The sequence below is a fragment of the Bidens hawaiensis genome, unplaced genomic scaffold (genome assembly GCF_021521415.1).
Source record: "Bidens hawaiensis isolate Kalapana, Puna unplaced genomic scaffold, B.hawaiensis_p1.1 tig00023867_1, whole genome shotgun sequence".
Classification (NCBI taxonomy): Eukaryota; Viridiplantae; Streptophyta; class Magnoliopsida; order Asterales; family Asteraceae; genus Bidens; species Bidens hawaiensis.
In genome coordinates this window covers 144,458-216,546 of record NW_027493758.1, presented here as the reverse complement: position 1 = coordinate 216,546, position 72,089 = coordinate 144,458, and the positions used below count along the sequence as shown (strand labels likewise).

Here is a 72,089-nt window from a genome sequence, read left to right as displayed (position 1 = left end):
TGTACTTACGAGCTCTGCTGATCGATGAGGCCCGCTTTGGATTTTGTCCAAGTATGTAAGTCAGTTTATCACTTCCATGTCCACATGCATTATGGTGCGACACAAATTAAGCCGCATCCCTTACTACAAATTCTGTGTTTCTTTCTTTCAAAAACACCAAGAGATTGATTTGTATTTTATTATTGACACGATCCTAGTTTGATGGTCACATGATCGAACATGGGGTTGATTTTGAATCAGTTTGCTAATCATCAGTCCAGACTTCACATTGATTTAGCAAATTTGCTTATGCTCGTGTTTTAGTGATATTCTTGATTACCTTTTCTCCTCTTGAATGTATTACATCATACTGTTCGATATTACATATCACTCATCAAGTCATCGTGTGCCCATGCTTTACCATATCGCATGTTGACAAGTGGCATGCCAGTTTAGATTTAGTTAAATTATAAGGAAAACTTGTTTATCTCTTAATTCTAGTTTCTATTTCTAGATTTTTAAAATCTCTGTAACTATGTTGGTATCTTTAGAGACCTCTTATTAATATTAATAATTAAACTAAATCAATACTAGTAAATGAAAGATAAAGGATAACAATATATCAACACACAAGCATTATAATATATAGTGGTTTTAGTGACAACCACTCCTTGATTCTTGACTAGTAATTTTCTTTTTCACTTTAAACGTCTCTCTAAGCCGGTAAAGGTCACTTTTACAATGTCTCACTGACCAGATAGTGATTAGTGATCATCATAAACACCTCTCTATAAAAGTAGAAGTGTAACATATATTACCCTTATCGTCGACTTGTTACATATCATCAATACCAGAAGGCAACAAGTAAAGTAGTGCACAAGCTAAGCTTCTCTTGGTCTAGACTTAGGGTCTGTTTGGCATGAGATAATGAAAAGAGCGATGGAATGAAATGATCAAATGAATGGACGAGGTAATAGAATAGATTATTACCATTCCATTAAGATGTTCGGTTACCATATGGTAATGAAATGAATTATTATTTTGTGTTGTTTGGTATGCTAGTAAAAGATGGAATAAAATAAAAATGATAGTGAGTGGTGGTGGTGGTGGGCGGCAAGAAGTAATGGTGGTGGGTGGGTGGTGGACGATGGTGGCGATGGGCGGGAGCCGGGAGAGATGTTTGGTGGCGATGGTTGGATAGGTGGTGGTGGTCATGGCCGGGAGCGATGGTTGGTGGTGGTGGCAGTGGTGGTGGTGGGCGGCATTAGTAGGTGGTGGCAGGTTGATGGTGGTGGTGGTGGGTGGTTAGTGGTGGTGGCGCGGCGTCGGTGGTGGTGGCGGTGACGAGAGGGCAATGGGTGGTGGAAGTGATATAGAGTGGCAGAGGGATGAAATGAGAAAAAAACAAAGGGGATGGATGGAATGAATTTGAGGTTTTTAGAAGGGATGGAATGGACATGGTAATGGGTTATTCCATTCCATTGACCAACTAAACATCTTTTTTTGTCATTCCCCCACAATGGTCCATTACATTCCACCTCTCATTCCTGCATATCAAATACTGTCTTAATCTTACTTAGCTTCAAAAAAATCTTGAGACTAATAATAATGCTTTCTACAAAGTCACTCAAGAGTACTGTTGAAACGAGAGATCCAGAGATACTCGAATTAACGGAATAATCTATTGCACTGATCAGATGGATTAAAGTAGGACCACTCGTGCGTGAAAGAAATATATGAAAAATGTGTAATGAATGCCATCTACTTGTGCTTGATATTTAATATATATAGTCTATAAAAGGTGAACAATAACCACTGCATCAATTACTGTTCATATTCTATTTTGGAGATCAGGACGACCTTTCTTTCCTTAACAGTTGAAATATATCAGGGCCTTGTTTAGGGAAGTCTGCCTTATTGGAAGTGCAAATCGTTAGGATCTCGGGAGGCTGATGTGTGGATGAAATAATGTGCTTTAAGTGTTTAATATTGTGTGTTTTAATTGGATATATCTATTGAACACGAGTACTTTAATTGGTTTTATGTTTGCGGGTGCTTAGAGCTTAAAATAACTAATTTGGAGCTTTAAGGATGGTGAGAAATCAAGTGACAGTAAAAGGAAACAATCGGGGGAGGTCAGTTGTGATTCGTGCACGTTTAAAGTAAACACATGAATATCCGGGGGCTAGAAAATGAGTTACAGGACCCATAATATATGAATTTTTGGTTTCTCAACGAGACGAGTATGAAAATGGAAGAAAATTTTCCGTAATACAGATGCTGGAGGCCGTAAGCTACGGGTGTTCCATAAGCTACGGTTCCCAGGAGCTTACGGCGGGTCTGACGGGAAAAGTCGGTTTGAGTGATTTTCTTCCATATTTAAGCCGAGTAAACCCTAGAATGATTATTCTTGATATCCTATCATCCTTGGGTGATTTGGGGTCCATCATACACCATCCTAACACCCTTGAATCATCACAATCATCCATGTAATCATCCGTTCAACAATCAATGAAGTTATTCAAGATCAAGATGCAAGGCTAAATCCCTCGTGACCATCTTTGGGAGTAGGATTGTGTTTGTAGCTAGACTTTTGGTTTTCTAAGCCTCGGTATTGGATTTGGATTTGACTAGCCATTCGGTAGTTAACTTTTGATGCTTGTTTGTGCATTTAAACGGTTTTTCGTAATTTAATGCTTTGAAGTTTTATCAGTTTATTGATTTGTGGTCATCAACTTTTAGGATTAGGTTCTTAGAGTCATTGACCCATTTATCTTTAACAATTAAGCTGATTCAATTTATCAAACCTTAAAACCGGTCATCATTATGTTATTTTCATCCAAACCAACTGTTCAGATTCAATTATGACAGTAAATAAGGTCAACTATCTAATCTTTTGATTATAGGCGTGATCAAAGGGGTTTTTCGAATAAGTTAATCAATTGGTCTAGTTTGCTTCACAACCTGAAACCTAGAGTTTGATTATTTTTCTCTAATTGTTTCACAATCAAATCAATATTTAATATACTTGGCATCGTCTGTCCACCTAGCATAAATAATTATTATTAAACAATAAACTCGACTGACACTTTCCACTGATTCCCTGTTGATTCGACACCACACTTGCCCTAACTGGTAAATATAATTTTTATAAATGTTTTTTATTGAACTTTCGATATCGATCAGAGTCGCCTCAACAGTGTTATACTGGATATGGTCCTGAGTTTGGAATGTGATCTATAGTCCTATATGGAGCTTTTGCATCTGGCTTTGTATTATCGTGTTGTGATGTATCTGGATCGTTGGTTCCCGCCCGACATCTGTCATTAAGTATATATGTCAGAATCAAATAATTAGATTTCTGATTTTGCATCAGAATCAAATAATTAGATTTCCATATATGTCCTATATGGAGCTTTTGCATCTGGCTTTGTATTATCGTGTTGTGGTGTATCTGGATCGTAGGTTCCCGCCCGACATCCGTCATTAAGTATATATGTCAGAATCAGATAATTAGATTTCTATTAACTCCAAATCAGATGTACAAACTAAGAATTAATCAAATAATGTCATGAACAATCCAACCTAGAACAACGCAAACTAAAAAGTAATTAACAGAAGGTATATTACCAAATCCCATATACCAATTCCATACCCGTGAAAATTTTGAAAGAATTCCTATACTTAGTCCTGGATCCGATTAGTATCTGACCTAGCCCAAGACGATTAGCATCCGACTCTAGTATCTGATTAGTATCCAAATGAGATCGTCGATGTGCTCGCTCTAATATTTTAATCTCGTATTTTTTTAAAGTTAATTAATGGTTGTTCTACCATGAGACCATGGACGACCTTGATAACTCTCTTGTTCATTATTTTTTGCTTATAAATTTAGCAATAGAGGCATATAACATGAGCATATGTGATATGTGCACATCTTAATTATAGTAACATTGCCAATACTTATCATCAAAGCAAATAATTTGTGCCAAACATATATACGCCAACATTGTAATCGTGGGACACACCTTTATATAAGTAACAGCAACTTGTGGCTGAGAGAAAAGAGCGAGAAAATATATACATTCACTTATGATGCATACATACAAACAATATTGATTTTTATATATATAACCTTTGGTGTTGGTGATCACATGAAATTAATGTCATCCAAAAACAAGCCCCAAACAAGTAATGGCCGAATTTGGTAGATGGTAGTTTTTAAATTGGAATAAGTCCAATAGGAACGGGAATTTAGGGTGAGTGGTAAGCACAAAAACCAGTAATGTTTCTGATATTTGTACGGCTTATTAGTTTTCACATATGGGAGTAGTTCACTGCAGTCGTTCAAATGACATGATTTGTTTAAAAAAAAGTTTCGCAAGTATTATGCAAGTTGGAGTTCGTAAGTTCAAATTAACAATGCTAATTGTCTTTTTATTTTTTGATCTGCATTTTAAACTACCTTCAATACCCGAGTGAACCTTCCTAAAATCAATGGCGAAGCTTGGACTAGTTCGTCGAGGGGCCGGACTCAAAATGTATTAAAAAATTCATAAATCGGGGGGGGGGGGGGGGGGGGGTAAATTTACATCACGTAAAAACAAATTCGGCGAATTTAAAACAGGGGGGCCCGGGCCACCCCCGGCCCTCGCTAACCTTTGCCCCTGCCTAAAATGGTATGTCAACTGTCCACCGTCTATACTGATCTATACAGATTTTGGCACTTCATGCTTGACTCACCCAAAAACATCATCAAAGAGGAAGCCCACCATTTGAGAAAACACTCCCTTGAGTCAAGTTTTAAACTTGAGACCATAAGATCTTAATTCTTAGCTATCATCCTCATCCCGTTGGACCAGAAGACCAACTACACTTCTCTTCTGATCGACTTAATTCTCAATTATGTCGCTTAACCTATTATACATCAGTAGCAGATATTTAAACTTTATTCTCGTTTCTAAATCTTGATTTATGCAACTATTCCTAGTTTTTTTAAGAGATATTGAATTTAATAATCTTAACTCTGACTCATTTATGGCGCTAATTCTACGGGAAAAAATGGCAATGCATAGAAATTAGAAAAGCTGATCATGATCACCAATATGATTTGCGTGACATGAGAAGAGTTTATGTTCTGAACAAATGATTATATATATATGATCAGCTTCAATAAAGAAGATGAGATGAATATCAACTAGAACATTGAAGAGAAGAAGATAATGGAGCATACACTAAATTTAATAAGGCAATACAAACCCAAGCTGCATACTTAATTTGATCATTTGATTTAGACTTGAATACACATGACAGAAAAACCTAGATAAGGTGCATGGGTTCATGCAAAACACATAGTACCTCACTGATGCATTAGAGCTGCTAATAATAAATATCTTAAAAAAGAAAGGAATGAAAATCTCTATTATGTAAATATTATAGATTTATTTATGTGGTAGCTAGAGATGCAGAGTGGTATCAACATCATCAGCTTCATTAATATTTTTGGTGAGCCAAGATGGCTTGGTGGCTAACTTTTGAGGACTGCTTTTGATCTCACCCCAGCAAGTGTCATGCTTCATCTTCTTCTTCATGTGTGGACTTTGCCACAGGGAGAGGGAGAGTGAGAGAGAGAGTAGGTCATGAGAATCTTGCAAGTAGTGTTTCGGAGTAGGGAAGCGATATCCGAATGGAAAACCGAATGATCGAAAGAATGAGGGGAGTGGGAGTGATGATTATTGTATGATATCAACTTCAGAAGCTCTCTTTCTTCTCTCATCTCTTTGACCTTCTCCAATTGTCTAAACCTCTCTTGTAACATGACAATAGATGAACAAATCATCTTTTCCCCGACCATTAATTATTTTTGACTAGAGGTAGCTAGACAACAGAGGAAGTGGGAAGTTATGTGAATAAAACCAAGTATCTCAGTGGGGAGCATGAAAGTTGATACTAGTTTAAGTTGCTTCTCTTTATATAGAGTGGCAGGGATTTTTTATAAGGCTTTACTTCTTCAAATTAATAATATTTTTTTTAGTTTTATTTACATGTATACAAAGTGCGTACTAGCTAGGTGGTGTTTGGATATATGGGCCTGCAATTAAATATGCACACACCTACATTAGACCATATTCACATTGAAATCCTCACCTTTATCTATAAAATTTAACTAAATAAAGATTTTGTCATAAATTTTGTTTATTTAAAAAAAAATTCACATCCGATTTCCCGTATATATTCATCATCAATTAAATAAAACATGTTTTTAACTTCCAACCATATAAATATAGGATATGTGAATAATGAATCCAAATGTGAAGGTTAATTTACTTTAATTTTTCATATTATTTGAGATATTGGATAAAAGGATATATAAATGAAAATGAATAAAATCGTATATTTTTCTTACATTTGGGTAAGGGGGGAAGAGGATGAGGATGTGTCAATGCTCTTAGTTGGTTCTTTGTAATTTTGAAATAAATAATAATAATAACAACAATAAAAAGCACTCGCTACTTCATATGCATATCCCAAAATCACATAAATAAGCTACGTAGTGCGCAACCTAGCTCGAATTGAAGAGGCGGATGTGTTTTCCTTAAATTACTTGTGTCAAAACTACAAATTAATATATAACCAAGTCTAGAGGGTTTGTATATTTAGTGGTTTATCTATTTAGCTAAACATATTCACATGTCCGTCCTAAAACTGATCCGAAACTGCTTTGACTACCCAAACAGACATGTTTATATTGGGTTAATTAGTGTCTCACACCCCTGATATGTATATGTGTTGTGTGAATGAATAATGCATGTTAGCTATCAAGTGATATTATTCCACTAGGAAACAAGGTTGTAAAATTTGTTAGGCGGTCCTAGACGGTCGACTGGGGAGTCGCGACTACTCGGGAATAGTCGGGGATTACTCGGAAAATACCTACGGAGTACTCGGCCAAGGGAGCAGGGAGTACTCGATCTAGGCGGGGAGTAATCGGGGAGTATTCGGCCGCCTACTCGGGAGTTTTACAACATTGCTTGGGAATGATTGAAGAAGAGAAAGGAGAGGAATTGGCAGCTGAGTCACAAGAATCCAAGTATAAAACAACATAGAGGCCAATCTAGGAGTACTTGTTAGATCCAGTCTAATTAATATAGAAATGTGACAAATGAAGGGTAAAAGGGTGGTTTTGCAGAAACTCCAAAACAAGAGTTTAGAAGATAGCGAATGGAAGGATGTGTTTGGAGGAATATGAATATTAATTTATGCATGCAGGGTGGGTGGGGCTGGGGTCGTGTCCCCTCCCTCAAAAAAGAAACAAAGACCAAAAATTATGAAAGCTTAAAGCACTTCGGCCTTTAGCTTAAGAATGGCGCCCTCTTTTCATGGACATTATCATTTCATTCCTTTCAAAATCCAAAATTATATATACATATATATGTTTCATTTTTTGGCAAAAATATCGGTTGAAAATTGATATAAACAAGGACCGACAATCAAAGTAAATATTTGCTAAAGTTGCAGTAAATATTTGTGGTAAATGCATAAAAAGCCGAAGGGCAATGCCATGTAACTACATGTAAATGATAGTGAGTCTTCTCGGTCTTTCACAGAGTGGCTGAACTTATGCATGTGTGTGTATGAGATCTTCATGTAATTATCATTTGGCGTTAATCCTAAATCCTTCGATCATTTATACATTCATGTAATTGCACTACCGATTATTGAGTGTTTCATCATGTTTGTACATCCATTCATTGATCGTGATGAATCAGACCATGCATTGCATCCGTCTATATTCATTCAAGAGCGATATTCATGTGTTTAGACGATCTAGATCTGAATTCGTTGTTGAAATTCAACATTAAATAATTTGTCAGATAAATATGAATATTTATAAGTGAATTATTTTTAAATGGTCTTAGTATAAATTATTTAATTAAATAAACAAAGTTAGTAAATTTAATAAATTTAGTTGTTAACAAAGAATATGTATGATATTTTAAACATTTTTTGGGCATATATAATGTTTTGCAAGTGTCTTTGTCATATATATATATAAAGTTGGTTCTTTTTAGATGGCGCATGACTTTTGTAAATTTGTGTGATCATTATTTATATATGAATATATGATTATGTGATTATATCATATTTGATTATACATGTATAATTTAGTTTCATCTTTAATATTGTACTAAATTTACACAATAGCAATCAAGTTTCCCAAATATTTTACTAAAGTTACTTAAAACAGTTTTTGTTACTCAAAACTCACTCAATTTCATTATTGGTTTTAATGTTAGTCAATTGTTCAACTTATGTTCAATTTAAAAAAAAACGCATAATAGTAAACAATCAAGATTCATGTATGTTCCATTTATGTCGGTTAATTTTAATAAATTAACATTTGTAAAACAAATTTCTATAACACTCAATAAGTTGAGTGTGACTTTTGATGAGAAGAAGAAGAAGAAGCGTACTTTAGTGGGATGTTTGAAAACTTGGTTACTGGTAGACGAAATTATCATTTATTTTACCACTGTTTCCGATCATGAATGACTTCGAACACCCTTTGTTATAATAATCAGAGGGAATGCTATCATTACTATAAGCATCGTGACGGTTTTTTTATGTCATCATGATGCCAAATATTTAACAAATTACTCAAAAAAATGGATTAATATATATACATTTTTTAATTAACGTGCAAGTCTAGTTCAATAAATGAAATGGCGTGCGATTATATATGTAAAAGGAAAAGAAAAACAAAACTTTTCATGTTTTTTTCATTGAAGTGTTCTTCATAAAAGAAACATTCAAACTACCAAAAAATGCCACTGTTAGTCAGTTACCATCATTACCAACTTCACTATTACACACATCTCCATCACCTCTGTCCAGACTATCATCACCGCGAAGATGTAAGTTTGTGAGTTTTTTGGTTTTTCTTTTAACGGCTAATTTGGATTACTGACGGACTACTAACTCACTCATTTATCTCCATTCCTCGAGTATCGGAGACCGCCCCCATAGGTGAGAAAACTCTCCGACCTAACCTGAAACCCCCTTTTTTATTTTGGTCGCATGTGTGACTTGAAACACCCCCCCCCCCCCCCCCCCGAACACCCTTTTTACATTGAAGTTTTTGGCTTTCTCACTTCAGCCACTTAAGCTAGGGATCATTTTATATGTCTTTTTATTTTTTATTTCTAACCTTATAATAACAAAAATAAATGGAAAAAAATGATCGGTAATAGTTTTTTTTGTAACTTTTTAATGTGTGTGTATATATGATCATGTATATTCTAAGCCTAACTTAGTAGCTTGCATATGTATACATTGGAATAACATCAAGTTGATAAGGGTTTAGGAATTACATAATGTCCACTCTAATAAGTAAATTAAGAAGCCGTATATTTAGCCAAACTATTTCATGGAAAACAAATTTACTAGATATAATTATAATTCACAAAGACAATGACACATGTTTGAAGCATTAAGACCCTCACAATGGAAAGGAAGAGCACAGGCAGACATAAGATGGCATGGAATGAGTAGATTAAGTGGGATTTGGTATACTTGTACCTCTTCAAAGATATGATGTGTTGGTTTCTTTAAGTAGACTTGTTAATCGGGTTTAGCTTTGTCTTGGTGACTAAGAATGTCCTACCTTTGGTTTGTCCTCTTGCTAGGTGTTGGTTTCTAGGTACTATTTCTACATGCTTGAGGATCCTTTTCAAGTCCATTTGCTACTTCTTTTCTTTTTCTACTACAACTAGTATGCACTTTATGTTATCAGTATTAGAAAAAAAAATGAAAGGTTTGTTGAGTCTCTAGTTTGATTAGGAGCTAAGGTTTGCCCTCGTTCCATACTTCCAAGATTGTACTTTACTAGTGGAGCATTATTGATTGACCATTACGTTTATTCATTTTGTTACTTTTGTTTACTGTAATTATAATTCACAAGATTCAAACGATAAGCCCGCCTGCTGTTTTAGTATTATATATATACTATATTTATATAAGAAAAACATGATATCACACACAACATTCTCTGCAATCACTATTCTCAATACCAAAAGCTACATTGGTTCTACAACCAACATTCTCCTTCTGTCTCTCTCATTCATATCCAACTTCTTCTCATTCTCTTTCTCTCACTCTATATATTTTTAATGGGGCATTTGTCTTGGAGTAGTTGGATGGAAATGGCATGCAGGGTTGAAAGCTGCATTTGCTAGTGTTGCCCCTAAGACTCTCTCATCAATTATGTATTTTATCATTAATTTTAGTTTTGGGTAAACTATTTGTTTTAAGAATTTGGAAAAGATGCATGAGGGTGGTTGCATTTCGCATATACACAAGGTCCAATCTACAAGACAACGCGTGCTATCTATTGGGATTCCTTTTCTTGTTAATTTATCTTATCCTCATCATTTACCATCATCCTAAGCCCTATTAATTATTTTGCCACTTTTTTTTTCCATCTAATAATAATTTACCACTTTTTAAATTTAAATATGATCATGCATCATCAAGATGATTTTCCTTTTAAGCCCAATATTAAGATTAATTACAAATATGCTAACTAATTGTAATTAATATTTAATAATACGTTTAAATGTTCCCTACACTACTTCCCCCACACTACATTAGTGGCACCAAACCGTATATTTTTATTGTGTAGGATTACAAAAGTTCCCCATATAGGTTGTCTACACTATATTAGTGGTGTCTACACTATATATTGGTACCCTGTAGGAGTTGCATGTGTTGGATATATTACTTAAAGTTCCCAATATAAATTGCATACACTACATAATTGATGCGTACGCTGTTTATTTTAGGATATTAGGATTATAATACATATATACTAATAGTTTACGATTATGGGTTAAGTTAGAATATAAAGAGATAAAAGAAATGAAAAGTGTGAGAAAGATTTTTGATTAAAAAAAAACCATAAAAAAATTCAAAAAAATCATAACTCAAAAAATTAAAAAAACTAAAATTTTTCTCCCATCATTCCTGTTAAAAAAAACCGTCGAAAAGACACAACGCTGAAAAAAACACGATGACGAAAATAAACAAAAAAATACAATGATAACTAAAAAAGACACAATAGATCGCAAAATATAGCACAATGCTAAACAAAATATAACACAATATTGAGCAATATAACACAATATCAAGAAAAAAAATACACAATGTTAAGGGAAAAAAACGCAACCAATAACACATAATGATCTTTTTTCCTCGGCATTATGTCTTTTTTTTAGAACGAGAAAGACGATGGAAATATTTTTATGTTTTTACCTTTTTCGCTTTTTTATTAAATTTTGAGTTATGATTTTTTTATTAATTTATTTAATTTTTAATAAAAAATTTTCTCATCCTTCTTATTTTCGTCATCCTTGTAAAATAATTTAACACTTAGGATTATATAAGGTGTATTGTATTAAGTATACATATACTGTGTAGGATTTTAGGGGGTTGGAAATCTTATTAGGTTTGATTAAAATGACTATGGAGATCTTTTGCATTTGAAAAAAAAATTGATTAAGAAGCATTTTGGGTTAAGATTAATTAAAAAACAATAAATAAAACAAAAAAACGTATATTATTTGTAAGTTTCCAATAATTAGTACTAGGTCAGTTGTCCGTGTATCACACGGACGGAACACATATGATTACTTATTTGAAGAAGTATAAAATTATAGATTTAGCATATGACTTTACGTAAATCTACTATTATAATATATAAAAATCTATTTGTGCCACTTGGCACTTAATTGCACTATATTTGTGTTATTTGGCAACACATTTTCCAATCATTAAAGCATTTTTTTCTTTATTTAAATAAAAGGATAATCAAATTGGTAAATGGTTTCGTAACCGTCTCTTTCTTTAAATATGTCACCCTTATTATAGTTAATTATTTAGATAATTAATAATAATAACTAATAATAGTGGTATAGCATTGTCGTAATGTTATTGTAATTTATGAGACATCGGAAGTATCTCCACCGAACATGGACATGACTCACATGACTGATTATTATTCTTCCATGAATCATCATCATTATTATTTAAAAAACAAAATTAAAAGACTTAGCTTAAAGAATCAAATATTACTGTAATTTTTATAATTAATCAGTCATATTATATATACAAGTGTACAGTTCAAAACTAACTTGAAGTAGAAAATTGTAAGAATCGCGTAAACATTTATACGTTATGCAATAATAAAAATATAATCACATGTAGTGAAAGAGTATATATGTCTATATTTGTGTCATTTACAAGTTTTTATTTTTAATCATTAAAACTTTACTTCTTTAATAAAAAAAATAATCAAAATTGATAAATAAGATATTCCGTAACCAACCCTTTGTTATAAAAAATATTATATTAATTTCCATATAATTTATAACACACATGCTGACTTTTCATGCCTCCTTAAATCATATTTGACGCGATTGACTTTCTCCCTAAATGATATCAGACACAAAAAACTGCAGTTTGAAATTTTATCTGGAGAATAAAAAACTAATCACATAATCTCAAGATATTTCGTCTATCAAATCTCAGGTTTGTCGATTTATCTGTAAATACTTTCATGATTTCTCCAAAACTCGATAATAAACTCTAAGGTTTAAGATTTGTTTACATGTTTGATTTTGGTTAAATTTATGATAATCTAGGTTAACGTCTTAAATTTTTTACAATACTACTGAATTTGTTAAATAATAGTTTCTAATTTCTATCATCATATATATGCGTTTTTATTGATTATTATGTTACATCTACTCAATGTTTGTTCCCATAGGGTTCCCATGTAATTTTCAAATAGAGGAAAAAGTTGATTAGACTTTACAAACATAATAAATTTGATTTAAATGGTATGCTTATGACTAATTTTAAGAACCGATAATGATTAATTTGTAGAACATGTCTACTTTATTTATATAACTGATGAACTATGTAATAATTTGTCTTTTTATATAGTAAAAGAAACGATGTTACATATCTATATATTATTTCTTATTTGTGTAACTAACTTATCTGCAAAGTTAACTTATATTACTTCTTGTAAAGAGTATATAAGTAAAATAAATAGATGTATACATTTACGGATAATTATATGTATTTCATAGTTAGCATGAGTAATTATTTTGTTAAGATTATATTGGTTTGCCCATTTATCATAATCAAATGATTATCTTTTTGATAATTTCTCATATTTTGTTTGTAAATCAAACATATATAATTTAATGATGCTAGCATAAGCAAATACACCTCTACAGACTTTTTCAATAGGACCAAGTTTCTTCAGGGTTGTGAATTTGCGATGCCTCCCGAAAGACTTTATATGGAAAATGTGTTAATACATATTTTTTTTAATAGTATTTATGAATCAAAATATTTAATTAATATTATTCTTTTCTTATATAATTCAAGTGTTACCAGCTAGGCATGCACAATCATATACAAACAAATTTTTTTTAGATTTATGATAACTTCATTATGATTCTTTTCTTTTTTTTTTCTTCTGTAATTAGTAATTTATTCGATTTTATAAATCTTTATATTCATTTATTAAAATCAAAATATTATCTATCCAACCCGTGTATCACACGGGATACTAACCTAGTATTAAATAAAGAAACATATTAAAACATATAATTATTTTACAAAGTTTTAGAAGTTTGAAATAAGTAAAAAGATAATTATACGTATAAATTTTATTTATAGTAACTTTAAAATGTAATATTGCCATTAATACAAATTAATGAAAGTTTAAGTTTATTTCTAATTTAAATTACTTAATTAAATAATTGTTAAGATTGGTAAGGGGCTATGTGGCATCCTATGTGGCCACGCTAGAATGATGCCATATGTCCAAATAGTTTTACTTTAGTAGTATAGTAAGATTACTTATCAAAAATAAAACATAATCTTTTTTACTAATATAACTTCAACTAGCTTTAGAAACCCATGTATTACACGGTATAAGTTAATGTATAAATTACAATGAATAATTTAATACAAATAAAATAAAAGATAATTAAGTCTTATACAAATAAAATAAAAGATAATTAAGTCTTTTTATATTATGTAAAAAATGCATTACAAATATAGTCGCTTTATATCATCAAATATATTTGAATTTTAAATCAAAAATGGGTTGTTCTACCATCGGTATACAATAATGGAACAATGCCACTGAAAGCAACATTTAAAACAACGAGACCTTTAGATCTGAAAGATGTAATTAAAGTCTTTCAAAAAAATGTTTTTCATTCCTTATCTTAGAGCATTCTCAACCCGTTTCCTAAAATTATGTGAGGAGATTTGCAAATTATATGGTATGGTTATGAGTGGTTGTGAGTAGAGGAGAGAGAAAATTTATATGGGAAAGTTAAATTTAAGGTTTAACTGTAGATACTATATAATTTTTTAATATTTTCATAAAGTAGTTGTGAGTGAAAGAGAGAGAAAGTATGATGATAAAGGTATATAAATTATTATTTAATTAAGCAGGAGAGAGAAAATACAGTGTTTTTTAGTGTAATTATATGATATATATATGAATATAGGGTAGGGAACGGGCTAAGAATGCTCTTAAACCCTAAATACTAAACCCATCATAAACCAAAAGGACACTAGATTTTTCTTTTTGAACAACTTTCATGATGTCCTTATAAACACACTTTAAACATGAAAAGTAAATATGAAAAATGGAAAATTTGTCTATGATTTTTAAGACTTATTAAACATTGAATATTTGTAAAAAGTAAACAAAATTATTATAGTTTTCTTCAATATGAATATGTCTCAAAATTAAATATTAGTGTACTCTTTAAACATAAACTCTTTTATATACATTTTAATTTTAAAGAAAACATCTTTATGACACGTAATTATTACAGATTTTAATATTTTTTTTATATTAAGTATGTTTACAATATAATTTATATCATTAATAATTCAATCAATGGAGATTGACCAATTAATACGGTATGTTGAATTCATAATCAATACTATATTGTAACATCCCGAAATTTTCAAAATAATATTAATTGTATTACTTAATATTAGAGGGAAAGTTTACTCGGGTTATCGGGAAATAAATAAATAGAGTAGGAGTTGGTATGGGTCGGGCTAGTGTTGGGTAATGGATATGGGTTATGGACTTGGGTTATGAAAGTATGAAGGAGAGTCCATGGGCTTAAGCCCATGATCCCTAAATATAAATACCATTAATCACCATTTAATCCTCATTCTCACATATTCCATACACCACCAAAACACACACAACCCAAACCAAGATCCGAAGGCGAAAACCCGAGCTTGTTGGTGCTGGAACGTCGTGACGGACCAAAACAACATCAAGGCTTAACCGGGTTCGTAGTTCGACTCGTTCAAGGTACGTTTATAGTTAGAAATCGTTCGTATAAGCTCGGTTTGATTTGGGAAGTCATAGATCTGTGTTAGTTTGTTATAAACGAACCTAAAACAACAAATATTACTGGAATTGATTAGCGTTTGATAGGTTAATTGTTAACCTAAAAGAACCCGTAACCTATATGCCTAAATCGCACCCTTTAAACATCGATGTTAGGTCGATTTGATGGTTGGGGTTTGTAGGCGCTGGTCAGACGATTACGTGGATACCTAAATCGAGTTATTTGGTTAAGAAACGAAGATGATTAAGGACGAACAGTAGCTGCAGCCGACAACTTCGCCTGCAAGCTAAGTTCGCCTGATGAACTTCGCCTGCAAGCTAAGTTCACATGATGACAACTTCGCCTAAAAACTAAGTTCGCCTGATGACAACTTCGCCTAAAAGCTAAGTTCGCCTAAGGGTTAACTTCGCCTAAAGCTAAGTTCGCCTAAGGGTTAACTTCGCCTAAAGCTAAGTTCGCCTAAGGTTTAACTTCGCCTAAAAGTCGAGTTCGATTAGAAAATAAATTATAAGCGATAAGTAAAAGTAAGCTAATACTAGGCCGCCAGATTAGATCAGGCGAGTATTGATACGTGTAACTTATACAGTCAGCCGAGCTCAGTTAAAGAAGGGATTTACAACTATCGGAGGAAGAGGCAGAGTTCAGGTGAGTTTCTAGCCCCATTTATGTGTTATGTTTTCGGGGCTGTGTGCATACTCGATGTGTTGTTAATACATTTATCCTAAGTGATAAGTGTATGCCATATGTGATATATGTGATGGATATGAATGATTGCTTGTCGGTACGCGAACGATCTTCGGATATTGCGCGTACTGTCAGGTTAAAAATAAAGGTACGAATATTATATATCGAAGATGTATGAACATTACAAATGAATACTTGTCGGGGCGTAAACGATCTTCGGATATTGCACGTATCGACAAGAGGTATGGTTGTTAAATGAATGATGTAAAGAACGCCTAGAGTGTTCTTATGCTATAATGTAATTATTGTATATGTGAAGTATGTGTATACAGGTACACGAATGGTATGTGAGTTCTACGTTCGACATAGTAAGTTAGGATGGCAAATCCCTATAGCTTTTGTCGGACATAGACTCGGCTGGTGATGGCGTAGTTAAGGACTGCGGGTCTTATACGTAATGTAGATGATAGATGTAAACGTAGATAGGGACGGTGGGCCTTATACGTGTTACAGATAATAGACGACAACGTAGTTAAGGACTGCGGACCTTATACGTATTATAGATAGGATGGCATAGGAAAGGACTGTGGACCTTATACGTGCTGTATTTGTATTGTGGTAGCATAGGGGAGGACTGCGGACCTCGTACGTGCTATGGTTTAGGTTGCAACATAGGGAAGGACTGTGGACCTTGTACGTGTTGTGGATGTAGGATGGTATAGGGAAGGACTGCGGACCTTGCACGTACCATGAATGGTGAACATAGGTAAGGACTGCGGACCTTTTACGTGTTCACGACCTTGAGTACAGGTATAGACGGCGGACTATGAACGTACTCTCGGTAGACTGAGGTTAGTGGATATGTATCTTCGGATATGTATGTATGTATATGTATTGTATGGCGTCTGATTAACTAGAACTCACTCAGCGTAGCTGACTTTTAGTATGCACGCAGGTGAGTAGGATGAGGCAGCTCGCTTGAGGAGACACGTGGCACTGAATAAGAGGCTGGCATCGGAAGACTCAAGACGTTTAAGTTTAATGTTTCGTTTATTTTGAAAGACAAAATGATGTTTTAAGACAAGACGTGTTTTGTTATGAAATGTTTCACGAAAGTTTTTATATTCCGCGAAAGTTTTAATGAACTCTGATTTGTAAGAACTGTGTTTATGAGTAAATCCGACGCTAAAGTAAGGCTACCGGGTTCGGGGCCTTACATATATTTAGAGCCAATATATTTTTTTCCATCAATAGAAGAGAAGTAATTTTGACGGAAATTTAATAGTAATAATTAACCTCAGAATGTCATGTGTCAGAATTATTTTCTTTTATTAGTATAGGTAGATCTATCTATATCTATATCTATATCTATATCTATACTCTCTAATAAAAAGCTATAATTTTTACCACTTGTCACTTCCATATTAAACCTCCCCAATTTTAACAAATTTATAATAGTAAAATATTATTTACCATTCTTAAAATTTATGTTTCAAAATTTGTTAATTTAATATTCACTTCCTATTTTTTTTTCAAATATTTGATATGTATAATAATTTTTTACTTTAAAATTGTTTTAAAGACTATTGTACAACGACTGTATATTAATAGTGTTTAATAGGTTTATTGTTTTTTGCATATCGATTATTTATTAAATATTGTATGTTTAAGAACTACCCAAATAGTAGACGGGTCTCAAACTAGTATTTAATAAAAAATAAAATAAATGTGATTGATTGATTAGAATATCTTATTGCACTTCTTATACTAAGCGTTACAATTTGGGTTGTGACAGTTGTGTGAAAAAAATATGGGTCTTAAATAAAAGAGTTTTTAGGCCAAATGTGAGAGATTTTGAGTTTTAAAATAAAAGAGTTTTTTTATTAGGTTTAGACAATTAAATTTTAAATAAACTTTTAAGCATTACGATTTGGGTATTGTGAAAAAAGAGAAAATCAAATGAGCTTAAATAAAAAAAATGAGCATCCCATTGTAATCGGGCAGGGCAGTCACCCTCCCCGCCCCCCTCAAACCCAACAGTGATTCAACATGCTACATATACTCATCCTGTCATCCAAGCTATGAGCTAGGCTATCTATAATAATTGTCTTGATAATTCAAGCATAACTATATACACAATCATAATACCTGTATGAATCTCTCTTTTCACGTTTATTTCCCTTTTAAGTTGGTGTTAATAGATGGTTAACCAATCTTGAACACTTAAAAAGAGCTTATCAAATAATAGAAAATAAGCTATAAGCTACTTTAAAAAATAAACATAAGCCAAAAAAATAAAAGCTCGGCCAAACACCCCCTTACACTTGGTAATTGATGCTCATTTGTTTAGGTTGAAACAGTGCTAACTCGTCGTAAAAGGTGTGGAGGCTATAATTGCCTTATTAGCGGAAACTTAACAATAGAGTTAACCACTGCTTTAAATTTGTATTCAGCATTGTCATAACCACTGATTTGATAATCAAGGTACTAGCTCTGAATCACACAAGAAGCTTTGAGTTTTATTATGAGAAAAAATTAATGACAAGAAATATAAGCATATTGTGAGTTGTGCTCGAAGGAAAAGTTGAATAATAAAGCTACAAGCACGAAGTGCATAGTAGTTGTGCCGTTGTGAGATGCCTTAAAACCACAACCATAAATCTAGCAACCATACATTCATACAACAATTGAACCATAGTTGCAAATCTGTTGATAAAATGCAAATATGAGTGTTACCCAGCCGTAGTTTTTAGAAAGAAACTCAACTCGATCAGCAACTACATTAGTTTGTGTCGTGTTAAAGAGTTCACGCAACATTCAAGATTCAAATTTTCGGTGCTGCTTCAGCAGTTCAGCTATTCCTACAAAATGGAAGTTGCCGCCATCAACAAGCCTTCAACTATTGAGATTTGCGTATTTCTCTCTCCTTAATTTTCTCTCAATATTTCTATCTCCTTAATTTTCTCTCAATCAAATATTCGTGCATTCATTCCATGCTCATTTACAGCCATGTATTTTGGCTACCATTCATTATGTTTCCCATTTTTGTATTTCTTGTATTTCCTATTTAAACCTTGTATCTTCTTGTTCATTGTATCAGAAAAATATACAGTGAATAAAAAAACAAAACCTTTGAACCATATTGTTTATGGTATCAGAGCAGTACGCTCGATCCAAAACCGAATCCTAAAGTCTTTCTCACTATCTCACCGATATGGCAGAAGGTGCAAACAAAGATCTTGTCAAGACCGATGCTAACAGCCCAAACCACAACTCGCCATACGATCTCCACCCCTCCGATTATCCCAGGCAGATGCATGTCAACGATGCTTTGACCGACAACAACTACCTGATTGGGTCCAAGAGATGGAGAATTTCTTGTTCGCCAAGAACAAGATCGGCTTCATCGATGGAACCATCAAAAGGCCAGAATCGGACGATGCTAATTATATGGCATGGATGCGATGTGATGCGATGATTAAAGGATGGCTTACTACAGCCATGGAGAAAGAAATTCGGGGAAGTGTAAAATACGCTAATTCGGCGTCGGAAATCTGGAAGGATCTTAAGGAACGGTTCGGTAAGGAAAGCGCACCGCGTGCGTATGAATTGAAGCAGGCTATCTCGAACACTAGACAAGAAGGGATGACCATTTCAGCCTATTACACGAAACTGCGTGGATTATGGGATGAGATGCAATCCTTCTTGCCTGCTCCGGTTTGCAAATGCAATGGATGTACATGTGGCATTGGAAAATCTCTTAGGGAGCTCAAAGAAAAGGAGCAGCTCTATGAATTTCTTATGGGTCTAGATGGTGAGTTCTCCATCATTAGAACCCAAATACTCGCCACTAAACCAATCCCATCTTTGAGAAATGCATACCATCTCGTTGCCGAAGATGAGCAGCAAAGATCCATAGCTGGCGTGAAGAAACCTATGAATGAAACGATGGCTTTCCAAGCCTCCGCAAAACGCGGCGGGTCACCGAACAAGGTCAGCCAGAAGGAAAACAAAGGCCACTGTGATCACTGTGGCAGAGACGGACATACACGAGATGGTTGTTTCAAGATAGTCGCTACCCGGAATGGTGGAACGTGAAGAATAAACGAGAAAAAGTGAAGCCAAAGGCAGCCTGCGTAGAAACAGAACCGGACCTGATTTCAAGCCTGACAAAAGAGCAATACGAGCAGTTCCAGAAGCATTTCGCTACTGAAGGAAAACCTGCACAAAGTGAGCCTCCACGCACCGCAAATATGGCTGGTAAGTTTAGACACAATGATAAATGGATAGTCGATTCCGGATGTACGGAACACATAACACACAGGTCCGATGCTCTCGAAAATCGAGTCGAATCGAGAGACGAACCACCTGTAATCATACCGAATGGAGAAAGCATACCAGTCGAAGGAAAGGGCAGCCATACTTTACAAAATGGGACAAAAGTGCAAGATGTGTTGCATGTTCCACAATTCACTTTTAATCTCTTGTCCGTAAGCAAACTTACAAAGGATCTAAGTTGTGCCATAACTTTTTTTCCAAATTTCTTTGTTATGCAGGGACTACATTCGAGGAAATTGATTGGAGCGGGTAGGTGCGAAGATGGTCTATATCAAATGGGGATGCTTGGGGCTAGGAGGAAGGCAATGATGGTAACTAGTGATTTATGGCATAAAAGGCTCGGACATGCGAGTGATGAGAAGTTATCTCAAATAAAGCTTCTTAGTAATTTTTCTTTTAAGAACAATAACAACGTTTGTGATTCTTGTATGAAGTCTAAATTTACTAGATTACCTTTTCCCACTAGCATGACCAAAACAAATGCTTGCTTCGAACTCATTCATTGTGATATATGGGGTAAGTACCGTACGCCTTCGTTTACAAAGGCCAACTATTTTCTAACAATAGTAGATGACTATAGTAGAAGCGTATGGGTCTACCTTCTCAAACATAAACATGAAGCAAGCACGTGCATAACACATTTTTACGAGATGGTCAAAACACAATTTGAAAAGAAAATAAAAAGAATAAGATGCGACAACGGTGGGGAATTCATTTCCAACCAAATGATGAACTTCTATAAAGAACGGGGAATCATGTTGGAAACAACGTGTCCACATACTCCGCAACAAAACGGAATCGTAGAAAGAAAACACAGGCACTTGCTTGATACAGCGCGTGCCCTCATTTTTGAAGCAAGTCTACCGAAAAGATTTTGGGGGGAATGCGTCTTGACAGCAACATACATCATAAATAGGTTACCCTCAAAAGTCATTGAAGACAAAACTCCATACGAGTTACTATATGGCGAGAAACCAAACTACGACCACATGAAGGTCCTAGGTTGTTTGGCGTACTATCGAAGCATTGAAACAAATGAAGACAAATTTGAGATAAGAGGGAAACCGGGTGTATTCATGGGGTATCCTAATGGAACAAAAGGATACAAGATTTATGACCCAAAAGGTAAAAAAATTATTACTTCAAGGGATGTTCGATTTGCTGAAAAGACTTTTCCATTTGCCACAAAAATAGAACAGGTTAAATGTGAAAGGGAGGATGTTTTTACCACATTTATAGATGAAGAAGATGGGCCCAGTAGATTCAATAAAGCAAGCACTGAAAATTTGAGTTTTGGAGACCAACATGATGAAGAAGAAGAACTAGTAGTGCCAAACCAATTTAGCCCAAGTGATGGTGATACCGGACAGATTTTTAATGGGCCGAATAATACCACTCCTCAAACAGAAACAACAAATGAGTCTTCTGAAACCCAAAATGAAATTGGTGAAAATGTTGCACAAGGAAGGGAGAAACGAACTCGAACTAGATCCACACGACTTAACGATTATGATGTGAAGCTTCCGCCATCTATAGACCATCCGCCCCCCGCCTCTGATCAAGAACCCTCAACGGTATGTCCCATTGCCAACTTCGTTTCTTATGAAAAATTTTCAAAAACTCATAAAGCCTTCCTGGCGGCCATCACTAAAAATGGTGAGCCAAAAAGTTTTAAACAAGCTGTACAGGATCAACATTGGAGGGATGCTATGCAAAATGAGATAAAGGCCCTTGAAGAAAATGGTACTTGGACCATCGAAGATCTACCCAATGAAAAACGAGTTATAGACTCGAAGTGGGTGTACAAAACAAAATTTAAACCAAATGGTGAAGTCGAAAGGTACAAAGCGAGGCTCGTTGCAAAAGGTTACACACAAATGGAAGGTGTCGATTACCACGACACGTTTTCCCCCGTAGCAAAGTTGGTGACTGTAAGAAGCCTCATTGCCGTCGCCATCAAAAGGGATTGGAGCATTCATCAACTCGATGTGAACAATGCGTTCTTGCACGGTGACTTACATGAAGAGGTATACATGCGAATACCACAAGGTTACGATAAAGGGGGAGGAATAAAGGTGTGTAGGCTAAGGAAATCACTATATGGGTTGAAGCAGGCCTCAAGAAATTGGTATCAAAAATTTACATCAGCCCTTTTGGAACTCAATTACAAACAATCCGCTGCGGACCACTCGCTTTTTATATACAAGGAAGGTAGCATCTTTGTTACCGCCCTCATATACGTAGACGACATCATTATGACAGGAAATGATGAACACAAAATCAAAGAAACAAAGAAGTTCCTGAATGACAAGTTCAGTATCAAAGATCTCGGACCACTGAAGTATTTTCTTGGGATAGAAGCCGCTCGAACCAAAGACGGGATAGTGCTAAGTCAACGAAAATACACCCTTGACATCCTTGAAGATAGTGGAATGCTAGGATGTAGACCATGCACCTTCCCAATGGAACAGAATGTGAAGCTGGATAAAGGAGAAGAGGATGTTCGTGTCAATGCTAGCAAATATCGAAGACTAATCGGCCGATTGCTCTACCTCCAAGCCACGAGACCTGATCTTGCCTACTCGGTAAATGTCTTAAGCCAGTTCGTCTCGGACCCTCGACAGAAACACATGGACGCAGCCATGAGAGTTCTTCGCTACCTAAAAGCAACTCCGGGACAAGGTATTTTCTTCCCGAAAGAAGGAGGAATGGATTTGGTAGCATACTGTGATGCTGACTGGATGGGATGCTCACTCACTCGGAGGTCTAGGACAGGATATGTTCTTCTTTTGGGGGGAGCTCCTATCTCGTGGAAATCAAAGAAGCAATCAGTCGTTTCTCGCTCCTCAGCTGAAGCGGAATATCGCGCAATGGCCAACGCCACTAGTGAAATCTTGTGGATGCGTTGGTTGTTAGAAGGACTAGAAACAAGACAACATAGCTTTACACCTCTCTTCTGTGATAACAATGCGGCACGACATATCGCTAACAACCCGGTCTTTCACGAACGAACAAAACACGTGGAAATGGACTGTTACTTTGTCAGGGAACGAGTCGAGTCACAGGAAATCAAGCCGTTTTACGTTGACACAAAGACACAAATAGCCGATCTACTAACAAAGGCTTTGGGGGCTAAACAACTCGAGTTTCTTCTAGTCTAGATGGGCATGCGAAATCTACACGCTCCACCTTGAGGGGGAGTATTGAGATTTGCGTATTTCTCTCTCCTTAATTTTCTCTCAATATTTCTCTCTCCTTAATTTTCTCTCAATCAAATATTCGTGCATTCATTCCATGCTCATTTACAGCCATGTATTTTGGCTACCATTCATTATGTTTCCCATTTTTGTATTTCTTGTATTTCCTATTTAAACCTTGTATCTTCTTGTTCATTGTATCAGAAAAATATACAGTGAATAAAAAAACAAAACCTTTGAACCATATTGTTTATCAACTATATAACTTAAGCTAATGAAAGGGTCCGTCTGTCTAAAAAGTGGTTAAACGTGTTAAATGAAGTTAATAGCATATCAAAATGACCGTGTTAATATAGTTGAAACATGGCCTATGGTAGAATAAAGATTCCATAGCAGAACTTGAAACTCTTTGTTGATGTACTTTGTGATGATTGTCAAAGGCTATATATAGTGTAGTGTTATGCTAAGTTGATAAAAGGTTCACATTGTAAATGGGTCAAAAATTGTGGAATTGTTAGCTCTTTGTGGTATGAAAGAAGTATAATGTTGATGACCTGTTTCTGCTAGGCAATTGCTAATATCGGTTTTATAAGTAATAGTTTGAATTAGTAATGGAGTTGAAAATGTGATTTGAACTGTGTTTAGCCTCATTGCTTGCAATTATGATGATGAGAAACAAGTACAAGGTGAGCGTATTTTATGGCGGTCTCAGCAAATGATACAAAGGGCGGATCCAAGGTGTTCAAGAGGGTGGGCCTGTGCAGCCCACGACTTCATACACATATATTAACCAAAATGCTTTTTTTTTAATTAAAGTCATTCCAATTTTGTGGAGATTTGTTTATAAATATGAGGCCGGCTGAGACACAATTATTTTGATCCATAGGCCCACTTCACTACTAATTATAAAAAAGGGTTTTTGACGTTAATATCTGATATGATCTAATTTAACTTTACTATTAACATTATTAACTTGGCACTTCACATAGGATGCCATGTAGATGTAATGTCACTATTTTCTATTATATTATGACCCATGACGTTTTTCTATTATAACCCATGACCCGTAAGGTTTTATAAAATTTTGAAAAATATATTATTGTGTGATACAAGTTTTGAACCCAATACCTCATGTTTCAAACCAAATGTTCTTACCAACTCCGCTAAAATGGTAATTGTGTTTGATTTATTGAGTTAACATATATAAATGCGAATTCTCTTCAAATATAAAACCAAAATTATATTTAATTGTTAGCATTTTCATAATTCACAATACGGCATTGTCTTCTCATATCTCTTTAACACAACCATTTAATATTGTTCATCGTTTCTCTCTTTATTTTAAAATTAATATATTTTTATTTATTTTCTTTTACAACAAAACCTTAGTGTTTGTGATGCCGATTCCACAGCTTTACTCAAATGGCTCAAGAACAATTGATCATTATCAAATAACCCAAACCGAAATACTCGGTAGACAAGTTTAAAGCTTACAAATTTTTTATTAAAAAAAATCAACTGACTAAACAAAAAACCTAACACCCTATTTATAAATAAAAATAAACATTAGGCCGGGCCAACTTAATGGACTGGATGCTCCTGCATCATACTCCCACTCTTAAAAAAAACTCGTCCTCGAGTTTTGTCTTCGGACCAAAGCCACCCGAATCAAATGGAACATCAATCCGCTCCTTATTTATTATCATGACGACTCGCCTAAACATCTTAACTTCATAGGTCTTTTTGCCAGGTTCCGGACCTGTACCCCCTGGGTCGAAAGGAACGCTAAGCCATTTCTTGCTCACTAGTGAATTGACTCGCTCAAATACTCCTTGAAATGACAATGAAGGGTGGATATACATATATTGGGCCATGTGAATAGTATGATCATCATGTGGGTCATCTATATTTGCTCCAAAGATTTCTTTTTTTCGTTGACCATATCATAGGCCACCATATTATGTGCACCCCAATCTTTCCAATTTTTCTATTATACCATTTATTTTATCTTTGCAAAATAATCGGCTCTCCATATTGATTACTAACGGAACTTTTGGAAAGTTTATCATCATCCTTTGCAATTAGAATATTCCCTTCAATTTGAATTGGAGAATTAATAGGAGATTGTAAGTTGTGTAAGTCAACTTTCAAATCATCCATAATCGTGGTCGACGTTATTGCAATTCCCAAAGCTGATTGATCATCACAATTATCCACCATATCACCGCTTGTAGCCACAATTACACCATTAGAGACTACCGTATCACCAACAAAAACTCCATTAAGAGCTTGTTCCACTAATAAACACTCATCTTCATGGAAATCAACTCCATATCCATCGAATCTTGGCTCTTCATCGAAACTCGGTTCGTCATCGAAACTCGGCCTATCTTCAAATATGCACTCTTGATAGATCGGCTTGTCGAACCGAAGGTGGGGATGGTTGAAAGAATGCTCCTTTTCCACGTTCACATCGTCCCATACGATAGTTACCGATTCAGTTTCCTTAACGCGCATCTCCGGTTGTAACTCAAGATCTCGGACTCGTTGACGAAGCCGTTTGATCTCTTGTTTTATTTCAAGATCACAGATTCATTTCCAGAGTCGTTTGATCTCTTCAAGATCGCGGACTCGTTGTCGGAGTCGTTTGATCTTTTCAAGATCCCGTGGGCCGGGACAGACTCCATCGCTGCCTCGGGCGGCGAATCTGCGAGTAGGCAGATCTTCTCCACGGGCATGTGAACCACCAATGTTCTTGTCGATGCCTCGGTCGGCGACTCTTCGAACAAGAAAACACCTGTCTTCACATAGAGCCATTTGAACAACCAAAGCTCTGATACCAAATGATGTCGATATGACTCAAGAACAATTGATCATTATCAAATATCCCAAACCGAAATACTCGGTAGACATGCTTAAATCTTACAAATTATTTATTAAAAATAATCAACTGACTAAACAAAAGACCTAACACCCTATTTATAAATAAAAATAAACATTGGTCCAGACCGACTTAATAGACTGGATGCTCCTGCATCAGTTTGTAAATTTAGTTTTTAAATCTATGACAATATATTGTTACAAATATCATTTTTATACACACATTATTTAATTAAACAATATCGGTATGAATGTTTTATTTGAAATAAATTAAGCATCAAGATTTGGTTTTTAACTTAAAATTATAGTGCATAATCTATCAAAAACTTAATAAAAAAAAGTCATAAATAAAAATTATTATATGAAATAATTGAATTTACATATTTTTTCTTTTCGATAGATAGATGTTTATTTTATTTTGTTTTATGTGTTTACTTTTATGTTATCTCCATATAATTTTATATTATATGAAGCGTTATCTTAATTTTTTCCTAATTCTTTTTTTACCTGATGACTTACACACATTATATGAATTATTACATTGGTTGATTGTATGATAATTATATGATATATATGATTGCGAAAACATGAGTATATATTATTGTGAGTGTATATATGAAAAAAGAAAAGAAAAATAATAAAATAAGTTTTTATAAGTATGCAATTATAGAGATAAAGAATGGGATGTGAGAAAATATCGCAATTTAATTTTCATATTTTTCTATAATCTTAATTAATAACATAATATTCATTCAATTATGTTGTATTAGAAGTTATAAGACATTTACATAATATCATGGTTACAAAAATCACGCCTAGGCACCGATTAATCGTTAATTAGTTTCCCACCGACTAGTCACCGATTAATTGTTATTCGGTCAAAGTTGGTCAAAATTGAAAATTTTGTATATAGGTTTGGTATATAAATTCCAATCAAATTAATCGCTAGTCTCTATCCACCGCCCGACTAGAGACTAGCGAGTTCTACAACACTATGTAATAACTATAGAGATGTTAAAATACGTAGATAAGCATAAGAGTTTAACGTTAGATTTAAGTAAATGGATTGAGTGAACCGATTGGCTGTGTCGACATTTAGCAATCCCAGTTAGACTAAGGGTGTGCTCGTGCAAAAGTGATAAGCTACTAACATTTTTAGAGGTTTGGTTGTCAAAAAAAAACATAAAATATAGCTCGAATTTAAATGCAAATATAGCATATTATAAAATTTTTGACATCACATGACATGTGAGTACATGAAGCCTGGCACTAATGAAAAATATGTAGAGGTAGATGCGCTTTTAAAGCATATTCATTCATTTTTTTTTAATTAAACTTTATTGGCATTACAATAAAATTCCCTTTAAACTAGATTAAAGGAAATAAGTTTCTTGAATCGTATTAGTGGTTTGTCACAAACCACAGCTTCATAGGTACGCGTAATCCCACCGTCTGCCGCCTCAATGGTCAACTTGTGAGTGAGCCCCGGAAGGTGGTCACACGTGATCACCTTCTGAAACGTTAGGTGATGTTTGGACACAAGGTTGTGACATGCCACCGCGTACTTCCCCAAGTCTGTAATGTAAGACTTCTCGACACTCCAAGCCTCGTTTCCATACACCGGGTCAGTACCAGACACACCTCCACTCATGAGGATTGCACCAACGAAAGCTATTGTCACAAGGAGAAGGGGCTGAGCCATTTTGGTTATGAGTAGAAGATTGATTTCATATTCTGAATTTATAAGGAGATGAAGTTGCCAGATATGTATTCACTTATGAGGTATGACCACCACGTACACATTTGGTGCATTCTCAGCTAAAACCAAGACGTAATCCAAGACGGTGAGCTACTAAATATATACATATACCAAATTAAACATGTATATACATGTGATATGATGGAGTAACCATAATAAAAAATCGATAATATAGATAAACGAAAACCCTAAAATCCTACGTGTCGCGATATGGCTGCTCCCCTTTTTATGGAAGCCATCAGATTGCTTAATTTTTAAATGAAGGTCTCTCATTGATTTAACCCAAATTCATGGGTATGGATCTTACCAAAACCAGATAGCTCTTAAACGGGTTATAACATCTCATTAAATTAAAAATTAATCTTACCAATTATTTGATATGAAAATCCTATAAAATAGGGATATACTAAAATTTAATATCCAATATAAAAAGAAAAAGATATTATTTATAATTAATAAACAATTTTATAGTAATAAAACATAAGGTAGTAATGGGTCACCAAATCTAGATATCTTTAAAACGGGTTATAACATATCATTTATTTATAAAACATTTTCATCATCAAACCCTAAGTATATTATTAACTTTTTTATAATAAAGAAAATTAAAATCCAAAAAATAAATATTAAAAAACAAAAAATGTAAAACAACCATTCTCTCAAGCCATCATATTACTTTATTTGTAAATGAAGGCTTCTCACGTATTTAACCCGAATTCACGGGTAAAGGTCTCGCCAAACCCATATAGCTCTTAAACGGGTTATAATATCTCATTATATTAAAGATTAATCTAATCAAATATTTGATATGAAAATCCTATAAAATAGGGATATACTAAAAATTAATATCATATTTTATTTAAAAAAAATATATATTATTTATAATTAAGAAACAATTTTATAATAAAGAAAATAAACGGGTAATGGGTATCACCAAACCCAAATAATTTTTATATCGGATTATAACATATCATTTATTTGTGAAACCATTTCATCATCAAACATCAGTATATTAATTATTAAATTTCTTACAATAAATAAAATTAAAATCCAAATATACATATATAAATATTAAAAACGAATAATGTAAAATAACCCCTGTAATACGGGGGTTAAAATCTAGTATTTAATATATTAGTTACTCCTATTATCCGCCAAACTATTTTGTGATTATGTAGTGTTTTATATGCATTTTTATAACTTAACCTATAACTGATTTCATAACCCAAAGTAAAATGTTTTATATGTTATATATATATTAAGATAACCATGTACGTGGATTATTAATTCAATGCATTATAATATAAAAAATATGTTTATGTTTTTATAGCGAATTTATTTAGGTCTTGTCGTCTGTTGAACTTTAACCCAAGACCTTTCTAACTCTCTCAATTCAAGGTGTTTAAAGGTTTTATCTTTACCATTGAACTGTCTAACACTAGCTAGGGTTATATTTAGGAGATAAGTAAAAATATATGTATTACTTTGCTAGTACTTAATGAAAGTTGGATAAGGGAAATTGGTTGGGAGTAAGGAGTTGGTGTTGTTGAGAATACAATATCAATCAATGGTACATTGGACCTCATTATTGTCTCTACAAAGATATATATGATCGGTTTCAACTTTCAACTAAAAATCTTGGAATCCTGAAAGGCGATAAGTATAAAAGAGTTATGTAATATTGATTAATGTAAATGTAAATCAATCCCTAAACTAGGATTAGAGGTTTTCGTATGGACGTGTTAACTATTTTTTTTGTAACTTATTTTTCCATAAATTAATACTACAAAATTGAACAATCTTTATATCTTATTTGAGTGTGGTATTGTTATAATATGATAAAATAATGTGGTTTCGGTTGGTACGAGTTAAGTTCGTTAATATACAAACACATAATAGGCCAACATAGAAAACAGTTTCAATGCCCATACATCTTATAATATAAAATCTAGCATATTAAAAAGGTTCAATGATGAAAAATTCGTTCGGTAAAACGTGAGCGTTGCAGCGACGAGTCAACGCGAATTCAATCAGCATTAGTTACGTTCGTTACGGTACCGAAACTAAACTTTAAAAAGTAAATTAGTGAAACAAAATAGGTAAATATCAATATGAATAAGTCAAAATAGGTGAATATCAATATATATAAACAATAGGTAAATATAAAGAAAATTAATTTTTGAATATCATATATATATATCAAATATCATAAGTTTACTAATATTTATAACAATACAGGTGAATATCAATATACATAAGAGAAATATATTTTTAAATAATAAATTATTCTAAAATTGCTAATCATTAATTAAATATATTTATTCTTTCATATTATATAAATATGAATTATGTTTATTTTTTAAGCCAAAATCAGCTCAAGTTCACCGACTTGATGTGATTCCGGTTGAGGTTTATCACCTTTGATCAATTCTTTAATAACTAGGCGGAGTTAAAGAAACCCGCATCAGCGGCATCCCTTGTAAAGAGTACTTTGGTAATGCTCGTCCTTATAAACCTACTTTTACAACATTGCAATTTATTAATCAAATAACTCAACCATTTTATATTTATCAGGTGACGAAGGAGTTGGTTAGAGATCTTCAAGTAAAAATGGGAAAACCAATCTAACATTTGAAGAAATTTTTTTCTCAAATGTTTTTCGGTGACCCCAAACTTTAGTGGTTGCTTCAATTAAATCAAGTAAATTTACACAATGATAAAATAAATTGAATTCGAGTTTATCAGTAATCGCTTCACTCTTTTGAAATTGCTATGATTAATAGTCTGCCTGCTTTTTTAACAACATATATATCAAATAACTCAACCCTTTTGTCTTTCTCAGGTGACGAAGGAATTGGTCGGTTAGAGATCTTCAAGTAAAAATGGAGAAACCAATCTAGCATTTGAAGAATTTTGTCTTGAATGTTTCTCGATGACCCTAAACTTCAGTGGTTGCTTCAATTAAATCAAGAAAATTTACACAATCATCAAATAAATTGAATTCGAGTTTATCAGTAATCGGTTCACTCTTTTGAAATTTGCTATGATTAGTAGTCTGCTTTCTTTTTTAACAACATATACATCAAATAACTCAACCCTTTTATCTTTCTCAGGTGACGAAGGAATTGGTCGGTTAGAGATCTTCTAGTAAAAATGGAGAACATTTGAAGAATTTTGTCTTGAATGTTTCTCGATGACCCTAAACTTCAGTGGTTGCTTCAATTAAATCAGGTAAATATTCACATTCATCAAATAAATTGAATTCGAGTTTATCAGTAACCGCTTCACTATTTGAAATTTGCTATGATCATGATTTGATCATTAAATCATTAATATATGAATCTAAGTAATCCCTTTTTGAATTCATCATATCACCGTCCCCTAATTTGTTCATTAAATCTTGCACATCGTTATGTTTGTCATCAGTGGATGTGGCGTATGTTCATCCTCCTCGAACATATTCTTGATTTGGCAGTTGTTTTCATTTTATTTCACAATAAAACCTTGAAGCCTTAATTGTTTGACTTAAAACGTTTCTATCAATATTAGCCTATTAGGAGTGTAAAAAACACTCGGTATCACAATTTGTTTGCCATCTAAATTCAATCTTACTTCGCTTATCCCACTAATGAATAAAATCTCCGTGTTATCCATTCTTGATTCAACCCCGGATTTCTTAAATTTATGAGAGAGAGAGAGAGAGTACCCCGCAAAGTGACTTTGTAATTTGGAATTCACTTACCGTATTTCACTCCATAGGCCGTGAAATGTGCCATCAACCATGTACTCTTCCGCATAATCATCACTTTCCAACAAGCCTTGAATTCATGTATCAATCGTTGGTCAGGTTAACAAAGAAGGCTTCATCCCTTTCTTTTAATTTGCATCGTTGTATCAAGTGTTCGGGCTCTTTCCAATAGTAACACAACCTTCGATCATAGTTGCCATGATTCTTTTATCCCCTAATTCGCTTGTTTCCCTCCATGATAAGTGTTGAAATTTTCATGTGATTTGAATAATAATCAAAACCATCTCCGAGACTAGTTTATTGCCCAGCAATAAACAAATGGATTAATCCAAAACGAGTATGTATTAATCTTGGCGATTTACACCTTAGTACAACATGAATATAAATACCAATGTTTACGCCGGGTAACTGTCTTCACAACCGTTTTGATGATTATGGCACGAAGATACAACCGTGACCCAAACCCATTAAAACCTAGTTTAAAACCTGTTAACCTCAATCCAAAACCCGATCTTAACTTTTATTAATCCAACCCGAAACTAATTTGGGCCCGGAAGGCCAGAACCCTAGAATAATTCGGGCTTTTCACCCAATGTAACCATGCAGAAGAACCCGGGTCGAGTAGCACTCTTGTTAATTGTTAACTCAACACCCTCCTTTACATTTACACACACACTCTCTCTCAACTAAAACCCACCCGGAGTTTAATTTATTGAAATTGCATCTTCTTCTTCTTCTTCTTCCGTCCGATGGATTTGATTATCCTCCGGCCGTAGCCGATCAATCACCGTCTCAATGAGTCTCCTGTTGGATGATTGCCTCCAACAACGCATCAAACGCAAGCTCGAAGATTACGTCGACGATGACCTCTCTTCTTCTTCTTCTTCAGTCAGGATGAGAAAAGATAACCCTAACCCTAATCTCAATTCCTCCACTTCTTCAATTGATGATCAAACCCTAACCCCCCAGTCTCACTTCACACCCAGGGCCTCCAATTCCACTTCCACCCTAAACCCTACTGTTCCATCCCACCCCAATCGCATCTATTTCTTCGTCAAAACCATCTCTCACGGCAAGACCCTTGTCCTGCACGGCAACCCCGATGACACCATCAAATCCGTCCACGAAAAGATCCATGCCGCCACCGGCATACCCGTAATCGAGCAGCGCCTTCTCTACTGCGGCAAGCAGCTTCAGTGGGAGCATAGTCTTCATCACTGCAGGATCACCAACGATGCCGGGTTGATTTTAGTCGGCCGGATGCGCAGCTCGGGCCATCCACAGGCGTGGCAGGTCATCGATGACTTGGTTTCGATTCTTTGTAGGATGTGTAAGGGCGAAAGAGCCGGGCCCGGGTCGATTAAATCGAAATTGACGGACTTTTTGAATATGATGCCCACCGAAGGGGTTGATCATGCTGCGCCGTATCTGAATGTGTTTCTGTCGTCGTCGGCGCCTGCCGCGCTGGTGATGCTGTATATGTCGCCTCATCATGGTAATAAGGATTGTGCTCAAGACTCGATTCAGCATTTTATTAAGGCGTTGCCTGTGCCTTTGTATTCGGAGTTTGCGCCTGTAGTGTTGGAGTTTTGTAAGTTGCTTGCTAGAGCTGCAACTCGTGATGACCCGTTATATAGACTCTGTCGAACTAGTTTAGGATCGATGGTGGAGTATGTTAAGTTGGGTAGGAATTCGAAGGTTTATGAATCCGGTGGTTATAAGAAGGTGGTGATTGCGGTGCAGGAGATATTTCCGTTTCTGCATGAACTTGCATCTAAGTTATCGGAGGATTTGGTTTCAAGTATGGAGTCAGTTGTGAATTCCGGGCCTTCACAGAGTGATGTTAATGATTTTGGGGCGTTTGTGCGGCCTCTGAGAAACGCAATAGTTGACCAGGTGGCTTACGGGAATCTGATACCTTTGCATTATAACCACAGTCCTTGGTACAGTGATGAAGTCAGTTATCTTTATACCATCTTTCTTGATCTTTTAGCAAAACTGCAATTGTGTCTCAACAAAGTTGAGGACTTTATCAAGGTGCAGAAAGAGAAAGGAGATGGTGGGTGGGATCAGTACCTTTGTATCTTACGGGAGTTGCATCATATTGCTATATTATATCAAGGTGGAGAAGACAAGTTTTGGATGAGTTTGAAGGGTAACAGGGGTTCTTTATGTTATCTGATTGTTAGATATGCTAAGAGGGGAGACGATTATAAATGGATTCTTGAGCATAAGGAGCTCACTGACTTTGAATCGAGGCGGCATTTGGTTATGATGTTGCTTCCAGAGGTGAAGGATGAGTATGAGGAGCTTCACGAGATGCTTATTGACCGGTCACAGTTGTTGGCTGAGTCTTTTGAGTATATTGTAGGAGCAGAGCCTGGAACTTTGCGTGGTGGATTATTTATGGAGTTTAAAAACGAGGAAGCTACTGGACCTGGTGTGTTACGGGAATGGTTTTTCTTGGTGTGTCAAGCTATCTTTAATCCTCAAAATGCTCTATTTGTTGCTTGCCCCAACGATCGAAGACGATTCTTTCCTAATCCAGGTAAGTTCTATCTAGCATTGATCTGTGTTCTCGTATATGGTTATGCAAGTTTTAAATTTGTATATGCCCAATTAAATATTACTACAAATACTAGGACATGAATAGACAAGTGTAACATAATCAAGAGTAGCACAAGTAATAGTCAGTGACAAGTTTGTTGCAGATAGAAGGAAGTTAAAGGTCTATGAAAAGCACACCCTCCTAAGTCTTTGTCCTCTTTTTATTTGTCTAAGCTGCTTCTTTTCTTTCTTTTTTTTGCATAAGGATCACAATTGTTACCAAGTCTTTATTTTTTTCTGTTTATCAAGTCAAATGTAAAGTGACATGCTGTGTCAGTGGGTATGCAGAGTGTTTATATATTCTCTGTAATGGCACACCTTGGCTAGTTTGTTTAACTTACGTATATGTATAATCGCCAACATAATAATTAAGTTGCTTTGCGCATTTTATAATTCAGTAGTTTATTCCACTGGCTGATAATTTCAACAGGGTACCTACATTACTTGAAGACTTTAGGTGAATTTGTGACAGTGATGTTTATGATGTCTAATTTGTGTCAAAAGGCGAGTTGGACAGAAAGAACTAGATAATTTAAAATATGTATGAGCATGTTTAGTTTGAGTAAAATAGAGGTCAGGTGAACTTAAAATATAGTGTAAGCTGAGTTTTCTGTGTGAAGAGATTATTTGGAGGAATTTAGATGTCCAACATATTGCCTGTTGAGCTTATTATTGTTTGTTACAACTAGGGCTTCATTTTTTAACCGTAAACCCTCCGAACAAGCAGAACCCGATGAACCCATACCCAATTAGTCTTAAACCCGAACACGGCCTTTAGTTAATGGCTCGGTTAATGGGTTGATTTTTTGGTTTTCAGGTTAGCCTGAAAAACCCGAATTACGTTTAAAATTACCGGGCGTCCCATATAAGGGTTACTGCAAATTGCATTTCTACTGTTCAGTTTTGACTTTAAATAAAGCTCTATTTATTTATTGTATAACTCTCAAACAGAAATATTCTACGACCCATTTCTAACAGTTAGCTTTACAAAACATGAGTCACTTGATTTTACACATATATGTGACTAAATTTAGAACACCACGGTTTTACAGTATAAATGCATGACATGATTTTATAAACATATAATATTGCATTATACTCATTTAATTATCTCATTTACTCGTTCCGATACTTTTTATAGCATTGGACTTTTTCTTAATTATACTCATATACCCGCTCAGAAACTCAATTAACCTGACCCGATAAAATGTAACCTGAACCTGATGTACTGAATAAATTAGTGGGCCGGTTATCGATTATGGTTTAAAATTTCTGAAACCTGATTAACCTGATCCAGTTACAACTAGGGCTGTCATGTTTAACCTTAAACTGTAACCTTAGTTACAACATGGCTTGAGAGGCCGGATGATCAGAAACATCTCATCATGTTAGTGTAGTATCTTATTCTCCAACTCCATAAGCATGAATGGCAAGCACATTGAATTTTCCACCAATTGCTTGTTCCTGTTATGTGTAGTTCCAATTGTATGTGCTTTAGAATATGACAAATTATGCTTGATGTTGCAGCATCTAAGGTGGACCCAATGCACCTCAAGTATTTTAAATTTGCTGGGAGAATAATAGCCCTAGCCTTGATGCATAAAATGCAAGTTGGCATAGTATTTGATCGGGCATTCTTCTTGCAATTGGGCGGGTTAGATGTGTGTTTGGAAGATATAAAGGATGCAGATCCATACTTGTACAGTAGCTGCAAGCAGATATTGAACATGAATGCTAATGCGGTGGACGATGACGCCCTTGGTCTAACATTTGTTTGGGAGGCTGAAGAACTGGGATCCATGAAAGTTTTAGAGCTTCTACCTGATGGCAGAAACATTAGTGTGAATAGCAGTAACAGGAAGGAGTATGTTGATCTTCTGATCAAGCATCGGTTTGTGACATCCGTTTCCGAGCAGGTAACCCATTTTGCTAGAGGATTTGCAGATATAGTTACAAACGAAGAAATCCGCAAGTTATGCTTCAAGAGCTTAGAACTTCAAGATCTTGATGGGATGTTGCACGGAAGTGAAAATATTATCTCAGTTGATGATTGGAAGGCACATACAGAATACAATGGCTATGTAGACACAGATCCTCAAATACAATGGTTCTGGAAGGTAAGCCACTTGCTCGTTTTCTTTAAATAATTGTGTTGGATTTGCAGTTAATAAGTGAAGTGGTGCAGATTGTGGGTGAAATGACAGCAGAGCAAAGAAAGGTTCTGCTGTTCTTTTGGACATCAGTGAAGTATCTACCAGTGGAGGGCTTTGGTGGGTTGGCTTCAAGGCTTTACATTTACAAGTCAAGTGAGAGCAGCTTTGACCATCTGCCATCTTCTCACACCTGCTTCTACCGCATCTGTTTCCCGGCTTACCCGTCAATGGAGGTCATGCAGCAACGCCTAAACATCATCACTCAAGAACATGTGGGCTGCAGCTTTGGAACATGGTGACAGACAAACACAGCGACAGTTTTGTCACTTATTTGTAAAGATTTAGGGTGCTAAATTGTCTATCGTGAAGGAAAAGGGTGACTTGTTAGGTCTGTTAATATATATGTACGTAGCGGGTATATATATAATAAATAAAAAGGCGGTTGATTTTTATTTAATTTTGGTTTTTGGTTACAGTTTGCATCTTTGAAACTAGTTAATTGAAGTAAAGGTGGTTTTGCATTTTAAACAGTAGGTTGAGTGATGATTGATCTTTTAACTCCATCTGGGGTGGGGTGACAGAAGCACAATTTTATCAGCCATATAAACCCCCATGGAATGAAGTAACCAATATGTGGATTATTAAAAAAGACAGAATAGATATTGATAGATCTTCATATGTTCATTGTTTTTTTATTAAAAAAAATGGTGTATTTTATCTAACAGTTTGGTTCTTTATTCATGTGAATCAATCATGTTTATGCTCAACAAATTGGCCTGGTCAGTTGGGTTCGGGTGACGGATTAAAACGGTTGTGAGATTTAATGCGTACCGGTTAAAATGGGTAAAATAAGTGTATTTTGTTTGTGTATAAACGCGTGTTAACCGAAATGGAGTCTGGTTTAAATTTACTTGCCGGATGGTGGTGGTGGACACACGTGTGGAGTGGCGGTGGAATGTTAATGACAGTGGTTGTTGCAGACTCGCAGTACCTCTTAAGGCTTAACATAATGTAAGATTTTTCCAAAGCTTGCTCGATTTATAAAATGAAAGTATTCTTTCCAAAGTCACGTCAACAAATTGTATATACCTGATGTAGAAAATAAAGAGAACTTTTGAATAGTAAGTAAACCAAACACTGAATCAATAAAAATATTTACTGGTGAATTTTTTTTTATATAAAAGTTCTTAAAATATAAGAAGACAGAATTACAAATTTTGTCCTTTAAAATAAGACGAATTTCGGTTCGTGTCCTTTTCTAAGTTTCCTTGCAGGCGGTGTACTTTAAACTTTTTTTTCCTACAAGTTTTGTCCTTTACGCTAACTGGGTTAGAAAAAGTCAGTTAAATCCCATCACGTGAGGCGCATGTGAGGGTACTTTTGTCCTTTCATATATCTCTGCAACTAAGCCCTCTGTATCACTCTTCCCCCTCTTTTTAATCCAACCCCACCTTCAATCGATTCAATTCCCCGGCGACGCGACTCAATTAGGGCTTCAATCAGGGCTTCAATTAGGGCTCGTGTCCGACGCGACTCAATTAGGGCTTCAATCAATTAGGGCTCGATGCGAAATTCAAATACCAGGGCTCAATTGATGATGGCTTACTGTGTTTGTGGCAAGGTAGCAGTTGTTCGAACTTCATGAACTGATAGAAATCCAGGTCGTCGGTTTTTCTCTTGTCCGGACATGGTAAGTGTGTAATTGGATTTAAGTTCCAGTCAATTGTTTATACTTCATGTTTCTCCTCTTTTCCAGACATCGGATTGCCCCTTTCTTGGATGGCGTGACCCACCAATGTGTGAACGGGCATTGGAGATTATCCCGGGCTTATTGAAATCGAAAAACATGGTTGAACAAAGTTTAGAGAGTTATAAAGAACAAGCAAGGAAGATGAAGAACAGATTGGTCATTAGTTGGATCATTTTCATTGCAATTGTAATTGCAATGAAAATGTAACTAGTTGACTGAATTTGAAGTTGTTGACTATTTGTATTTTGACTTTATTAGTTAATTTAGGACTTTATGCAGTTTAAGTATTATGTATTTTGACTTTATTTTGGATGTAATTTTGGATCCCTTTTAAGCAATGTATCATCAGTTTATTTTGGATTTAATTTGGATCTTTGGTTAGTTTATTTTGGACTTTTGGATGGATTGTATACACAATCTGCACATTGTGCACTATCTACACATGATGCACAATCTGCACATTGTGCACTATCTACACATTATGCACAATCTACACATTATGCAGAATCTGCACATCATGCACAATCTGCACATTGTGCACTATCTACACATCCATCTACAACATCCATAAACCAAGAGATGAATACTGCATAATATGATCTGATCTGATCCAAGGGCAAATAAGTAAAAACTGCCAAACCATTAAATTAAGTAAAATCTGATCCAAGGGCAAATATGTCCAAACCCTTAAAATAAGTAACATCTGATCCATCCATCTGCAGTTATGCACAACCATTACCATACCATGAAAAACTTCAAAAACATGAAAAACTTAATACATCCATAACAACTTAATACATCCATACAAGTGTTTGAAAAACTTAAAATAAGTCCAGACAACAACTTAATACATCCATACCATGAAAAACTTCAAAAAAAGTCTAACAACTTAATCTGCAAAAACAATCATAAAAATATCCATACCATAAAGTCATAAAAACTACAAAAACAGTCAAACAGTAGGCACATTAATCTGCAAAATTTTTCATGCATGATCTCTTGTTGTGACCCTTTTGACCACATGTCCCACAAGTGTTTGATCCTTTTGGCTTTGTCTTTCTCACTGCCTTCACTTTCTGGCCTTCACCCTCCACAGCCTTTCCCTTGCCCTTTGCATCAACCTTTGACTTTTTCCTTGAACCACCATCTTCCCTTTCCACTGCTGACTTTTTCCTTGATTTCTTTGGCCTTCCAGTTTGCTTTTTTAATTTAGGAGCTGTGATCTGGATTGGGACTTGTGATGTGGGCCACATACTCATACCATTGACGGGATACACCTTGTAGCTATACACTGCCTTCCACCTATCCATTGTGTAAATTGGTTTGACAAATGTTTCTGGCCTGCCAACAGATCTGTCATGTGCACCCTTCACCCAAATACATGCCACCACATGTCTACAAGGTATCCCAGTTATCTCCCATCTCCTACATGCACATGTACTTGTGCTCATGTTCACTACACACTGATCACCATATGGACCTGTTACCTGATAATGATCCTCACCGTTCCAATGCACAGAGTACCTATCATCCAAATATGTAAACAATTCACATCATTTACAAGACAAGTAAATATTCACATACAACTCACCCGCTTGCTTCCTTCTTCACTGACTCCATAATTTGTGTAGCATATGGTGTTAGTAACCCTGATGACCTATCAATTACCTTCAACACAGTAACAATCTTCCTCATCACATATTCTCTGATGTATTCCAGCAATGTGATAATAGGCTTGTCCCTTCCATCTACCAGCTTTGAATTGAAACATTCACACATGTTGTTGGTCAACACATCAGACATTGCTCGTGAACTGAAAACTTGTCAATATCTAGCATGTCAACAAAATGGACAACGGCTCTGTTATAAACCCGTCCAGGAAATTTAGTGAAACTGCCACCATGGTGCATCTTGATCGTGAACAAATGTGGATTATTTACTATACAAACAAGATTAAACAGCTGTTAGTTAAATAAACCCAATTATAAACCCTAAAGTTTTAACTTACCATAAAACGCATCAGCATTTGATTGTTCATCAGCTTCACGAATGTAGAATCGAGGATGAGGAGGATCATCCATCTTACGTGTTTAAGTTCTGAGAATGATGTGCAATTGATTGAAGCCCTAATTGAGTCGCGTCGAACACGAGGGTTTAAAGTTTTTAATCGCCGGGAATTGATTCGATTGAGAGGGAGGGGGAAGAGTGATACAGAGGGCTTAGTTGCAGAGATATATGAAAGGACAAAAGTACCCTCACATGCGCCTCACGTGATGGGATTTAACTGACTTTTTCTAACCCAGTTAGCGTAAAGGACAAAACTTGTAGGAAAAAAAAGTTTAAAGTACACCGCCTGCAAGGAAACTTAGAAAAGGACACGAACCGTAATTCGTCTTATTTTAAAGGACAAAATTTGTAATTGGGCCATATAAGAACACATAAAACCTAACCCAGCAAGTTAAGCAGGGTTCAGCTTCTGGTCAAAATAGAATCAGGTTAGAATGAGTCAGTGGGTTGGTTACAGTGGCGATGAGTGGTGAACGCAGTGATGGTGGAATGCAGCAGTGCCGGTTGTGGCAGCCGGCAACAAGTAGGAGGTGGAGAAAATCAGAGAAACAGTGATAATGTGAGGTTCTAATCAATTTTATAATAGTTACCTTTTTTAATCCGTTAAAAACTAATCCAAGTAGAACCAAATTCACCAATTAACTGTCTAAGTTTAGGTGGCCCAAATAACACCATATACGTTATACAATTAATTATTACCCAAATCAACCTATTTAAAAAAAAGGGTCACAATTGTCACCTATACTCATGTTTAAACTATTAAACCAACAGCCCAATCAAAGTGTATTTACTCTTGTTATCAAACAGTTTGGTCATGTGCAAGTGTCTGGTCTCTAAACCTGTAACTCTCAAAGGGAATGAGTTCTTATGTTACAAGATTCACCACTACCAAACTTTACGCCTTATTTATATAATCTAATAATTAATCTTCATTCTTCAGCAAATGTGAGAAACATGAATACTGAAATACCATGAACCAGGTCCAAATCAACCAAAGCCATAATGACACAGTAGATAGAAAACACTAACTAAGCTAAAGCACTAGCAAAACAGACAATTATAATTAAACATGGCTAATGTATAGCTTCACCTTCTTACTAAAGTTATGGTTCCACACCGATATGTTTCCTGCAAACAAAATGAATACTCAAAAACTCAGAATCCAATGGCTGTCCATCAAAAGAGCAGCATCACAAAGAAGCATGATAAAAACCTGTACCTCAAGTCACAGAGATCGTTGACAAGTCAGCCCATCCTCTTAACACGATATTAGTTTCATTCGCTGCTAAATGTATTCGGCTATATACAAAAGATGAAGTGGAAAACTCCTTGAATCTATACAGGTAGCGTCGACAATAGAAACTCGGGCTGCAACCTTTGCAGCAGTATCCCACAAAACGGACACAATGGTTTTGACAATGTTATCTCACCATTCTTGTGCACAGGTGTAGGAGGGTATCTGGCCAATGTAAAAAGCGTCTCGGGGGGCAAATTTGAGACTCGTCTGTTGCAAGACACGCAAAACCACAATGGAGAAAGCGGGCACACAACCATAGACACCGCACATCTAGTCAGTTTATGCTTCTCGTCTCTCTCACAATATGCAACTTCTGTATCCTCAAATGGCACCCCTGCTGAACAGTAGCTACAACACTCATTTTCTGCTGCTGTTATATATCTTTTCTCAATCTTTTTAACTTTAGAAGCAAGACGTTTCACGTAATCTTTAACCATATTGCCATTTTTCGCGACCCACAGCCTCATTTGTGCCAATCCAACATGCTCCCAACCACCATTTACTGTAGCAGAAAAAGTACACCCGACAAGCCTTTCTCGAATATGTTTTTCACACATTTCAAGAAGCTTAATCCATAGTTCCGGTTCCTCCTTCTCAGATGCATGTTCTTCATCATTCAACTTGACTTCTTTAAGTAAAACATGCCTATTAATAACATTAAGTAGATGCAACTGGCGTGAAGTTAAGTCCGAGAGACATGTATACACGTGTGGCAAAACATTTCCAAAAGAAGGACCACACTCAAACCCGAGACTCGACATCAGCCACGTGACCAATATTTGCTCTACATAGTTAGCTTCAGATTTTGAGAAAGTGGATAATGCTGATATAATGTCCCATATAACTAAAGGCTTATCAAGATGACGTTTATACTGATTTAAAGACCATAGTATGTTATGTCCCCAATTAACTAAATCCATGTTAGGAAAACCAGGGAAATTTTCATCCACGGCATCTTGAAGCTTTTGCCCACCAATCCAGAAGAACTCAACAACAGCCTTCTGTTGCCTGCATTAAAATTACTCGAAATATCAAAACCAAGAAGCGTTTTTATTATCTAATTTTTCAAAAATGCATTGTAGCATTAGACTTACCTAGCCTGATACATTGGATTTAACAGATTAGCATCAAATACTCGAACCTGCAAAACTCGGGAAAAAAATCCAGTTAATATATGTAGAAGTAACTAGATTTACAAAAGAATGAATCGTACCACAGCAATCGCAAGATTGGCAGGGGATATTGCTATGCCAAAACAGGCATCTGACACATTAGGGACCTGCAAAAAAAGATTATTTTGAGACAATAAAAAATGCAACAAATAAAGAAGAGAGTCGATGATCTCATACATCGTTGGACATCTTAACACCGAGAATATTTGAAGGTAAAGGTACTTCATGCAGCGAATTTCCTTTTATGATCCAACTACGCAAAGAATTATCCTGTCACAATTGAAAAAAAAAAAGGAAAAAAAAAGGCACATAAGTTTTACTATGAACCAAATTATCAATGGAAGATGAAATACAGACTATGAGTACCTGGCTACAGCTGTACAAACACTTTCCATCATAAGCCCAAGCCAAACCTGCAACCTGATTCATCAATCGTCACCAACAGAAGAATATTAAAAACTTTATGCACATCAATCACTATTATTAGAAGTAAGTTGTGGAAGCTTACAACTTGGTCATGCGCATAATGTGAACCAGATACATCAAACGTTCCTATCGACGTATCATAAGTCAATATTTCCACAGATCCAGAACCTTTGCCAACAGCCAAGAGTATCTTGTGTGGGGAAGAGTCTGGAACGAGAAGTGAAAGTACAGACGAAGGCCCCGGCCCAACATTTATAGGCTATTTACATTAAAAAATCTACATCAATAAAGCTACTAACAAAAAAATGGAATTCGACTAGCACAAAACAATGACCTACTTCAACAGAGAAAACGAAGCATGCTCGTCTTCGGTGGACTTTAGCAGGTCATCAGTGTATCCCCGCCACAGTTTCACACTGAAATCACCAAAAAGATAATAGTATGTAAATTTGGGCTACTGAACACTTAACAGCAAATACTAGCTCACCTGCCATCAGAGGACCCTGTAGCTAACAGAAGCTGAGGCGATCCATCAGAAACAAACTTTGAGAAACTGATTGCTGTGATCCAAGAACTGTGGGCCTGTATAACACCTATGAGTGATGCAACAGGAGGATTGCTTCCTTGTGCGATGGAGTAGCATTGCGGTTCATGGACTCTCCAAAACGAAACGATTCCACTTTTGGCACCAACAGCAAGTACACAGCATATCCTACTGCCTGACTTACTATCAAGGATCGGGGACCAGCAAACAACAAGTGATGAAAGCAATGCACTACGAGAAGCATACTGCTCTGCACTTATTAAGCGGATTTTACTTTGTCTTCTGTCTTTGCTTTTGATTCTTACAGGAGTTATTGGTTCATAGTCACTGTCCTCTTGCTCTAAACCAACCTGGCTAGATAATTGACCAAACATCATTGCGACAACAAATAAGGTACCAAGTTAACACAGATATTATTAGTCAACTTACATGTTCTCGAGAAGGAACATTGGCCTCCTTGTATCCGACTTTTGCAAAATAAGTAAGTAGTATTTCAGATATATCCATAACCTATAAAGAGAAAAGTAAACACATTTCAATACTTTATATCAACTGTTATGTACATTATAACAACTTAGGTGAGTGTGTACCTCTACCCACGCTGAAGAAAATTCACAAAATGGGGAGCGGTAGACCTTAACTGCCCCTTTAGTGGTGCAAACAGCAATCAAACACCTATACAGAAATAAAACTTAGAAAAGTTTTATAAGTCACTTTTACACTGCTAATGGATTCGATCAAACCCAGCATTAGGAGCCAATCCAAGTGGAGACCAAGATATTGAGCGTATAAAAGCATGCACGTCATGAGACAAACACGTAGGCAACATACAACCAGCAGCTAAATCTGTCAACATTCCAACATTATATAAGGTTCAAGAATGATAATAATTTCATCTGACAAAATCTCAATTTGATGTTTAAGATGACAATAATTCTAGATTGGAGTAATAAAAATGCACCTTCTTTGTCTATAAAACCAATTGGAAAAGGTTGGCTATCAGGAATTGTGATTAAACCTTTAGGTCCAAATAGTTTGGCGGGATTCTGCCAAATGATGAATAAGAAAAATTAAAAGTTTTAGGCTTCGAGCTACAATAGTAACACGATAGTAAATGACAAAATTACCATGATAGTAACACATTGTCCAGAGGCGACTGCAACCAAGTTTTCTTCAGACCATGCAACCGCATTTGAGCACATAGGTGAAGATACAAGTGCCGCTGCCTGGAATCTTGAGGCCATCACTGTGCTAAAACAAGAACCTGTGTTCACAAACATAAGTTTGATATAAAAAAGTACACATATATCAATAAAATTAAAATATGAACTTCAAATAAGTAATAAGACTGTCAGTAGATCATGATGTGGGCTTAATTGAAGGGCTTGTATAGTTTAATCCCAACACATACACTAAGACAATCATAGCGCAAGCGAATTTGCCTCTTGAAGACTACAACTTAAAAAGCTCATAAGAAAGAGAATCAAAATGATGAAGCAGGCATTATACAAATACTCTTCTTCAACATTAGCATTAGCATTAGCTTCATCAACATTAGCATCGACATTAGATTCATCAACTTTAGAACCTTGAGGTTGTTTTGGTAAATACTTAAACATATCCCTGGCTTGAGACTTTCTTATGGCTTCATCTATTTTTCTCTTTTTCCGTTTTTGGTAACCGGATAAGTGTTTAGGAGGCATAACTTTTGAAAAAATATACAAAATTGTTAAACTAAAATTTCAAATAATCGAACATTTAATTATTTAGTGCCATCCACCAATTTAGAAACGGATGTTAATTCTTGCTTTACTAATACACCACTCATACTGCCTTGTGTTGGTATATATATCTTTCTCAAATACTTTTTTTCAATGCTTTTAATTAAAACAAAATTTATGATTAAAAAAAATATAAAGTTATATACTGCTAGGGGAAAGTTAACGTACAGATGAAATTAACGTGCTAAATGTGAGAATCAAGTAGAGTAATTATGTAATTACATCATAGAGTAATTACGTAATTACTCTATGATGTAATTACTTAATTACTCTACTTGATTCTCACGTTTAGCACATTAATTTCATTTGTATTTGATCCAAACCCTATACTGCTAATACCTCAAATCACAATATATTTCTACAATGATTTATGATTATCTCAATATATACTGCTACCCTTAAATCTTAATCAATAATCAGTTGTCGAGCACTCATATTAATTGAAGAAATCACAAAATTGAAAAAAAAAAAACCCATGTTCCAAAACCTACTTTGAAATTAAAGATTTAGTTGTCAAATAATCAAACATTCAGACCTGGTTTAATGCCGACTCGTCGACTTGTTGGTTCGTGAATCGCTCAGAATTCTGATTTCAGAAACCCTCACTGCTGATCGGTCGCTGCTCGTCAGAAGTCGCTGGCTCGCTGCTGCAGATTATTATTATTTTTTTTAAACATATTTGGGCCATTTAAGAGTTGGGCTACTGGACCTACTATGAAGAGGTATGAAATAAAATTGGGCCCCTCTTGGTTTTGGGCCCTGTGCGGCTGCCTAGCCTGCACAGACCCAAAACCGGCCCTGTGTTTATGCTAGTTACTCTGGATAATGCAACATGTAGTGTCCATGAGAAAAAACGGGACATCGAAGGAACAAACCAACCATAGAAAAAGATCATTCTTTTCTACTTGTTTAACTTTTATATTTCTACTTGTTTGATCTTCAATCAATATGTTACTTTTAATTTTCTGATTATTTTATAAGTCAATTACCAAAATTGTTTTTGATTCATGACCCACTAATAGCTAAGATGAATGAGATGAGATACTAGAAGATTAGAAAGAAAAATTGACTAATTTATAACCCAATTGTCAAAATGGTTTTGACTCATAACTTGTGGATAACGAGGGACGAATAAGATGAGAGATTAGAAGATTAAGAGAGAAAGTTAGGTTAGAATTGAATCTAGGCTTGACATCTAATCCTTTTTTTTTCTTTTTTTTTAAAAGTAAATTTCTTTGTTGATTGTGGGACTTAAACCCAAGACCTTGGTGTTAAGAGACTTTGTCTCTACCATTGGGCCACCACCTCAATGACATCTAATCCTTATTATTTTACTTATTAAAATAGTAAGATAAAATAAAATATTATAACATTAAAGAGAGTGTGAATCATTTAATCACATACATACATAGAGAATGGATTGCATTTGAAGATGGCATTTGGGGTTTAATATTAAAAGAGTTACTTCATACCGTGTGATAGATGTAATGGTAAGATGTGTTTTCTCTATTTAAGAAGTGGAGGGTTTAAATTATGCAAACTACAAGTATATGTGATTTAAAAAAAGTATTTAGTATTATGATACTTTGTCATTAGAAATAAGATGTTTTTTAAGACTATGTCTTGTTCATAAGAGACATCTTGGTGATAAGTTCTCTCCTCTCGGCTATATCTAAGAGTGGACTAGTGGAGTATTCAAATTCCTGAAGGTACAATTGTAAGTGGGTTAGAACTTTAGAAGTAGAATAAGATTACGAGTTCTTAAGAAAAAAACTATATCATTTTCGTTTAGTTTGTACTAAAAATGTTTCATATTAAAGGTGTTTGGGATTCTTATTAGAGCATCTAAAACAATAAACTCATACAAACCGACACATCAACGATACATCTGATTCCAATTTTTTTTCTCAAAACTCCCACTTTATTCCTTCCCACAACAACCACCACTACAAGCCCAATTAAAAAATATTAAAACTATATATATGTGTGTGAGAGAGAGAGAGAGAGAGAGAGAGCGCAATAAGGAGATCCATAAGCTTGATGCCTACAATGGTGGAATTGGTTTCATACTTGTCTGCCATGCTATGATGCTACCAGGTCAGGGGTGGCTCATGGGACAACAAAAACAAGTTAGGGCTTTAGGCCCACACTTAATTAAGGCCTCTAAGTCCGAAAAAAACATTATATATAGATATATTATAATGGGTAAAACTCAAAGTAATGTATTGGTTTTGCGGTATGCTTGGTTGTTACTAAAGTATAGGTTATGAGTTCAAAACTTTCAATAAGAACTTTTTTTTCTTAACAATTGTCATAAAAAGACCCTAAAATCTTGTTTTAATTTAGACCTTCACATTCGTTGAGCCGGCTCTGTACTAGGTAGATCCAGACAAAGGGAAAGCCTCATTGTTGTATAAGTTCGTAAGTCCAATAAGGACTTTTGAGAAAAAGGACTTATTAACTTTTAAAAAAAAATAAAAGCTCAGTATTTACACTATTTATAAGTTGAAATACAAAAAGCCTTATGACTTTGCCAAACACTTTATCAACTTATTAAGTAGCCCTCTTTTAAAAAAAGGAGGTTATATTCTTAACTAGTAGCGAAGCACGAAAACATGAGAGATTCTATACGTGTAAAAATTTTCATAAAATGTCAATAACTGGAGATTTAGCCCATTAGAAATTAAAGAGAGAGAGAGAGAAGGAAGAGAATGCACTTTACAAAGAAAGTTTGTAGGTTCATCCTAGTTGGTACTAGAGATGATCATTCAAACCGGTTCCTGGAACCGAACCGGTAGACCCGAACCCGTTCCTACCCGTTTTTTTAGGAACCGGACCCTATCTGATTCAACCCGATGATCCGTGACCGGTTCTTGCGTTTCTGAGTGGGGGCGGGTAGGAACCGGAACCGAACCGGAACCGGTTCCTAACCGGTTCTAGCCGTTGGATCGAGTATAGCCGTTGGAAATCGTTTTTTTGGCCGTTTTTTGACCGTTGGGGTCAAAAATAGCCGTTTTTTGGCTCCCCCAAGCACCCCACTACTAGTATAAATAGGTATTTGGTGTCATGGGTTCATCACAACACTCAAAACGCAAACCCGAACGCAAAAAATACAAAAAAACGCTATTACAACGTTTTGAGTTCTCTAATCTCTTGTTTTCTCTTCTTCTATATTCATATTTGTTGTTATGGCTGCCTCACAATCATCGGTTGGTCAAGGTTCCAACGCCGAACCAAGTTTCGTTCGTATTGCACCTCATAATCGTAATCAAGAGATTTGGTGCAATTGGGATTTGGTTGAATTGAGTGACCATTCATTGAAGGCTCGGTGCAAGTTTTGTGGTGTTTATTTAAACCCACTTTCGAATTCAAATTTGAAGAAACACATCGAAAAACCGTATTGCAAGGCGTTGAAAAAGAACGTCGATTCGCAACAAACGCAAATGGATAGTGAATGCGGAATATTTACATACCAAATTGATCGAGTTCAAGATCGTATGGCGAAGTTTGTGATTCAAGAAGCTTTGCCGTTTAGCCATTTCGACAACCCTCGCTTAACCGCCATGATTCGAGATACGCTTCAACCGCAATACACTCACGTAAGTTGTCATACTCTTAAACATTATTGTTTAAAATTGTGGAATAAGGCCAAAGAGGTACTAATTGCATATTTTGAAAATATAAATACGGGAATAAACTTAACTAGTGATGTTTGGTCGGCTCCACATGGTCTACCCGAATCTTATCTTTGTGTCACCGCTCATTGGGTAGACCCGTCATCGTGGGAAATGATGAAACGCACCATTGCTTTCGAACTCTTTGAGTATCCACGTACGGGAGATAATTTGTCTGAAATTTTAGATTATGTTATAAAAACTTATAAACTAGAAAATAAAATATTTTCAATGGCATTTGATAACGCGTCGAATAATACATCGGCGGTTGATAAATTAAAATTAAAATATACGCCGATTTGCAATGGTGTATTTTTTCACTCAAGGTGTGTTGCACGTATCATTAATTTAATCGTGCAAGACGGACTTGCTTCGGATGAGGTTACATCGGTTATAAACGATTTTAGACTAATGATACATAAAGTTTTTAAGAAAAGTAAAAAAAGACAAATGGATTATAGAAAATTTTGTAAATATACGGGAAGAAAAGCTTTGGGAGCTAATTGGGATGTACCTCATCGATGGAATTCCACTTGCATAATGTTTCAAAGTGCTTTGGAACAAAGAGAAACTTTACAAATGTTTCATTCTAGTCTTGCCGAGAATGATTTAGCAATCCCCTTTTCAAATGAGAAATGGGAAATTATCAATGACTTATCGACTTTTCTTGAAGTTTTTAAAACATCAACTACGAAACTATCGGGAACGTATTATCCGACAAGTCCCTTGGTTCTTTCGGAGGTATTTTTAATGGTTAACAATCTTAAAGAATTTGAATATAAAAGTCCAATGTTTTCAAACATCATATTACCAATGAAGTTTAAATTAAAAAAATACTTTCTTGAATTGCCACCGGTTTTTACTTGCGCCGCCGCTTTAAACCCAATGTTAAATGTTACGGGGGTTGAATGTGTGATAGACGAAATTTTTTCAGCCTTAGATATGCATGAAGTTGACCCAAACTTTTCAACAGAGGCAAAAAATTATTTTAACTTGAAATTTAAATTTATGTATGACTTTTATTTAAATAAATATGGGTCAAACATACACATGCCTATGCCGGGGGGGTCTTCATCAAGTTCAAGTGCTACTAGAGTACGAGATCCCATGATTAGCCTTATGAACACCGTTCGCAACGTAACGGCTAAAAAACAAAGGGGTAACACCCCTTCAAGCGAACTAGGAAGGTATAGTGCAAATGATTACTCTACCGGTTTATCCGAAGAGGAATATGGCACTTTTGATGTTTTGGCTTGGTGGAAGGTAAAGGAAACCGAGTTTCCGATTCTTGCCACCATGGCCCGTGATTTACTAACCGTCCAAGCTTCTACGGTAGCTTCGGAATCCGCTTTTTCTCTTAGTGGCAGGGTAATATCGGTGAGAAGAACAAAACTAAATTCGGAGTCGGTGGAGATGTGCATTTGCTTAAAGGATCACTTGGACTCAATCGATCATATTCAACACGTAACCACTCTCGAAGATGAAACACCACTTGATGTTCGAGTGCACGACGAACAAGAAGGCATTTCTACAAGTAATTCCGAGGAAGAAGTCGCCGCTCAATAATTACGACGAACAAGAAGGCTTTTATAGAAATAATATGTCACAACTTTATATTTATAAGTTTAATGTTTTGTTAGTTTGTTTTTGAAGATTTTAAAACATGTAACCTTTTTTTTTTAACTTCTTAAAGTAAATAAAATGAATTTTATGTTAATTGTTTTTTTTTATTTTTCATGTTATACAAATACGAATCGTAGTTTAGAATCCAAATCGCAAACGAAAAACGAAAAAAAAAAAATTTTTTACACTGTAATTGGAACCGGTTACAGTACAGGAACCGGTAAGAACCGGTTAGATAGGTTAGGGGTCCGAGGGTGGGAGAACCGGTTCGGTTCCCTAACCGGTTCGAGCCTGGAACCGGTTTATAATGGGGTTTTGAATATAGGAACCGGTTAGGAACCAGTTCCGGTTCCTAGTCCCAAACCGTTTTGAAAATCTCTAGTTGGTACACCACAAACATTGATAGAAAATAAAGGCATGATAAACACATATCTCTAATTGTTGTTGCAAATGATTTAAAGTATTTTTTGGTATCCCTTATATGTTTTGAGTTTGTGCTTATATTTTACCATAGGTTCATAACTATAACTAAAGGCAAGAGTCAAATATGGTTTGAAATCTTTACTGGTTTCATAGTTTCATATATTTTTATTATTGATTAGCATGTTAACTATCACCAATTACTATAACTGTAAGCAAAAAAGAAAATATCAAACAAAACAAACCAATAACCAAACGATTGTAATAGAAAAATACTTCAAGATCAAATAAAGTATTTTTCTTCATGACCGTTCTTACATTCTTTATGAAATGTAGCCAGAATAATAAATATATGAAACATGATTAAACATACACACTCTTACACTACATTCCTTAAGTTTTTTATTTAAGGGTTCAGAAAAGAAAAGATAAGAAATTTTTTTTTTCATTATTGAGTTTTTTCATTAAAAGAAAAGAAAGAGAATGAAAAGAAAAGTTAAAGGTTTTGTCCTTCAAAACTTTCCAGCCAAATATGGCCTGATTATGAAGGAAAGTTTATAGTAATCTATAATATATATAAACGAAAACATGAAAATCATACGTGTCGCGATATGGTCGTTCCCCCCTTTATAAAAGCCACCCGATTGCTTAATTTTTAAATTGTGAACTCTCGTTGATTTAACCCGGTTTGGCCCAGATAACTTTACACGGGTCATAGTAATTCCTAACCATCTTAATTTCAAGTTCACGACTCTCTAACCCTAAGCCCTTCCCTGGCATCATCACCTTCCTCGAGAACCTTCTTCCTCAAACTCTCACACCACCAACCACCACACAGACGTCCACGTCCACGTTGCCTCATATCCGGCTTCAGCGACAGCGGCGGAGTCTCCGATGACTTCCTATCTACTCGAAACGCATCCGTCCATGAGTTCTCTATTATCGCGAATATGCTGAAGAAGATCGAGCCATTGGATAGCTCGGTGATCTCGAAAGGCGTTTCGGAAGGATTCGATGAAGCAGATGATTTCCACGATGCTTGGATTGCTTCCGTCGGATCAGTTTACGGTTATGGTTAGGGTTTCTAAACGGCCACTTGAGCGGTTGCTGTCGTCGTCGTTTATCACAGGGTAAATTGAGATTAATTAGTACATGATTTTGTGTTTTTATGTTAATAAGTAGTGCTGTTTTATGCTAATTTGTGCAATTTTATGTTAATTGTCGTTATCGTTTATCACAGGGTAAATTGAGATTACCTGTGGTTTTGTTCGTTAATTAGTACACGATTTTGTGTTAATATTTGTGTTTTTTGTACAAGAGAATTTGTTGATTGGATCTTATTTGATTTCTGTGAGTGGTGTGTATGGTTTGGTTTGTTTATTGGCGAAACCGAAGCCATCAGTTAGTTGATTTTATTAACCAATCGATTTTTGATTAGTTTGTCGGTTTTTGGTTCGGTTAGGTTAGGTTAGGTTCGGTTAATAACCAAACCTTGAGCTAAATGTTTTAATGATTCCACAGTAGATTAGCTGAGTGCCACATAATAGAAAATCTAATAAGCTCCTCATGGCATTAATTGTTATTCATAAACTACAAGGATTATGTAGTATATTCTAATAGATTGAATAATGAATTTGATGTGAAGGTCTTCAATCAGTATTAATTTGCATCAAATAGTTAATTTCGTGTGTATTGTAGTTAATCATTTAGGTTTTGGAAGGACTGAGATATTTGTAATCTTTTCATATTTTCTATATAAATTGTATGATTTCTTTACCAGCGGTTGAGATAGTCCTCACTGCACATCCCACTCAGATCAACAGGCATATTCTTTAATATAAACATGTTAGAATTTTTGCAAGTTATTTCATCATTTGTTGAGACAAAGTTTTGGCTACATTATTAATAAAGTAATATGACTTTTATTTGTTTCTAATGTGTTGTACCATCACTCATCAGATCAGGTACCCTTAATTATGTTGTTAAGTGCAATGGAGCTACTAGCCTACTGCAAGGCCATTATGTATGCTGAAAGATGATAAAGAGCTTTCAAAGAATTGTTTTTTTATGATTATTCAGAAATTATGGTGATGTCAGGCTCTGATGCGTATTTAAAAGGTGCAAACTACTGTCAAAACATGGAGGTTTGTTAATTGTTACATATTTCTCCAATTTATCTTAATTTTAGTCATATTGAAAGAAAATTAAAGTCTGATTATGGTTTTTGGTAACCATTTGGGATTGAGTTGGGCATTTGTTGATCCAAATACAAAAATGACACAATCTCTTTAGAAATCATATTTATTTTCTTGTTTTATATTACATGTTATATGAAATAGCTGCATAAATAGCTTTTTTTATGTTTAAAAAAAAGCTTCTTTTTGTTTGATGTTATTTGGTTGCAGTTTATTTGGCGAAAGTTGGTTTCATTATAGGCTGCAAAAATTCAATAGAGATGTGAGAAATTTGGCCCAAAAAGTGGGAAATGTTCAATCTTTTTTGTTGGAATGGCAATCAAAAGCCCGATAAGAATCAGTGAAGCAAGTGGAAAGTGGGCATTGCAGGGTACATTTGAGGATCTTGAAGTGATAACGGGCCAAAATTTGGGACCGAATTGAAGCGGAAGTGCACCTCCAAACATTGAAGGATCATTTGCAACAATTGGAAACTTAATGTCTAGACATAGAGCTGCTGCAAATGCTACCGAGTCTAAAGAACAGATTCAGGACGACCCGTCTTATATTGAATACTTTTTTGATCCATAACTTCTGTGTTAATAAACCTATAGGTTTCTTTTGGCTCCACCCGTGATTGAATCTTTTGGATGGGAATCTGTATTCTACATGTTTGGAATTGTACGGTAAGGTAACCAAGTTTTGTCTTCAATTAAGTATTTTTAGCGGATGTTGATTAATTTGTTTAGCTTTACATTTTAAGGTTTAGGGTTTCAGATTGTCGCAGAAGACCAACCGCTGACTCGACACTATCTGACCAACAAAAAAAATTGTTATTTTGACCCGTTACCCAACCTGTTTAACCCGCTGATTCACATAATATTTGAAAAGATGGAATCAAATATTGTTCATTTTACAGTTTTAAATTTTTCGTGCAGGCGCATAAATATGCGAAACGATTGTGTTTTTGTCACCTGCAATAGCCAATAAGATATAACCTTACGCCTTCGTAATAACTAAACACTTCAGTTGTTAAAATTAACTTCGACCAACATTAGTGATTTATTCAAAGGTATTAAGATAATGATTTTTTTAAAGTATCCAAGTTGGTCGTGCGTGTGCTTAACTTTAAACGAACAAACCGGACATGTTTTGTTTATGTTCATTTGGTTCATGTATGGGCTTATTCCAAAGAATATGTTTAAATTTAGTTGGATTAAATGGATTTTATTCATGTGATTTTGTGTTCGATTAAAATAGTGTCACAAACTACAAAACCAACCAACCATCCACCACCATGTAACACATAAATACGCCTGTCAAACAATAAATTTTATAGTTTAAATAAATAAATTTTACTCAAAATAAAATGAAATTTCACAATATCAAAAGTTAATTGGAGGAAATTGTGAGACTATATACCATTAGCGGCTATTCGACTAAGAATCAACCCAAGCCCAACTATAAATCTACGTATCTTAATTGAAAGAGCCCAAACGTTAAAAAAATATAACAAACTAATATATACGTATTAAATCAAAACAAACTCCGTTGAAAAATAAAACAAATCATTTCAAAAAATAAAATAGGAAAACAATTAAAAACAAAATCTAAGTAAACCCCCGTACCACGGGGGCTAAAGGCTAGTGTACAATATTACCAAATTATCTTTTCATTCCTATCTAACTTAATAATGAGGACATTATTGTAAAATTGCAATTTTTTTCTTATCTTTTCATTCCTATCTAACTCAAGAATGTAATTAATACTTTCTTTTCTATTCTTTTATTTAACTCGAGAATGTCTTTTAAATATATAATTTCTTTTCCTTTCTTTCCCTATCCATTCTTATCATTTCTTTTTCTCGTATATTAAACCCGAGAATACAATGTTAGGTTGGTTATGAAATACGTCAACCTCATGAATTAGGGAAAACTGGTTATCTTATGAACTGAAGTTAATTTTTCAGAAATCTCAAGTTTTTATGACGATTTTTAACAACTTAGACTCGATTGACATTTGATGGCTTTAACCAAGACTCAATGGAATAAGTTCTTGTTTAATTCAAGAAAGTGGGTAAATGGGTTTCGATGAACTTTAACCAAGACTCTAAAACCTTGAACAATGTCTATAATTAGTGTTTTCTGTTATAAGAAACTTGCAAATAGTATGTAGAAACTACTTGTAATCATAAACCTTGTGTGTTGAACCTAAGTTTGTATGTATGGTGGTTTTGTTTGAAGTTTCAACAAATGGTTTTATGCACACCAGGTGTCGATAAAATACTACCATTTATAAAGTTTGATTTAAATTGTTGATTACATTTGTTTATATATAAACTAATAATAATAATAAATAATGTTTACCTAATCACCAAGCTCTTAATCAAGCTCATCCCATTACGCCCATTTAGGTATTTATGAGGCAGAAAAAAGTGTGTCCACAATGTGACATTACTTTTTTTTTTTATCACCCAAGCCCTATAACACACAACACACAATCTTAATTTGCATCTTCTTCACCCCTCATTGTGGCACTGGAACTTTCAATCATTTGACAATGATCACCTTAACACACACCATGAGACTATATGCCATTTAGTAAAAATATAAATATGATTAAATGCTCGTCCCATTACCAAACGTAGTCTATCCTTAACCAATACTAAATAACTTCAATCAGTCAATCAATCAATCATGCCCAGTAAAATCCCACCGACAGCAAAGCTATAAGTAGGGTCTGGGGAGGGTGGGATGTAGGCACACCGTACCTCTATCCAAAGGAATAAAGAGGTGGCTTCCAGAGAGACCCTCGGCTCTAAGTACATGTGTATGAAGCAAAATAAAGGAAATCAAAGGTTAACAGTTATATAAAAACTACTACTAATTATAATAATATTAATAATAAGATCACAGTTTAACAGCTATATAAAAGCTAATAATAATTATAATAATAATAATAATAATAATAATATATGTAAGGGGAATACCATTATGGTATGTGACCTAAATAAGTTAAGTCTAAGCCCTAAGGTATTGAATTCTCTCTAAAAATCCTTAACTTTAATTCTACTTCTCCACGAATTCCTATCCTCAACCATGTCCTCGGAGAGGTTTAGGTCTATCAAATCATGCCTAATCCTCTCATCCCAAGTCAATTTCGGTCGTCCTCTACCCCTCCTCCCCTCTATAGTAATGTTTTCTACGGATCTAACAGGATTCGTCGTCTGTCTTCTCTTTACATGTCCAAACCATCTCAATCTCCACTCTCTTATCTTATCTGCTATGTTCGCCACCCCTAATCTCTCGCGAAACACAACGTTTCTTATTCGGTCTAGCCTTGTGTGCCCACACATCCAACGTAGCATTCTCATTTCTACTACCTCCATCTTCCGCACTTGTGCCTTCTTGATGGCCCAACAATCTGTTCCATATAGCATTGCAGGTCTAACTGCCACCCTATAGAATTTTCCCTTTAGTTTAGTCGGGAAACTCTTGTCGCACAATATACCTGTGGCTGCTTTCCATCTACACCATCCTACCTGAACTCGGTGGGTCACATCACTATCTAATTCCCCATCGCTCTGTACAAATGATCCTAAATACTTGAACTTCGTTACCTGCGGGACCACCTGCCCTTCAATTGTGATCAGTGCGTCTTCATTGTCGTTTATCCCACCAAAATCACAGTGTAGGTACTCCGTCTTAGATCGGCTAATCTTTAAACCTTTTGTCTCTAAGGTTGTTCGCCACTCCTCAAGCCTCATGTTTAGATCTTGTTTTTTCTCAGCAAGTAACACAATATCGTCTGCGAACATCATGCACCACGGAAGAGTCCCCTGAATCGACTTTGACAACTCATCCAAGACTACTGCAAAAAGAAACGGGCTCAACGCTGACCCCTGGTGAAGACTTACCTCTACAGGAAAGAAATCAGTATCCCCCACTGGTGCACGGACACTTGTTTCACTCCTGGTATACATATCCATAATTATCTCTATGTATTTCCTGGGCACTCTTCTACCCTCCAAGCACTCCCAGAACACCTGTCGTGGCACACTGTCGTAGGCCTTTTCTAGGTCAATAAACACCATATGTAGATCACGCTTCTTCTCCCTATACTTTTCCATTAATCTTCTTATAAGGTGTATTGCCTCTGTGGTGGAACGCCCCGGCATGAAGCCAAATTGGTTGACCGTAACCTGAGTTTGTCGTCTAAGTTTAACCTCAATCACTCTTTCCCATAGCTTCATAGTATGACTTAGTAGTTTGATTCCTCGGTAGTTACCACAACATTGGGCGTCTCCTTTGTTCTTATAGATAGGAACTACAACGTTGCTCCTCCACTGGTCTGGCATCTTACCTGATTTGAGAATACTATTGAACAGAGTAGTTAACCACATGACTCCTTCCTCCCCCAGACACTTCCACACCTCGATGGGTATGTTGTCTGGGCCAACCCCTTAGACCTTCCCATCCTCCTAAGTGCATCCTTCACCTCTTCTCGTGTGATCCGTCGGCAGTAGCAGTTATTCGATTGTTGTCGTTGAAAGTTTGTGTTGTCATGTTCTTCTTGGTAAGCTCTCCCATTGTTAAAAAGATTGTGGAAGTAGGTTTGCCATCTTAGCTTGATGTCCTGCTCCTTGACCAGTACATGCCCATCTGTATCCTTTATAAACTTCACAGGTCCTAGATCTTACCTTCTACGCTCCCTGGCTTTGGCAATCTTAAACATAGCATGTTCCCCCTCTTTTGTTTCTAGACTTTCATACATCCGTTTAAAGGCCGCCTTCTTTGCTTCCGCCACTGCCTTCTTCGCCTCTATCTTGGCCGTTTTGTAGTTGTCCCTCAATTCCACTCGCTCCTCCTCATTCGTGCACCTCATTAGCTCCCTAAAACATCCTTGTTTGTCCCTTATCTTGTCTTGCACTGCGTCATTCCACCACCAAGACTCCTTATGCCCACTTGTCTTTCCTGTCTTGCACTGCGTCATTCCACCACCAAGACTCCAATACTAAATAACTTATTAGGGAATATTATACAACTAGCTTTAGAGTCTGTGTAATACACAGGATGATCTAAATAATAGAGTTACAAATAAAACAAATAAATACATAATATATATGAAAAAATGTATTACATTTATGCTCGTATGACGTATCTATACCATGTGTACATTAATTTATTTTATTTATATCACAAAATGATTTTTTCAAAAAAATAATAAACTTAATAAAAAAATAATAATAACGCAATTATAAAAACATACCCGAGAACGCTCCATCTATTGGAAATTTCATTCTCGGTATCACAATGTATAATTGAAAGAATTTTGGTTATGAATCAATTTCGGAGAAGATTTCTCATACAATAATAGTTCTGATTTACACAATGAAAATTTTTTTGATAAGTTTGAGTGGGCTTCTCGACTTTGTCATAATCACAACACATAAAAACAACACGTTAACCCATTCAAATTTTTGTGAATGTTTTGTTTCACATAAGCATAATTTTGCATGATATGCTTCACATACAACTTTTTGATCAGCATTAAAGGAAAAGGCAACGCTGACACAAATGTTTCAAATCTGATTAAAATTCTAACTTTATTTGTTTGACATTTTCAAGTCAAAATTTTGAACCCGTAACAAATTTGACGATAAATCTATTTGCATTCTCAAACTTTTAAAAAAACTCATATTAGGCATTTTTTACCGTAACAAATTTTGAGCCAAATGTAGTTAACTTGTACCAAACAATCTATTTACCAACTTTTGACCCGTAACAATCAAATTTAAGTTCTACAAAAAACCCGAAACAATCATTAATAAAAAAAACCCAAGAAACTAAATATGGTAAACTTTATTATATATGAAAATTATTGGTATATACTATTTTTACATTTTAACATATATATATATATATATAGTGGATTATGTTCATTTCAGAAATGTTTCTTGTTGCGAAAAGTACGAGAAGAGATTCTAATCAATCACATAATTTCTTTTATTATTTTCTGATTATTTATCTGAAAGAGTATATTAGTGAAATATAAAGTATTTTATTTTGTAACTCATGCTCATTAATGGTTTAAATAATCAAATTTAAGTTCTACAAAAAACCCGAAACAATCATTAATAAAAAAACCCAATAAACTAAATATGGTAAACTTTATTATATATGAAAGTTATTGGTATATACTATTTTTGCATTTTAACATATATATATATATATATATATATATATATATATATATATATATATGTGAGATCAGGATCATGTGAGAACTTTTTGGGAATTGAGAACTATGAGAACCATTTTAAACCACAAAAAAAACCCAAAAATAAAAAAAATCATAAAACAAAAAAAAACACAAAAATAAAAAAAGTAAAAAAACCAATGTTCTTATTTGTCATCCCGGTTTCTAAAAAAATAAAAAAAATAAAACGTAAAAAAAAATTCTCGGTTTAGCTAAATTATACATGTACATATATGTATAAAATGTACATATATGTACGCACATATTTTTTCCATATACACATATGTATAATTTAAGGTAAATGATAATGTACATATGTGTACATTACGTAACTAGAGATTAAATGAAAGTATACATATGTGTATAGGTATAATACGAATTAAAAAGAAAAAAATCGGTTTTTTTTATTACACATATATGTATAATATGTACACACATGTTTTTTCCTATACACATATGTATAATTTAAGGTAAATGATAATGTACATATATGTACATTACGTAACTAGAGATTAAATGAAAGTATACATATATGTATAGGTATAATACGAATTAAAAAGAAAAAAAAATTTGGTTTTTTTTATGAAACCGGAATGAAATATAAGAATTTTGATTTTTTTACTTTTTTAAAATTTTCGTTTTTTTTTGTTTTATAATTTTTTAAATATTTTTTAGAGGTTTTTTTTAGTGGTCCAAAATGGTTCTCAAAGTTCTCAATTTGCCAATGGTTCTCTTAGAATCCTTACCTTATATATATATATATAGGATTATGTTCATTTCAGAAATATTTCTTGTTGCGAGAAGTACGAGAAGAGATTCTAACCAATCACATAATTTCTTTTTTTTTCTGATTATTTATCTGAAAGAGTATATTAGTGAAATATAAAGTATTTTGTTTTGTAACTCATGCTCATTAATGGTTTAATAAATAATGATAAGTTCCTAGCAAATGATAAGTTACAAAACATTATCATTATTTTTTATTTTATTTAAAATTTAAACCATTGAAATCTATTTGATCTAAAATCATTTTATTCTAAAAATGGCTACTTATTGTTATTATCATCATCATCATCATCATCATCATCATCATTTGATCTAATGTTATGTAAATATAGCTGCGTAATGTGGTGTAAGCACACTTTAAAATAAAATGTTGTGTAATTATAATTAATGTAGTTTAGACATATCCAATGCAGTGTAGGCAAAACTAATGTAGTGTAGACACGCTTTCAAATATTGTGTAGCCATATCTAATGTAGTGTGGACACATTTTCAAATGATGTGTAGTCATAACTAATGTGGCGTAGGCAAACTTTCAAATGTTGTGTAATTATCACTAATGTAGTGCAGACATGTCTAATGCAGTGTAGACACGCTTTCAAATGTTATATAGTTGTAACAAATATGGTGTAGACATATTTAATGTTGTGTAGGCAGAACTAATGTTGTGTATTCTCTCAAGACTTGGTGTATGCTTTTAAGTACCATGTGTATGCATTAAACCAATATGTGAAGAAATCAATTATTTTATTATGAAATATAATAGAAACAAAATTTGTCTTAAATATTATTAATCTATACACTGTCACATTTGAACATACACTGTTATACGATTATAAATTATTCACAATATCTTACATATCAAAAAATGTATATTATCAAATAATTTTGATAAAAAATATATATAAAACTAGACATGTTAAATAAACCTACACATATCCTACATAAACAAATTACCAACACAAACTCAATATATTCTACATAATGCTTGTCAAATCCTAGAGAATAACATGAATATTTCATATTCCTTTTTCTTGGGGTGTTAATATAAGTAATGTTTAGGCCACAATTTACAAAGTTAAAGAAAAAATAAAGAAAGAATTAAAGAAATATTAATTGACCTATCATCACATCATACACAACCAACATAAAAAAAACGTATTTTTATGATCCATTTAATGTTATATTGATTGAAACATGGAAAGAAGAAACACTCGTTAAGAGACTTTCTAACGTGATGGTCGGTGAATTTTCGAACTCTTATGATCATTCTAATGAGGAGGCGGTCGAGAATGGTAACGTTGATAGTACTAATGTTTCTCTGTTGAAAGGCAAGGGACATAAGAAGTTCAGACGGAAGTCTTTATTTTCGAATCGGAGTGGGGGTAGTGGTTCTGGGGAGCGTCCTAAGAAGAGACCAAGGGAGGATAAAGATATGTTTGATCTTGATAGGTTTTTCGGTATTATGCACGTGCCTTCGGATGTTACTAGGGGTATCGAGACAGGTGTTGAAGGAGTGTTCTTAACACCGGATCTTAACAAAGGGATGTCTACTAATACGGAGGTGGTTCGAGACATCGAGGGAGTGACTGCGGAGCCCTCGATGATTGGTAGAGGTATAGATCCGGTGCAACACCAAGGTCCGATTGAGGTGGAGTTGGAGAAGACCATTGAGTTGAGTAAGGCGTTAGGTGTTGAGAATTTGCAAGATTTTGTTGCTAATGTTAAAGAGGTTCTTGTTTCCGAAGGCTATCAAGAAGGTGTTCAATGAATGTTTTTTCTCTGAACATCCGTGGGTTAGGGAGTTCTAGCAAAGCCGATTGGATTCGAGGTCTTCGAGTCCATCATGAGGTTAGTTTTATTGTTTTACAAGAGTCGCAATTTGTTTCCTTGGATTCTGTGGATGTGGGACGGTTTTGGGGTTATGGTGAGTATTCCTTTGATTGGGTTCCTTCGTCTGGAAGGTCGGGTGGGTTATTATCGATCTGGGATTCTCAAGTCTTTCATATGGAAAGGGTGGTCAAGAATAATAATTGGCTTCTAGTTTCGGGCACTGTGAAAGGAAAGAGTAGCTCGTATCATATTCTCAATGTTTATTCTCCCCAAAATCTAGTTACTAAACGAGCTCTTTGGGGGGAAATTCGTGATTTGATCGAGGAGGGTAATGGGAGGTGGATTGTGGCAGGAGATTTTAACTCGGTTCGGTGTGCTGAGGATAGGCGGAATTCTTTGTTTAATGTGGGTGAGGCCAATGAGTTTAACGATTTCATTGATGATTCGAATCTTCACGAGTACTCCTTGAAAGGGAGGCGTTTTACTTTTGTCGCGGGAAATAAATTAAGCCGTATTGACAGAATCTTCGTTAATTGGGATTTCTTTATGGAATGGCCGTGTGCGGAGTATATTGCTCTCGAAAGGAATAAGCCGGATCATAGTCCGTTGGTTTTGAAAATTGGTTCTTCCAAGAACTATGGTCCCAAACCGTTTAGGTTTTTCAATTCTTGGCTTGGTAGAGAGGATTTTGGGACGTTGGTTAAGAAGACGCTTGTTGATGGCTCGTTTCATGGTTCTCCGGACGCGAGATTGTTGTATAAATTTAAAGCTTTGCGTGTTGCTATCACTAGATGGGCGATCGATTGTAAAGCCAAAGAAAAGGAGGAAAGGGTTTTATTGGAGCAAGAGTTGCGTGACTTGGACCAAACCTTGGAGGTCCGGGATTTGTTGGAAGAAGAGACATGGTCTTTAAGCGAAATTAAAAGACGGCTAGGCGAGTTGGATAATCATTATTACCGGGATTTGAAGCAAAAGGCTCGGTGTAATTGGGCGATTCATGGAGACGAAAATTCTCGATTTTTTCACGGTTTTATTAATAAACGTAAAGCTTCAAATTATTTTCCGGGGTTGGAAGTGAATGGGGCGTGGGAAACAAACCCGGTTCTCATTAAAAAGGAAGTTTTGCGATTCTTTGCTGGTAAGTTTAAAGAATCTATTACACATCGGCCTCGGTTGATTGGATATGGGTTTTCGGTCTTGTCTTCGGTGGAGGCGGATTTTTTGATCAGTGATTTTTCCGTGCATGAGATCAAGAAGGCGGTTTTTGATTGCGGTGGTGACAAAGCTCCTGGGCCGGATGGTTTTAATTTTAGGTTCATTCGGTTTTATTGGGGGTTGTTCGAGAAGGATTTTGTGGATATTCTTGATCATTTTCATAAGGTTAAAAGTTTTTGCTCGGGGGTTGGTTCGTCTTTTATCACCTTAATTCCTAAGGTAAACAATCCGTCTTCTTTGGGGGATTTTAGACCGATAAGTCTCATTGGTTGTATTTTAAAGACTGTGTCGAAGGTGTTAGTGAATCGACTCAAAACGGTTATGAATAAGATTGTCTCAGAGCATCAGTCGGCTTTCTTATCCGGGAGATATATTCTTGATGGCCCTTTGGTGGCTAATGAGGTTATTGCTTGGGCTAAGAAGAGGGAGAGAATAATTTTTATGTTCAAGATTGACTTCGATAAAGCCTTTGATAATGTGAATTGGGAGTTCTTGTTGTCGGTTCTTTCTCAGATGGGTTTTCCTTCGGTCTGGTGCGATTGGATTAGTGGTATCTTGTTGGCGAGCAGATCGTCTGTTCTTGTTAATGGATCTCCTACATTCGAATTTGGATGTCATAAAGGCATTCGTCAAGGTGACCCGCTATCGCCTTTTCTTTTTATTATTCTGATGGAGGCTTTTTCAGGTATGTTGAAACAAGCCTGTGATATAGGTGCGTTTCATGGTATTATTCTTCCTAATGAAGGTCCTACTTTATCCCATCTTTTTTATGCGGATGATGCTATGATTATGGGAGAGTGGTCTTCTTTTAATTTTGATAACTTGAAACGTATTCTTCGCATATTTTACTTGTGTTCGGGGCTAAAGATTAATCTCCATAAATCAGTGTTATTTGGAGTAGGTGTAGAAGATGGTGAGATAGATATCCAAGCTGGTTTCATGGGTTGTAAGCCGGGTAGAATCCCGTTTTCTTATCTAGGGATTATGGTTGGCGCTAACATGAATAGGGTGGTTAATTGGGAACCGGTTGTGTCCAAGTTCAAGAAGAGGCTATCTAAATGGAAAGTTAATTCGTTATCTATTGCCGGTCGGTTAACCCTTATTAAATCGGTGCTGGTTAGTCTTCCCACTTATTATTTTTCGCTTTTTAAGGCACCCAAGAAGGTTACCAATGATTTAGAAGCTTTGATGAGAAGGTTCTTATGGGGTGGTTCGGATGAAGTGAGGAAGATGTCATGGGTGGCTTGGGAGGTAGTCACCAAACCTATAAAAGAAGGGGGTTTAGGTATCGCTCGTTTAGAGGTTAATAATCAAGCGCTGATTACTAAATGGCTTGGGAGATTTCTAAATGATCATCACGCGATGTGGAGAAGAGTAGTGTTGTCTATTCACGGGTCCTCGCGCTGTTGGGGGCTTGCTCCGGTTAATAATGGAGTTCCCGGGGTTTGGAAGAATTGTGTTATGTTTTGGAACAAATTTAAGGTTGATGGTGTGGGTTTTAATAGAGTGATCCGGGCCACAGTTGGGAATGGTCGCCAAGTTCGGTTTTGGACGGATTTGTGGTTGGGTTCGGCGCCGATTATGGACAAGTATCCGTCCTTATATGCGGTAGAAAAACATAAAAATGTCTTGTTAGCAGATCGGTTGGTGGTCACTGGATCTTCTCGTCGCATTGTGTGGGATTGGCTTAGAGCTCCTTGCTCCCAACAGGAGGTGATCGAGAAGCAGGAGTTGGAAGATCTCCTTCAAGGGGTGGTGATGGTTGACCGTGAAGATTCATGGTCTTGGGCGGTTGGTAGCTGCAAAGAGTTCGAGGTTTCGGCGATTAAAAGATGGATGGTGTGGTCCGTTGTGGATGCTGGGAGTTCCAGTTTCCAATGGAGCGACTGGGTCCCGAAAAAATGTAATATTTTTATGTGGAGGGCCGTTCTGGATAGTCTTCCAACCAAGCAGGCTTTAGCTAGACGTCATTTGCATTGTGATGATCATAGTTGCGCTTTATGTGAGAGTAATGAGGAATCGCTCGAGCACTTGTTAACCGGGTGTTTCATTTCTATGGCCGTTTGGAATGCGATTGGTTCATGGTGCAACATCCCTAGATATTTTGTTTTTCATGTCAATGATTTGGTGGAAGTGCATAAGGTTTGTGGTGCGACGGGGAATAAGAGATTGATTATTCATGGAATTGTCATCATTACTTGTTGGAGGATTTGGCGGGCTAGGAATGAAAAGATTTTTTCGGGCAAGAACACTAAGGTGGCAGAAATGGTTGCGGATATAAAATCTTTGGGTTTTCTTTGGTACAAAAATAGATCTCAGATAGGGGTAGTGGATTGGAAAAGTTGGTGTTTATTTGATGTAACGTGATTGTTGGTTTTGGTTTTTGGATTTCGGCGTCTTTCTCCGTCTTGGTGATAGTCGTTGGTTGTGTTTGTTTTTAATGAAAGTCAATTTTCAAAAAAAAAAAAAAAAAAAAAAAAGAGACTTTCAATTATTATTCAACTATGACGATAACATTTGACAATTTGCTTTATTAATTGTTATAAGAATATCGTATTAATTACAAATATGCCATATATGATTTCCACCATTGATTAACATAATCAATTGTCAAGATCGACTTTTCGCACTTTTCGCTGTATAATCATTTCTCGCATGAACCATCCCCTATATATAGTTTACTAAATTAACTAAAAAAATAAATGGACAGACATTACGCAATTAAGGTCCTCCTGAGTTGAGATATGTAAGAGTGTGCAGTAGGCAGCAGCGTAGAAAAAATGCAAACGGTTCTTGCCAAAAAGACCTGGACCTGTTCTCGCATAACCCGTTTAAATACCCAGATCGACCCATTTGTAATGGTTCCAGTTTCTGGTTTAAGAAATCTTGCAAAGCGGTTCCAGTCTGGTTCTAGTCGGTTCGTACTCGTTGCACAGTCCTAGTTCATATATAAAACTATTGTGATCACCTGGTTTTCTAATTAGACTATTTGTATTTATTTGTCTGCTTGCAATATTGTCAAATTACGTGTCTTACTTTTTTTGTCTTTTACGTGACTTTTGGTTTGTCAAGACTCAAGACAGAAAGACAGAGTATTTGGTAAGTATGTCAAGCAACATTGCTTTTGAACGACATAGTATAAGAGGAGCGAGAGGATATAAGACCTCGAATCCCGGGAATCCTACAGTTGGTAATCATATCCAAAAATTCTTAAAAATTTAAAGTCAAACCATTTCATTCTTATTAATAATCGTTTCAGAGTAGTAAACAGCGGAAAATCACAAAGTACTAAAACCAAGTTCCCAAAACCATAATTTAAATGTTTAAAATAATAAATGAAAAGAAAACAGTTTGCGTATTAATCTTCGACTAGTTATGCCTTCAACCGTCCAAGTAGTCTCGAGCACATCCAAGCGGTAACCTCCAATGCTTAACCTGGAAGTCAATCTAACATACACACAAAGTCAGCTTGAGCTAAGTGAGTTCAAGTTTTAATAATAGACATTTAAATAAATCATTCCAAGAATTTAAATATAAAAACGGGTTTATAAAACATTCCAAGAGTTTTATATATAATACGGGATACGAACAGTTAGGCCACCATCAACACTAAGTATTCGTACTTAGACATCTATATACATCCATATATCTATGTCCCTACAAATACCATCCAAATACTAACATCAGGGTCGAGCACACATACAACCCAAACACGTATACCTAAAGTTTTTAAAGTAAGAAGAGTGCATCAATTAAGTCATCGTTACCGAAGACTAAACATTCTCATACATACATATACAAAGATATATATATATATATATATATATATATATATATATATATATATATATAAACATCCTTTCAAGTACATCTCTATATATATAACAATATATACATATATATATATATATAACATCCACGTATAACATTCAGGGTCGAGCACACGTATAACCCAAACACGTAACATTCCGATGATGATCATGCCACACGAGCCTCCCCCCTCACGGGATTTTCAGGGCCCGCCACAGGATTTAAGAACCTGAGTCGTATAGTTTGGCCCGGCCAAGATCGCCATTCAATAATAACATTCAGGGTCGAGCACACGTACAACCCAAACACGTAACATCCGATGTTGATCATGCCACACGAGCCTCCCCCCTCACGGGCTTTTCAGGGCCCCCCACAGGATTTAAGAACCTGAGTCGTATAGTTTGGCCCGGCCAAGATCACCATTCAATAATAACATTCCGTAGTCGATAACGACTACAACATTCGCCAAATATTGGCCATACAATAATATATATACATACACACATTCTACAACATTCCAAGGCCTACCAATACTCGCAAGCCTATGCAAAATAGTTTAAAACATTTCATCAAGTAAGAAAACCCTTAGGTGTGCATGCTAGCCCAAAAGTAAAAAGAGTAAAAAGGGCATCATGAACTCACCTGAAACGAGCCACACAAACACCAAGGAGTTTGAGAACTTAAAAGCCAATTCACAGTTTACAAGCCTGCCGGATTGCACACAAAGATTACTAACTAAACGTACCGACTCGTTTATCCTACGAGACGTTCTAACATGATTTGATTGACCTAAAGCCTTGACATTACCAAATTCAATTACCTAAGCCCCCAAGGCCATGTATTTACCAAAACCACCCTTTGTTAATCCTGGGGACAAAGGGTTCCCAATTTACCCCCGAAAGTTGTTGACTTTATCGAATACGCGCGTTAACGGGTTGTTTAAGCACTTAGATGCTGACTCAGCCCCGTGTGGACCAAATTTAATAAAATCACAGCCAACAAGTCCACACGACGCTACACGGGTTGGATGGGTCGGTAATTCGCAAGCACGATGCACAAATTACCAATAAACGCGAATTTGCGCCGTACCGACCCGTTTAAGTAACCGACAACCAATTCAGCCCCAATAACATAAAAATATAGTTTTTCACAGCCAACAAATCATACCGAGGCTACAACATCCGAATTGGTTGTTAATTCCCTCAAACAACGGGCTAGACGCAACAATTGACAAACTAGACAACCGAAACCTAGTTTTCACTTCATCAACAGTTGACCAATCTAACGAATGCCAAAACTCATGATACTAAAGTATATTATACTAGACATACCTAAGAAGATGACGGAGCACGAACTTCAATTATAACAGCCCCGAAAGATGCGAGAAAGGGCAGCCACCGGTTAAGCTTAAAACAAACTTATCGATCAATAACGAATATAACATGCAGATTTTAGCATACAAAGATGTATTTTATTACATAGGAAAACCATGGAATTAAATTATTAAATTTTTACCAGAGTTGTATAAATGTCTTGGGTATCTAAAAATATTTTTATTATATTTTTCCAATACACACAAAAATCATAAAAATTCCTCCAACACAGCAAGGTACGTGCAGCTATTTCAGTGCGCAACAAAATGGTTTTATTTTTATAAAAATCATTACCCAGCCAAATTAAACGATTCCAATTGAGTTTGGTTCCTAACTCAAAATATTAACTTCCAGAAGTAGAACCAACCAATTCAGACTTGTTGAAAAAAGGTTATGATGTCGGGAAGACAGACCAGAATCCGTCATCCCGCATCAGCTTTGACACTCGATCTTATAAAATCATAAAAAGTATTCAAATCTCGTCCAAAAATTACGTATTATACCTTTCTGGAAACTAGACTCAAAGTAGAATATCATGGAAATAAGAATCGATAAAAAAAAATGGTTTATCATCGCGTTACAGATCCTACAACAAACGAATACGAGTCTGTCAGCAAACTGTTATCATTAAAACTCAACCCTAACGTGTTCAACAAAGGGTTTAATGGTGAAAAAGAGTTATACTAAGATAGAATCGACCTTGAATTAGTCTCGGGAGGCCGGAGAATGGCTGGAACCAACACGGAAATCGAGAATGGAGGCTGCAATGTGGGCGCCGATCGGAACAGGAAGGGAAGGAATGAGAAGCAGGCTAAGGTTTTCTTGTTATAATAAACAATTACACTCTAGTCCCTCAAACATGAAAAATGTGATAGCTTGGATAAAAGGTTAAATAATTTAACTTACGATAATGACAAGGAGGTCCCCGAAGAATGCCGGGTCAAACCCGATAAATATACAAACTCTACAACGTGCGTGTCGTTAAACGAAAATGCCGGGTGCTACATACTAATCTAACACTTTAAGTTATAAGAGGTGATGTCGTGAGCAAAAGGATAGATAAATGGACTTTTAAAACGTATTACAAGTCTCTAATTTAGAAAGACGAAACCCCGGCTTTTTGACAAACATTTATAAACGATCGAGCCGATTAACGAAATTTACGGACGTTACAAAGGATGAAGTTAATTGATTTTGATATATTCAATAACTTTTCACCCAAATCAAATGCACATAATAAAATGAATTTCTAGTTTGAATAATACGTAATTAGGGTCGTTGACTAAAATAGTAAAATATATATAAAAAAAAAGACACTAACAAATAATAATATAATATTTTTAGTCAAGTCAAATTGGAGGGGCTACGTATTGTACTTTCCAACGACTTTTACATCAATAAAAAAAAAGTAGATTACAAAATCTCAGAGAATATTAAACCAAACCAATAAAAAGCATCCAAATATGTTTAAGAATATTAAACTTGATTTTGAAGTAAAAGATATAAAAACATCTTAGATGAGGTGTTGTGCACATGATATATATATAATTACTAGATTTTATCTCCTGTATTATAGGGGTTATTTTATATTATTCGTTTTTAATATTTATATACGTATATTTGGATTTTAATTTTATTTATTGTAAGAAAGTTAATAATTAATATACTTAAGGTTTGATGATGAAATGGTTTCACAAATAAATGATATGTTATAATCCGGTTTAAAAGTTATCTGGGTTTGGTGATACCCATTACCCGTTTATTTTCTTTATTATAAAATTGTTTATTAATTATAAATAATATTTTTTTTAAAAATAAAATAAGATATTAATTTTTAGTATATTCCTATTTTATAGGATTTTCATATCAAATATTTGATGATATTATTTTTTAATATAATGAGATGTTATAACCCGTTTAAGAGCTATCTGGGTTTGGTGAGACCTTTGCCCATGAATTCGGGTTAAATGCGTGAGAAACCTTCAATTACAAATAAAGTAATCTGATAGCTTGAGAAAATGGTTGTTTTACATTATTCATTTTTTAATATTTATTTTTTGGATTTTAATTTTCTTTATTGTAAGAAAGTTAATAATATATTTAGGGTTTGATGATGAAAGGCTTTCATAAATAAATAATATGTTATAACCCATTTAAAAGCTATCTGGATTTTGTGACCCATGACCCGCTTTTATTTTTTACTATAAAATTGTTTATTAATTATAAATAATATCTTTTTCTTTTTAAATTAGATATTAAATTTAGTATATTCCTATTTTGTAGGATTTTCATATCAAATAATTGGTAAGATTAGTTTTTAATTTAATGAGATGTTATAACCCGTTTAAGAGCTATCTGGTTTTAGTAAGACCCATACCCATGAATTTGGGTTAAATCAATGAGAGACCTTCATTTAAAAATCAAGAAATCTGGTGGCTTTCATAAAAGGTGGGAGCGACCACATCGCGACACGTAGGATTTTTGGGTTTTCGTTTATATATATTATAGATAGGATATTAGTTTTTAGTATATTCCTATTTTATAGGATTTTCATATCAAATATTTGATGAGATTAATTTTTAATATAATGAGATGTTATAACCCGTTTAAAAGCTATATGGGTTTGGTGAGACCTTTACCCGTGAATTCGAGTCAAATGCGTGATAAGTCTTCATTTACAAATAAAACAATCTGATGGCTTGAGAGAATGATTGTTTTATATTTTTTGTTTTTTAATATTTATTTTTTGGATTTTAATTTTCTTTATTATAAGAAAGTTAATAATATACCTAGGGTTTGATGATGAAAGAGTTTTATAAATAAATGATATGTTATAACCCATTTAAAAGCTATCTGGATTTGGTGACCCTGACCCGCTTTTATTTTTTACTATAAAATTGTTTATTAATTATAAATAATATCTTTTTCTTTTTAAATTGGATATTAAATTTTAGTATATCCCTATTTTATAGGATTTTCCTATCAAATAATTGGTAAGATTAATTTTTAATTTAATGAGATGTTATAACCCGTTTAAGAGCTATCTGGTTTTTGCAAGACCCATACCCATGAATTCGGGT

At 35.0% G+C, this 72,089-nt stretch overlaps 4 protein-coding genes across 4 annotated transcripts; 2 read left to right on the top strand and 2 right to left on the bottom strand.

The window, feature by feature from the left end:
* The first annotated feature begins 19,493 nt into the window (after window positions 1–19,493).
* On the top strand, window positions 19,494–20,225 carry LOC143568259 (uncharacterized). Its single transcript, XM_077054456.1, has one exon. It carries the CDS (start codon window positions 19,494–19,496, stop codon window positions 20,223–20,225), a length of 732 nt encoding a protein of 243 aa, XP_076910571.1.
* Window positions 20,226–32,844: 12,619 nt separating this feature from the next.
* LOC143568258 (E3 ubiquitin-protein ligase UPL5-like) lies at window positions 32,845–37,258 on the top strand. The gene is made up of 3 exons (XM_077054455.1): window positions 32,845–34,597; window positions 36,184–36,773; window positions 36,842–37,258. Exons 1-3 carry the CDS (start codon window positions 32,845–32,847, stop codon window positions 37,106–37,108), a joined length of 2,610 nt encoding a protein of 869 aa, XP_076910570.1. The 3' UTR covers window positions 37,109–37,258.
* Window positions 37,259–41,752: 4,494 nt separating this feature from the next.
* Window positions 41,753–44,015, bottom strand: LOC143568257 (uncharacterized). The gene is made up of 8 exons (XM_077054453.1): window positions 44,001–44,015; window positions 43,604–43,780; window positions 43,462–43,515; window positions 43,273–43,365; window positions 43,137–43,202; window positions 43,018–43,064; window positions 41,846–42,931; window positions 41,753–41,772 (listed from the first exon to the last, which is right to left on the bottom strand). The coding sequence occupies exons 1-7, from the start codon at window positions 44,013–44,015 to the stop codon at window positions 41,962–41,964; spliced, it is 1,422 nt and encodes a 473-aa protein (XP_076910568.1). The 3' UTR covers window positions 41,753–41,772; window positions 41,846–41,961.
* Window positions 44,016–44,239: 224 nt separating this feature from the next.
* LOC143568248 (uncharacterized) lies at window positions 44,240–45,337 on the bottom strand. The gene is made up of 6 exons (XM_077054447.1): window positions 45,193–45,337; window positions 45,027–45,111; window positions 44,809–44,911; window positions 44,656–44,740; window positions 44,495–44,575; window positions 44,240–44,419 (listed from the first exon to the last, which is right to left on the bottom strand). The coding sequence occupies exons 1-6, from the start codon at window positions 45,307–45,309 to the stop codon at window positions 44,390–44,392; spliced, it is 501 nt and encodes a 166-aa protein (XP_076910562.1). The 5' UTR covers window positions 45,310–45,337; the 3' UTR covers window positions 44,240–44,389.
* Window positions 45,338–72,089: the final 26,752 nt, after the last annotated feature.

Excerpts from the sequence above, each read along its gene's own strand:
- LOC143568257 (XM_077054453.1), bottom strand. Across the intron at positions 43,366-43,461 it reads GTTTGTACAGCTGTAGCCAG|GATAATTCTTTGCGTAGTTG; the intron begins GTACTCATAGTC and ends CAATTGTGACAG. Across the intron at positions 43,065-43,136 it reads CCAATCTTGCGATTGCTGTG|GTTCGAGTATTTGATGCTAA; the intron begins GTACGATTCATT and ends CGAGTTTTGCAG.
- LOC143568248 (XM_077054447.1), bottom strand. The coding sequence starts at position 45,309 with ATGGCCTCAAGATTCCAGGCAGCGGCACTTGTATCTTCACCTATGTGC. Across the intron at positions 44,741-44,808 it reads GGATTGGCTCCTAATGCTGG|GTGTTTGATTGCTGTTTGCA; the intron begins GTTTGATCGAAT and ends ATTTCTGTATAG. Across the intron at positions 44,576-44,655 it reads TTTCTTCAGCGTGGGTAGAG|GTTATGGATATATCTGAAAT; the intron begins GTACACACTCAC and ends TTCTCTTTATAG.
- LOC143568259 (XM_077054456.1), top strand. The coding sequence starts at position 19,494 with ATGGAGAATTTCTTGTTCGCCAAGAACAAGATCGGCTTCATCGATGGA.
- LOC143568258 (XM_077054455.1), top strand. The coding sequence starts at position 32,845 with ATGAGTCTCCTGTTGGATGATTGCCTCCAACAACGCATCAAACGCAAG. Across the intron at positions 34,598-36,183 it reads ACGATTCTTTCCTAATCCAG|CATCTAAGGTGGACCCAATG; the intron begins GTAAGTTCTATC and ends TTGATGTTGCAG. Across the intron at positions 36,774-36,841 it reads AAATACAATGGTTCTGGAAG|ATTGTGGGTGAAATGACAGC; the intron begins GTAAGCCACTTG and ends GAAGTGGTGCAG.